Source organism: Salmo salar, chromosome 10, assembly GCF_965601325.2.
Source record: "Salmo salar chromosome 10, fSalSal1, whole genome shotgun sequence".
NCBI lineage: Eukaryota > Metazoa > Chordata > Actinopteri > Salmoniformes > Salmonidae > Salmo > Salmo salar.
The window spans coordinates 19,699,899-19,771,088 of record NC_138300.1 but is presented as its reverse complement, the minus strand read 5'-3'; the positions used below and the strand labels follow the sequence as shown (position 1 = coordinate 19,771,088).

The window sequence follows — 71,190 nt, the reverse complement described above, 5'->3', positions numbered from 1 at the left end:
GGCTGATTGAGGTAACAGGGTTGGTGGAGAGGTGAAGGTATCATGTAGCAGCTATAAAACAGCCAAGGGAACTCAACGAGGACATTTCTGCTGAGATACTTTGTAAGTTTTGAGGAGCTTATTTGCGGCATGTTCTGCTTTGTTGGTGTGTGTAGGCTTTTGTGTTGAGAGGTTGTCAGGACTGTTTATATGTTGACCTAGTGCGTGTTTATATCCTTGCCTAATGCTGAATTCATACTTCACTAACTTTCGGATTAATGTTGTAAACATTCTGTACTTTTGCATTTCTAACTAATAAAAGACAGAAGTTTATACAGCTGGCTCAAGAGACAGAGTTTGGCTTTATCTCATTGGTTGTTGATTTATTAGAACATGGTCAGAGTTTCAGCCAAACAAATAACAGCAGGAGAAAACAGCTGAAGACATCTGGATCTGGTTGACTGGTACCAAGAAGGAAGTGTTTGTAATCAAGGGGTCAGCGTGGGGGTCTAGTATTGGGGTCTAGAATGGGAACATACTGGTATTGTAGATAGGGTGGTCTCAATACAAACATCACGTTGATGATGTGGAGGAGGTATTAAAAAGAGAAAGCTTCACTTGCTTTGCATTCTGTCCTGTTCTTGCAGCGGACCATACAGCAGCAGTGACACCATGAGGTTCCAGGCTCTGTTCTTTCTCCTGCTCCTGGCATGCATGTACCTCACTCTGGCTCAAGGTAGGCACCATTAAACAATCTAAGGAACAGTATTCATATTCTGTAGATTCATTATTATGAAGTTTATGTTCACTGAAATTGGTGTAACAGTGTAAAGCAAGCCTTTCATGTGTTTTGGTTCATTCTCAGTACTTCTTGTAATTTACTTCTTGTTGAAAATAAATCTACTGTACATAGTAGCCTACACTCCACATTTGTACACTTAATGCATTGTTGTGCCTGGAGACCTCATTGTACCTCTGGAATGGAGAAAAGTTGTTCTATGTATTTAAAGTTTTTAATACAAGCTTCCAATGGTCCATACTTTGCCCAGAAGAGGAATATTTGGCCACTCAAAATAATGTAGATAATTATTTATGGGAGAATTTTAGACTGATGTGTTGGGATATCTGTCTCCCCCTCCTTTCAAAACATTGTCTCAAATCGCCTGGCACCAGATTTCGCAACACTTTGACTTTGACGGTAGTTTACATAGCTCATATGCAACTTCAAGCAGCTTAAATATGAAGTCCCTTTGATGTCTCTCTTGCATACATCTGCAATACCTTAACTCATCATTTTTTTTCAAATTACAGAAACTACTCATTACACTATTTTGCTATTACAATTGCACAATTTAAACCATTTGCTACTGAAATATCCGTACATGACAGTATGTCATGGGTCAGCACAATAAGAGTATAGAGAAGACTGTAACCATTTAACTTCCTCATGCTTGTTGTTAGGGTCCTATGAGAACTGCTGTCTGAGGCATGTTGCTGGCCTGAAGAAGAGTACCAAGAGGAATGTTGTACGCTACAGGATACAGGAAACAGATGGAGGCTGCAACATCAAGGCCATTGTGTGAGTGTGTTGCAACATATCCTCACCTTCTGTCAGCCTGCCCTTTAACACAATTAAGTGTCCAAATAAAAAGAAAGCCACGCATAACAGTCAATCATTGTGACACTGGTAGGAAAATGTCCTCAAGTTACATGTCAAGAGGACTTGTTGAAAGAGAAATATGAAATCGTTTGTTTTCCTTTTTTTCTCCTCATAGAATATGAATCTAAAAAACAATACGGGCATTGAGAGTCTAATGAAAAAATAAATATATATATCTCCCACCATGTGTCTAATATCCATAGGTTCATACTGAAGAAAGGGAAGACTGTTTGTGCCAATCCCAGCCACAAATGGGTACAGCATCTGAGGACTGTTGTCGATAAGGTACTACTCTCCCTCTTATAACTACATTACTTTGTAAATTCATGTATGTTTGACCATTTTCCAGTATCTAATTATGGCCTTTTTTCATCCATAGATTCCAGGGAATGAGGGGATGTAGTTGATCAGTTGCTTCGTTGGAGGATCTTTCAACCAGTGTATGCCAATTTCCAAAAATAGGACAGTCATATCATCCTGTAACTAGAATGTGAACTTCATTATATTACTCATTATATTACAGTTTGGCTTAATGAGTTTATATTACATGCTTTTGGGAGGATACCTGAGATTCAGATGGCTGTTAGCATGAGGTGACTATCCGTGCCTGCTTGTAATGTGCCACGGCAGCTTAGCATTATTGTGTGAGGGGGCGGAGGGGATGGGGCGGGGGGGGGGGGGTTATTCACTATCCTCATGGGTACCGGAAATCCCCCAAAAGTCCTCACAAGGGTAGTCAATTAGGGAACATTTTCCCTCATGGGGACATTTCCCACATCCCCACGAGGACAAATGCTATTTTAAACTTAGGGGTTAGGTTTAGGTTCAGGGTTAGGTTTAGGGTTAGGGTTCAGGTTAGGGGTTAGGGAAAATAGATTTTAAATGGAAATCAATTTTAGGTGGGGGGGTGGGGCAGAATGCATTGAAAAGCTACAATTACTATTTTGTTAAACCTTGAGACACTACATGACAAAAAGTATGTGGACACCTGCTCTAGTCGAACATCTCATTCCAAAATCATGGCATTAATATGGAGTTGGTCCCCCCCTTTGCTGCTATAACAGCCTCCACTCTCCTGGGAAGGCTTTCCACTTTATGTTGGAACCTTGCTGCAGGGACTTGCTTCCATTCAGCCACAAGAACAAATGTGAGGTCGACATTGATGATGGGCGATTAGGCCTGGCTCACAGTCGATGTTCCAATTAATCCCAAAGGTGTTCAATGGGGTTGAGGTCAGGGCTCTGTGTATGCCAGTCAAGTTCTTTCACACCGATCTCGACAAACCATTTCTGTATGGACCTCACTTTGTGAAAGGGGGCATTGGCATGCTAAAACAGGAAAGGGCCTTCCCCAAACTGTTGTCACAATGTTGGAAGCACATAATCATCTAGAATGTCATTGTTTGCTGTAGCTTCAAGATTTCCCTTCACTGGAACTAAGGGGCCTAGCCCGATCCATGAATAACAGCCCCAGACCATTATTCCTCCTCCACCAAACTTTACAGTTGGCACTATGCATTGGGACAGGTAGAGTTTTCCTGGCATCCGCCAAACCAAGATTCATCCGTCGGACTGCCAGATGATGAAGCGTGATTCATCACTCCAGAGAACGCATTTCCACTGCTCCAGTCCATTGGCGGTGAGCTTTACACCACTCCAGCTGCTTAACATTGCGCATGGTGATCTTAGGCTTGTGTGCCAGAGGAAATTTGGAACTCGGTAGTGAGTGTTGTAACCGAGAACAGACAATTTTTACGCGCTGAGCGCTTCAGCACTCGGCGGTCGCGTTCTGTGAGCTTGTGTGGCCTACCCCTTTTACGGCTGAGCCGTTGTTGCTCCTAGACGTTTCCACTTCACAATAACAGCACCTAAAGTTGCCTGGGTTAGCTCTAGTAGGGCAGAAATTTCACAAACTGACTTGTTGGAAAGGTAGCATTCTATGACGGTGCCACGTTGAAAGTCACTGAGTTCTTCAGTAAGGCCATTCTACTGCCAAGGTTTGTCTTTGGAGATTGCATGGCTGTGTGCTCGATTTTATACACCTGTCAGCAACAGGTGTGGCTGAAATAGCAGAATCCACTCATTTGAAAGGGTGTCCACATACTTTTGAAAATATAGTATATTTTTCTATCAGTACTATGTGTTAAAAGCAATATTTGTATAACTTCACATTTGTAATAAAGCAAAAAATTATAACAAGATGTTTATTAGCCTCATACATATTTATGTGTTTATCAATGTAGGATTTGATCACCTGTCCATATCAATAATCTCCCCTTCATACTTTTCATTTGTATGTTTCTAAGGACAGCTCACTGCACACTTCCTGTACTTGAACTCTTTATACACATTTCATTGGAAAAAGAAAACAGACAATTGCTTCACGCCACAAAGCTTTAGCCCGTCTTATTGCCTTCAGCATGAACCTACATGAGTTCTTTGAAGCTTAGTAGTTGTAATGCCACATACTTACCTGAAATGTGATGTGATGGACAGAGAATCAATGACAGTTTATACATGCTCATTCTTGCTCCAGTTTCAATGTTACAGTGTGTGTGATGCCGCAGGAGAAATGTCTTTAGTAACGCCCAGGCTCCAATGTGCTGCGGGGGGACTAGGTTCCCATGGGAAGATGTATGATTACACGGTGAAGAATAAATACAGTACATTTAGTTTGAAAGCACACAAACTTCTTTCCCAGGACAGGGCAAATCAAATCAAAGTTTATTGGTTGCGTATACAGATTTGCAGATGTATACAGATTTGCAGATGTTTTCGCAGGTGCCGCGAAATGCTTGTGTTTCTAGCTCTAAAAGTGCCGTAATACCTATATACAAAACAATACACACATAATCCCCCCAAAAATGAAGAAATATCAGAACGAGCCATTTCAGAGTCCAGAATATAAATATATATTATAAACTGGGTGGTTCAATCCCTGAATGCTGATTGGCTGAAACATTTATTTTTACTACTCTAATTACGTTGGTAATTACGTTGCGTCGTGCATAAGAACAGCCCTTAGCCGTGGTATATTGGCCATATACCACACCCCCTCTGGCCTTATTGCTTAATTATAGGCTCGGCTATATATAGTATGGCATTGGTTGAAGCTCAATGTTAATTTCATTCTGCACCTACAGTACATAGCTCACATTCTAGACGTCGTATTAAAACGAGACAATAGCGTCCATAAAGTGACCATTGGACTTAAAAAAGTTTGTTGGTGCAAAAGTTTTAATAAAAAAGTATAATTTATCGCTCACATGGGCTCATTTCTGTCAATTAATAACAAACGATGAGCTAACTTTTTGTAGCATATCTGATGTTAACATATTTTCAGCCAAATTTCAGAGTTCCAAAACCAGGAGCAGCAACTCGGTTGCTGCTCAACAGCAGCTAGCTAGTGGCAGGCTATGAGCTATAATTAGCTAATTAACATCAGTCGGATGAGAAGCATGCTACAAGCAAAGGAAGCTTTTAGCATCTCCATACATACAAGCCGCATACAAACCACAGATTCGCGCCTTTGGAACATTTACATTTTAAAAAGTCAATAAATCAATTGAATATACACCATCATAATAAATCCATTATTTATTTTAGGCAGCTCTAAAGAAACGTTGTGATATGAAGAAAATGTATTTCAGAAGAACAGAATACGAGTTGGCCTACTGTATGTTATCTGGCTATGTGCCATGCCATAGTCTGTAGACTTGTTCAACTTTAGTTGTGAATGACAGAAACCTTAGAATGTCTTAGAAATCAAACCATATATGGGCTGCATGATGTCAGTGGTGTAAAGTACTTAAGTAAAAATACTTAAGTCGTTTTTTGAGGTATCTTTTCTTTACTTTACTATTTATGTTTTTGACAACTTTTACTTTTACTTCACTACATTCCTAAAGAAAATAATGTTATTTTGACTCCTTATATTTTCCCTGACACCCAAAACTACTCGTTCCATTTTGAATGCTTAGCAGGACAGGAAAATTGTCTAATCCACGCACTTATCAAGAGAACATTCCTGGTCATCCCTACTGCCTCTGATCTGGCAGACTCACTAAACACAAATGCTTTGTTTGTAAATTATGTCTGAATGTTTAACTGTGCCACTGGCTATCTGTAAATTAAAAAAAACCAAGATAATCGTGTCGTCTGGTTTGCTTAATATAAGACATTTTTAATGATTTATACTTTTACTTTTGATACTTAAGTACATTTAAAACTTTTACTCAAGTATTATTTTACTGGGTGACTTTCACTTTTACTTGACTCATTTTCTTTTAAGGTATCTTTACTTTTACTCAATTATGAAAATGTGGTACTTTTTCTGCAAAAGAAAGCTTGCTCTGTTAGTTGCCTCAGGCTGCACACGCTCTGTCATCAAGTGATCATATTTTGACCCATCAGACTCTTCTCAATTTAATCTTGTCTTCACTAATATGTAAAATGAGTTTCGATTTAAAATGGCCCATTATCAAATGGGCAGAACAAAAATATATATAAGCCTTATGCACTTGAATAGCTAATAGGGGCAGCTTTCCTGCCAGTAGGCTGCTCTGTTATTTCACTCCACACATCAACCACTGTTTGAGGAACATGCAGTCTCTCGCTGCACAACGTGATATTCCACCCAGATGTATTAATTCATTCATTATCAAACGCTCACTCAGCCAACTTATTCAATACTTTCAGAGTCACTTATAGGAACTGGTATCGTGCTTAATGTCCAGCAGCTGTTGATATTCATCCCCTCCCCTCTTTAAAGGGAAAATCCATATGTTTTGCATAAATGCAAATAGCCATGTCTATGAAGGGCAGAGCACAATTGGCCCAGTATCTTTTGGGTTTGGTTGTCATTTTAAATAAGAATTTGTTCGAAGTGTTTTATATATATAAAATATATACACAGTTGAAGTAGGAAGTTTACATACACCTTAGCCAAGTACATTTAAACTCAGTTTTTCACAATTCCTGACATTTAATCCTAGTAAAAATGTCCTGTCTTAGGTCAGAATAATAGTAGAAAGAATTATTTATTTCAGATTTTATTTGTTTCATCACATTCCCAGTGGGTCAGAAGTTTACATACACTCAATTAATATTTGGTAGCATTGCCTTTAAATTGTTTAACTTGGGTCAAACGTTTTGGGCAGCCTTCCACAAGCTTCCCACAATAAGTTGGGTGAATTATTACCCATTCCCCCTGACAGAGCTGGTGTAACTGAGTAAGGTTTGTAGGCCTCCTTGCTCGCACACACTTCAGTTCTGCCAACAAATTTTCTATAGGATTGAGGTCAAGGCTTTGTGATGGCCACTCCAATACCTTGACTTTGTTGTCCTTACGCCATTTTGCCACAACTTTGGAAGTATGCTTGGCGTCGTTGTCCATTTGGAAATCAAATCAAATCACATTTATTTATATAGCCCTTCGTACATCAGCTGATATCTCAAAGTGCTGTACAGAAACCCAGCCTAAAACCCCAAACAGCAAGCAATGCATGTGAAAGAAGCACGGTGGCTAGGAAAAACTCCCTAGGAAAAACTCCCTAGAAAGGCCAAAACCTAGGAAGAAACCTAGAGAGGAACCAGGCTATGAGGGGTGGCCAGTCCTCTTCTGGCTGTGCCGGGTGGATATTATAACAGAACATGGTCAAGATGTTAAAATGTTCATAAATGACCAGCATGGTCAAATAATAATAATCATAGTAGTTGTCAAGGGTGCAACAAGTCAGCAACTCAAGAGTAAGTGTCAGTTGGCTTTTTCATAGCCGATCTTTGAGAGTATCTCTACTGCTCCTGCTGTCTCTAGAGAGTTGAGAACAGCAGGTCGGGGACAGGTAGCACGTCCGGTGAACAGGTCAGGGTTCCATAGCCGCAGGCAGAACAGTTGAAACTGGAGCAGCAGCACGGCCAGGTGGACTGGGGACAACAAGGAGTCATCATGCCAGGTAGTCCTGAGACATGGTCCTAGGGCTCAGGTCCTCCGAGAGAAAGAAAGAGAGAAAGAGAGAATTAGAGAGAGCATATTTAAATTCACACAGGACACCGGATAAGACAAGAGAAATACTCCAGATGTAACAGACTGACCCTAGCCCCCCGACACATAAACTACTGCAGCATAAATACTGGAGGCTGAGACAGGAGGGATCAGAAGACACTGTGGCCCCATCCGAAGACCCATTTGGAAGACCCATTTGCGACTAAGCTTTAACTTTGACTGATGTTTTCAAATGTTGCTTCAATATATCCACAATTTTCCTTCCTTTTGATGCCATCTATTTTGTGAAGTGCACCAGTCCCTCCTGCACCAAAGCACCTCCACAACATGATGCTGCCACCCCCGTGCTTCAGTTGGATGGTGTTCTACGTCTTGCAAGCCTCCCCCTTTTTCCTCCAAACATAACGATGGTCATTATGGCCAAACAGTTCTATTTTTGTTTCATCAGACCAGAGGACATTTCTCCAAAGGTACGATCTTTGTCCCCATGTGCAGTTGCAAACTGTAGTCTGGCTTTTTTATGGCGGTTTTGGAGCAGTGGCTTCTTCCTTGCTGAGCGGCCTTTCAGGTTATGTCGATATAGGACTCGTTTTACTGTGGATATAGATACTTTTGTACCTGTTTCCTCCAGCATCTTCACAAGGTCCTTTGCTGTTGTTCTGGGATTGATTTGCACTTTTCGCACCACAGTACGTTCATCTCTAGGAGACAGAACGCGTCTCCTTCCTGAGCGGTATGACGGCTGCGTGATCCCATGGTGGTTATACTTGCGTACTATTGTTTGTACCGATGAATGTGGTACCTTCAGGCATTTGGAAATTGCTCCCAAGGATGACCAGACTTGTGGTGGTCTACAATTTTCTTTCTGAGGTCTTGGCATATTTCTTTTGATTTTCCCATGATGTCAAGCAAAGAGGCACCGAGTTTGAAAGTAGGCCTTGAAATACATCCACAGGTACACCTCCAATTGACTCAAATTATGTCAATTAACCTATCAGAAGCTTCTAAAGCCATGACATCATTTTCTGGAATTTTCCTAGCTGTTTAAAGGCACAGTCAATTTAGTGTATGTAAACTTCTGACCCACTGGAAAAATTACTTGTGTCATGCACAAAGTAGATGTCCTAACCGACCTGCCAAAACTATAGTTTGTTAACAATAAATTTGTAGAGTGGTTGAAAAATGAGTTGTATTGACTCCAACCTAAGTGTATGTAAACTTCTGACTTAAACTGTATATATTAGCGAGTAGAACTCAATTGATTGAACATGATTGAATATAATGTAAATATATAGGCCTATGTAGGCTACTTTATCTTTTAATGCAGTCATCTTGGTTTTTATTTAAAGCATATTTGTACCCTTTGCTTGTTTATAACAATTGCAAAGACACTGGTAATTGCAAAGACACCTACTCATTCCAGGGTTTTTCTTATTCTCTAAACTATTTTACGTCATGTTGTATAATGATAGGAGACAGGAGAAGGAATACAAAATAGTTTTTTTTATTTCTCTACTCAAAATAGCATACGTCATGGACATGACGGGGACGAAGCCCAAAGCAAACACGTGTGTGAATATATATATATATATATATATATATATATATATATATATATATATATATATATATATATATATATATATATAAACACAGGGCTGTAACCCAAACAAAGAGCGAGGTGTAAACGTCTAATAACAGAACGAGACCCGTAATAACAATTGCACACTAACACGGTAACACGAAAGCCGATACAAAAGAGCACACGTACTCACAAGACCAACGGACATGGAACAATAATCAACAAGAACAATGGTGAACAGAGGGCACATATATACACATAGTAATCAGGGGGAATGGGAACCAGGTGTGCGTAATGAGACAAGGCAGTCTGGGGTTGCTGGTAATGAATCCAGTTCAGTGACGCCCTGAAGGCCGGTGACATAGACCCGGAGCTGAGCTGGTGAAAGGCAGTGCCGGGGGAATCTGTTACATTTTCTACATTGCAGAATAATAGTGAAGACAACACAACTATGAAATAACACATATGGAATCATGTAGTAACCAAAAACGTGTTAAACAAATCAAAATCTATTTTATATTTGAGATTCTTTAAAATAGCTACTCTTTGCCTTGTTGGCAGCTTTGCACACTCTTGACCATGAGGTGACTTTAAAACAGTTACGGAGTTTAATGGCTGTGATAGGAGAAAAATGAGGATGGATTAACGACACTGTAGTTACTCCACAATACTAACCTAATTGACAGAGTGAAAAGAAGGAAGTGTCACAACGTCCACAGAAGGTGGCGCCTCTCCCCGGTCGGGCAGCGCTCGGCGGTCAGCGTCGCCAAAATGTGAGTTTGCTATTCACAAGAAGCATTGCCAAATCAAATCAATCACATTTTTATTGGTCACATACACTTGGTTAGCAGATGTTATTGCGAGTGTTGCGAAATGCTTATGCTTCTAGATTCCTCAGTACAGCAGTATCTAACAGGTAATGTCTAACAATTCCACAACAAAACCTAATATCTAACAAATTCCGCAACACAACCTAATAAACACAATATAGTAAAAGAATGGAATAAAGAATATATAAATATAAAATATATGGATGAGCAGTGACAGAGCGGCTAAGATGCAATAGGTAGTAAAGAATAGATAGTGTAGTATACAGTATACAGTATATACATATGAGATAAGTATTGCGAGATATGTAAACATTCTTATAGTGGCATTATTAAAGTGTCTAGTGTTCCATTTATTAAAGTGGCCAATGATATCAAGTCTGTAGGTAGGCAGCTGCCTCTCTGTGCTAGTGGTGGCTGTTTAATTAACAATCTGATGGCCTTGAGATAGAAGCTGTTTTCAATCCCAGCCTTGATGCATCTGTACTGACCTAGCCTTCTGGATGGGAGCAGGGTGAACAAGCAGTGGCTTGGGTGGTTATTGTTCTTGATTATCTTTTTTGCCTTCCTGTGACATCGGGTGCTGGAGGGCAGGTAGTTTTCCCCCGGTGATGCGTTGTGCAGACCGCACCACCCTCAGGTGAGCCCTGCCTTTGTGGGCGGTGAAGGTGCCTTACCAGGCAGTGATACAGCCTGACAGGATGCTCTCGATTGTGCACCTGTAAAAGTTAGTGAGGGTTTTCGGTGACAAGACACATTTTTTCAGCCTCCTAAGGTTGAAGAGGCGCTGTTGCGCCTTCTTCACCACACTGTTTGTGTGCGAGGAACTTAAAATATTCCACCTTCTCCACTGCTGTCCCATCGATGTGGATAGGGGGGTGCTCCCTCTGCTGTTTCCTGAAGTCCACGATCATCTCTTTTGTTTTGCTGACATTAAGTGAGAGGTTATTTTCCTGACACCACACTCTGAGGGCCCTCACCTCCTCCCTGTAGGCTGTCTCGTCATTGTTGGTAATCAAGATCTACCACTGTTGTGTCGTCTGCAAACTTGATGATTGAGTTGGAGTAGTGCATGGCCACGCAGTTATGGGTGAACAGGGAGTACAGGAGGGGGCTGAGAACGCACCCTTGTGGGACCCCAGTGTTGAGGATCAGCGGAGTGGAGATGTTGTTTCCTACCTTCACCACCTGGGGGCGGCCCTTCAGGAAGTCCAGGACCCAGCTGCACAGGGCGGGGTCAAGATCCAGGGACTCAAGCTTAATTATGAGTTTGGACGGTACTATGGTGTTGAATGCTGAGCTGTAGTCAATGAACAGCATTCATACATAGGTATTCCTCTTGTCCAGATGGGATAGGGCACTGTGCAGTGTGATGGCGATTGTATCGTCTGTGGACCTATTGGGGCGGTAAGCAAATTGAAGTGGGTCTAGGGTGACAGGTAGGGTGGAGGTGATATGATCCTTGACTAGTCTCTCAAAGCACTTCATGATGACAGAAATGAGTGCTACGGGGTGATAGTCATTTAGTACAGTTACCTTAGCTTTCTTGGGAATAGGAACAATGGTGGCCATCTTGAAGTATGTGGGAACAGCAGACTAGGATAGGGATTGATTGAATATGTCTGTAAACACACCAGCCAGCTGGTCTGCGCATGCTCTGAGGACGCGTCTAGGGATGCCGTCTGGTCCGGCAGCCTTGCGAGAGTTAATATGTTTAAATGTTTTACTCACGTCGGCCATGGAGAAGGAGAGCCCACAATCTTTGGTAGCGGTTTGTGTCAGTGGCACTGTGTTGTCCTCAAAGCACACAAAGAAGTTGTTTAATTTGTCTGGGAGCAAGATATCGATGTCGGCGACGGGCCTGGTTTTCTTTTTGTAATCCGTAATTGACTGTAGACCCTGCCACATACATCTCGTGTTTGAGCCATTGAATTGGGACTCCACTTTGTCTCTATACATTTACATTACATTTAAGTCATTTAGCAGACGCTCTTATCCAGAGCGACTTACAAAATGGTGCATTCACCTTATGATATCCAGAATCTATACTGACATTTTGCTTGTTTGATTGCCTTACGGAGGGAATAACTACACTGTTTGTATTTGGCCATTTCCCAGTTGCGTTGCTATGATTAAATGCGGTGGTACGTGCTTTCAGTTTTGCACGAATGCTGCCTTCAATCCACGGTTTCTGATTAGGGAAGGTTTTAATTGTCACAGTGGGTACACTTCCTTATAAACTCACTCACAAGTCAGCGTTAACGTCAATGTTGTTATCTGAGGCTACCCGGAACATATCCCAGTCCACGTTTCGAAGCAATCTCGAACCATGCCTCGAACAAAAGAGATCTCAGAAGACCTAAGATTAAGAATTGTTGACTTGCATAAAGCTGAAAAGAGTTACAAAAGTATCTCTAAAAGCCTTGATGTTCATCAGTCCACGGTAAGACAAAATGTCTATAAATGGAGAGATTTTAGCACTGTTGCTATTCTCCCTAGGAGTGGCTGTTTTTCAAAGATGACTGCAAGAGCACAGCGTGGAATGCTCAATGAGGTTAAGAAGAATCCTAGTGTCAGCTAAAGAAATATCTGGAACATGATAACATCTCTGTTGACGAGTCTACGATACGTAAAACACTAAATAATAATGGTGTTCATGAGAGGATACCACAGAAGAAGCCACTGCTGTCCCAAACAAACATTGCTGCACGTCTGAAGTTCGCAAAAGAGTACCTGAATGTTCCGCAGCCCTACTGCTGCTTTGCTGCCTCAGGACCAGTACAGCTTGCTATCATTTACAGAAAAATAAATTCCCAAGTTTATCAAGACATTTTGCAGGAGAATGTAAGGCTATCTGTCCGTCAATTGAAGCTCAACAGAAGTTGGGTGACGCACCAGGACAACGACCCAAAACACAGAAGTAAATCAACAACAGAATGGCTTCAAACAGAAGAAAATATGCCTTCTGGAGTGGCACAGTGAGAGTCCTGACCTCAACCCGATTGAGATGCTGTGGCATGACCTCAAGAGAGTTTTTCCCACCAGACATCCCAAGAATATTGCTGAACTGAAACAGTTTTGTAAAGACGAATGGTCCAAAATGCTTGCTTGCTAGCCAACTACTGCTATCTTACAGTCATGTCAAAAAGTGTAGCCAGAATAACAGCAAAGTAGCTGCATGTGCATTTGTTTTAGCTGTTTTCTAGTGACATTTATTTGGATACATCCATAACAATGAGCTAATGAGGCGTGATTTCGCCTGGCATAGAAAATGTGCTCACTAGTCAGGACACAGTTGTTTAGAGGAGCTAGCCAACAACACAGCTAAAACAATCACTTCAAACTGAAGCTGGAATGACTGCAAAGTAGCTGCACTTCGTTTCGTTTGACCTTTTTCAAATGACATTTCTTTGTATATATATCTGCAGTCTCTAACGTGCAGGGTAGCGTTCCGAATGGTAGCCCGCTAGTAACAGTAATTAAGGTTCAGGGCAGGGTACAGGACAGAGGCTGACTAGTGGTGACTGTTTAACAGTCTGATGGCCTGGAGATCCCAGCTTTGATGCACCTGTACTGTCTCTGCCTTCTATATGGTAGCTGTGTGAACAGGCTGTCGCTCGGGTGGCTGAGGTCCTTGATGATCTTCTTGGCTTTCCTGTGACACCGGGTGCTGTAGATATCCTGGAAGACAGTGCAGTGTGCCCCCGGTGATGCATTCGGGTGACCGCACTACCCTCTGGAGAGCCCTGCAGTTGCAGACATCACTTTCTTCGCATAATAGCGAGCTAGAACACTTATTAATGCTGATTTGAAACTATTGCTCAGTACAGCATCCTATACATCTGACCGACTGCTTCCAGGAATATACTGAGTGTACAAAACATTAGGAACACCTTCCTAATATTGAGTTGCACACCCATTTTACCCTCAGAACAGCCTCAATTCATTGGGGACATGGGCTCTACAAGGTGTCAAAAACGGTTCCACAGGGATGCTGGCCCATGTTGACTCCAGTGCTTTCCACAGTTGTGTCAAGTTGGCTGGATGTCCTTTGGGTGGTGAACCATTCTTGATACACACGGGAAACTGTTGAGTGTGAAAAACCCAGCAGCGTTGCAGTTCTTGACATACTCAAACCGGTGCACCTGGCACCTACTATCATACCCCATTCAAAGGCACTTCAATCTTTTGTCTTGCCCATTCACCCTCTGAATGGCATACATACACATTCCATGTCTCAATTGTTTCAATGCTTTAACCTGTCTCTTCCCTTTCACCTACACTGATTGAAGTGGATTTAACAAGTGACATCAATAAGGGATCATAGCTTTCACCTGGACTCATCTGGTCAATCTATGCCATGGAAAGAGCAGATGTTCCTAATGTTTTGTACACTCAGTGTAAACCTCATACCCAACTTACACTGATCAAGATATGATTTTCAAAATACAGAACATGTGCTACGATCAATGTTCCAGAACTCTGACTTTTTTGTATTTGCCAAGACAAACAAAGACAAAGTTGTTTTTGGCATGTACCTCATGTTTCTCAACAGTCTCACCTGAGTGGAGAGAATAATAAGTGATGAAATAGGTACAGTTAATCTGAAAGCTATTGCTGTAATGTCCAAAGGAAACAGGGGTAAACATTTGAATTAGAGCAGATATTCACTGCTAGTGACTCAGTGCATACAAGTTAGATGTGTTTATTTAAAAGGAGCACGGGGATATGAAGTACTGACTAAAGTATCTCTGTGTCAGCACGGTGTGAATTAGCTTTTTATTACATTCTTGCTCATCCACTCAACAAGTTTTCGCACATACCGAACTGTCATTCCAATCAAAAATGTTGAGTTAAAGCTGAAATTAATTGAGTAATTGTGTAATTAAGTGTGTACAAAGTTCCCCTTTGCTATTATCTCTGTCTATTCATTTTGACATATCTTCTGCACAGGTGCTTTTAACACTTCATTATAGTATTCAGGAGAGGGAACTTATGAACTGTAGAAAGAATCATTTGTTTTTCATTGAGCAACAATGAATTCAAGTAGCAACCACATTGACTCAGCTAAGACATAAAGCTACCCAGAACCTTAGCATGTCAAACAGACCATTCCCAAAGATTACATGGGATGAAGGATATGATTAATTATTCCTTATAATGCTCCAGTCAGAAAAAATTTATTGTTATTCTTTCAGTTTGATGTATTAGCTTACGCTCTTGAAGACAAAAGGACAGTCAAAGCAATTTTTAGACCTATTGAGCATAGCATAAAAAATGATAAATTCTAAGGGTTCAAGTCAAGTCAGGACTCCACTTTGGTACTAGCTTGGGGTAATTTGATAGTTTGTCTCTCCATCATTTGTTCACATGCTTGCCGTAACAAGATAAAGGCAAGATTGGGGTTCATCTCATTATTGCAAAATGTACTGCATTGTCAGACTGCCATTTAATGGAGAAACATGACAGGTGCAGGTGCAAACTTGTAGAACCTACGCACAAGAACGAGAGAAAAATGAAAGTGTTGACAGCTTCTATCACTGCTTAGAGCACAGGGGTTAGTAATACTCTCATGGGAAATGAGTGTTGAGTAAGATAAGAGGACAGTTAGAGACACTGCTAATGTTTATACAAACTAATCATCTTGATTTTTATGAGAGCGTAAGTTGGGTGACCTCATAAGAACTTGTGACACTAATTCCTTAAGTACAAAACCTCTAAAAAGGCATTGGAAGTTGTATATCTTTCATTGTCTTTAACTGATAATATACCAACTGTCACGACTGTCAGAATGATCGGACCAACGTGCAGCCTGGTTGTAGTTCCACATCTTTTTATTTATAGTGAAACGTTGAAATACACCAAATACTGAAATACAAAAAACAACAAACGTGACGCAGAGAGGAAAACACACTACTCAAAATTAACAACCCACAAACCCAAAAGGAAAAACCCCCTACTTAAATATGATCTCCAATCAGAGGCAACGAGGACCAGCTGCCTCCAATTGGAGATCAACCCCAAAAAACAACAACATAGAAATAGAAAACCTAGAACACAAAACCTAGAAATAGAAAACCAACCGAACACCCCCTGTCACGCCCTGACCCATCTACTATAGAAAATGACCTCTTACAAGGGTCAGGACGTGACACCAACATACTCTTTAGTATCTATTTTCTGAAAGACGCTGAGGCTCTGTGAGGTCCATGATGTAATAAATTAACAAATACGTGCCTCAAATACACAGATCATATTCAAATGCTACTTATAAGATTTCCACTCAGGGGATACTCACAATATAGACTTGCCAGTCTTCCCTAAAGGCCTTTCCACAGTTAGTGCCTACTGTCTACTTCGGAGAGGATACACTTGTCATGTGACGCCCCATGCAGGATGCCCCCTCAACTCCCAAGAGTCATGGATAGCATATTAAAAATAACTATGAATTTGACTTGTTATTCTTTTATTTAAAAATGTATTTAAAAAGTATGGTAATACACAATGCAATAAATATTTTTTTAATACTCATATCAGATTCAGATTCAAATGATATGTTTCTCTTGAGCATTAATGTGCACCCCCAATTGCAAATATGTGAACGAAGAATATCAGTAAAGCCTTTATAAAATTATTGTACATATTTAGCTTCATAAGCAATGTGTTACTGCAGTTTAATTACATGATATCAAAGTAAAGACATTCATTTTCAGACAAAACATTGCACTTGTTCCAAGCCATTGAATAGCCAAAATAAAGATCTGTGCATGTGCTCTACTATGTACAAGAAATCTGTTTTACACATTTTTAAATGTTGTGAATAGCACATTATATAATTTACAAATATATAAACTGAAGATTATATTTGTTATATTTACATGAATGTTCAAGGCATACAAGTATTTAAGGATAAACCTAAGTATTGTAGACCTAAGTATTGCAATGAAAATATCAGGGCATGGGCCCGCACTTGGTGCCTGACTCCCTTACAATTCATATCTGGACAAAGCACTTTTCCTGTATCACAACAAAGAAAGATTAGCCATGCCCTTGCACAACCCCGGTTATATTTTGATGAAGCACTGGACTAAGTAGGCTTGGACGATAGTGTTATTAATCCTTTGCATCAGTCTGCCTCTTGCTGTAAGCCTATTGAACAGAACATAGGCCTATTGAGTAACGTGACGGTCACAACAAGCTGAAGTCAATTACTGTAGCCTTGTTAGTCCATAAACCTCAATAGAATTAATGGACTGTACATTACAAACCAGATCCTGTAATCTTAACCACTGTTTCTTTCCGTCACAGATTTCTGAGGCATACTGAAATGTAATGAATAATGTGAGCACAAGATGGTGGTATTTATCTACCTATCCTCTGTACTACGATGAATAAGCAACAGCAGATCCCTGAGAGAGTGGTGTGTGTGTGTGAGCGTGTGAGAGTATGCACATGTCTGCACAGGTGCGAGTGTGTTTGTGTCTTGTCCATGGAGCACCACTGGTCTCTGAGATATTGCTAACTGGTCCCTCAGATAGTTGTCTGAGAACTTAAGTTCTCAAATGTTCGATATCAATGTAAGTGGTCCTCCAAAAGTGTTTGTTTTAATCCTAAGAGAAGATCCATAACTTGCCAGTCCCTGGTACAAAAACTGTTACGAGACCCTGGTCTATAGCATAACACAGACATTAGTGGGGTTGTGCTTGACCATAACAGCAGTGGCATCCATCTCTTGGTAGTGACAAAGTCGTCAGGGTAGAGGCCTGCGTATCCCACATCCTCCACGGACCTCCTCTTCTGGACATGGTGGAGGAGGATACTGTAGGTCCCCGTCAGGGGGCTGCAATTGTCTGTACAGGTGTCGCTCTGCAGATGGACCGCCATGATGCACAGGTCAGAAAGGGCCAACTTCACCTCCTGCTCCTCCACACACAAGATCTGAGAGGTCCCCGCTAGGTAGAAGGGTGTCTGGGGCAGGGGGGCATACGCCCGGGGGTACACGATGCTCTTCAGCCACATGCTGGTCATGATCTGGGAGGTGGAGTCATGGTCAGAGGGCAGTTGCCTCAGCATGCTCTTTGTGGCCTGCTGGAGGGGTTTGGGTACATAGCCGGAGAAGGCGTAGGTTCCCTGTATGGTGCAGCGCTTCATCTGCCCCAGGTTGTCGGCGTGGAAAAGCATGGTAGCGGTGACCATGAAGTAGAGGAGGATGCCCAAGGCCCAGATGTCCACATAACGACCCATGTAACCTTTCTCTTTGAAGAGCTCTGGAGTGGCGTAGGATGTGGAACCAAAGAACGTGGTGAGGACCTCGGTTGGACCAGTCACTATGCTGAAGCCAAGGTCTCCCACATTAATGCAGTAGCTGGTGGTGTAGAAGACATTCTCTGCTTTCATGTCTCGGTGGACAATGTTGTTGTTGTGCTGGAAGGATAACAAAAAGGGGTGGGGTGGGGGTGCGTTTGTTGGATGTTGCTACAAAATTACGATGATTCAGAGGGGTTGGGTTAAATGCGGAAGAGACATTTCAGTTGAATGCATTCAGTTGTGCAACTGACTAGGTATCCCCCTTTCTCTTTGCCTCTCTAAATCAAGCAAGCAAGAGTACAATCATTGGATACAATGTGGTAAGTCATGACTGTAGACATAAATTATGCATTGATGAGAAAGTTACCCACCCAATCCTCAAGCAGCCCTAATTATGGAGTGGAATTGACATCTGTGCATGTTTACTGTTCAACACTTTCAGTGGGTATAGCTCACCATGTGTTTGATGGCTGAGATGATCTGGGCAAAGATGAGCTTGGTCTCCAGGTCAGACAAATGGCCCCTGTTGGCGATACGTGAGTAGAGATCCCCCCCCACTACCCTACTCCATCACCAGATTCAGGAGCTTGAAGTGGTCTCTATCACCTTGTAATGGCCATTTTGTTACATTTTCCAAAGTGGTATCAGTTGTAGACTGCTCAACTCTCATTCTTGGTACTGTATCAGTCAGACTTGATGAAGGAATGAACCAAATAACTATTTAAGTAACTATTGAAAGGATGACGAACTAATAAACGGTAGCCCTCCTTACCTTTATTCAAGGTATGAATCCCCAATCTAACATTGCCGCACCCTATTTCCCCCCTGAGTTCATAGAAGGAGATCCTTCGGCCTAGTGTAAGGTCATTGACCACCCTCTGGTCTAGGGTCAGTTCTGGTATAATAGGAAGGACTTTGGGTGAATTGTTCACCGAGTCTCACTCGTCTCGCTTGTCTTGGCTTTCTTCTCCTCCTTGTCCTTGCATTTCGGGCTAGTTTGGATTTGAGTCCTAAAGGCGCAAAGGGGAAAAAATTATCAAAATTAGAGGTGAGATTTTATACTTAAACCCCTTCGTGGTATCCAATTGGTAGTTACAGTCTTGTCACATCGCTGCTACTCCCATATGGACTCGTGAGATGCGAAAGTCGAGAGCCATGCGTCCTCCAAATCCCGACCCTGCCAAGCCGCACTGCTCGCCTAACCCCGAATCCAGCCGCATCAATGTGTTGGAGGAAACACCGAAGTCAGCTCGCAGGCGACCGAAGTCAGCTCGCAGGCGACCGGTCCGCCACAAGAAGTCGCTAGAGCGCGATGGGACAAGAAAATCCCTGCTGGCCAAACCCTCCCCTAACCTGGATGACACTGGACTAATTGTACGCCACCTCATGGGTCTCCATGTCCCGGTCACTGGCACAACCTGGGATCAAACCTGGGTCTGTATTGACACCTCAAGCACTGTGATTGTGCCTTAGACCACTACACCACTCAGGAGGCCCCAGAGGTGAGATTTTAATTTGGATGAGATTCACTGTGTTCGATAGCGGGGACTCCGATTTGGGACTAGGGTAATAGAAGTACATTGTTAATCAATTTCAACATGGTTGCCATTTTCCATGGAATCTCCAGTTGGCTGTATGATTTACATACACCGAGCAAAAATATTAACGCAACATGTAAAGTGGTGTTCCCATGTTTTATGAGCTGAAATAAAGGATCCCAGAAATTTTCCATACGCACAAGAAGCATATTTCTCTCAAATTTTGTGCAGAATTTTTTTTACATCCCTGTTAGTGTGCATTTCCCCTTTTCCAAGATAATCCATCCACTTGACAGGTGTGGCATATCAATAGGCTGATTAAACAGCATGATCATTATACAGGTGCACCTTGTGCTGGGGACAATAAAAGGCCACTCTAAAATGTGCGGTTTTGTCACACAACACAATGCTAAAGTTTTGAGGGAGCGTGCAATTGGCATGCTGACTACAGGAATGTCCACCAGAGCTGTTGCCAGAGAATTGAATGTTCATTTCTATACCATAAGCAGCCTCCAATGTCGTTTTTAGAGAATTTGGCAATACGTCCAATCGGCCTCACAACTGCAGACCACGTGTATGGTGAAGTGTGGGTGAGCGGTTTGCTGACGTCAATGGTGGAAACAGATTTCCCCATGGTGGAGGTCAGGTTATGGTATGGGCAGGCATAAGCTACAGACAATTAACAAAATTGAATTTTATTGATGGCAGTTTGAATGCACATACCATGACGAGATCCTGAGGCCCATTGTCATGCCATTAATTTACCGCCATCATGATTCAGCAAGATAATCAATCAAATTTCAATCAAATTTATTTATAAAGCCCTTCTTACTTCAGCTGATGTCACAAAGTGCTGTACAGAAACCCAGCCTAAACAACACCTCAGCAGTAAACGTCAGTTGGCTTTTTATAGCCGATCATTCATAGTATCTCTACCGCTCCTGCTGTCTCTAGAGAGTTGAAAACAGCAGGTCTGGGACAGGTAGCACGTCCGGTGAACAGGTCAGGGTTCCATAGCTGCAGGCAGAACAGTTGAAACTGGAGCAGCAGCACGGCCAGGTGGACTGGGGACAGCAAGGAGTCATCAGGCCAGGTAGTCCTGAGGCATAGTCCTAGGGCTCAGGTCCTCCGAGAGAGAGAAAGAAAGAAAGAAAGAAAGAAGAAAGAAAGAAAGAAAGAAAGAAAGAAAGAAAGAAAGAAAGAAAGAGAATTAGAGAGAGCATACTTAAATTCACACAGGAGACTGGATAAGACAGGAGAAATACTCCAGATATAACAGAGTGACCCTAGCCCCCCGACACATAAACTACTGCAGCATAAATACTGGAGGCTGAGACAGGAGGGGTCGGGCGACACTGTGGCCCCATCCGACAATACCCCCGGACAGGGCCAAACAGGCAGGATATAACCCCACCCACTTTGCCAAAGCACAGCCCCCACACCACTAGAGGGATATCTTCAACCACCAACTTACGATCCTGAGACAAGGCCGAGTATAGCCCACAAAGATCTCCGCCACGGCACAACTCAAGGGGGGGGCGCCAACCCGGACAGGAAGATCACGTCAGGGACTCAACCCACTCAAGTGACGCACCCCTATGTACAGATCCTTGTGCACGGCCCCATGTCACAAGGATCTGTACATAATTCCTGAAAGCTGAAAATGTCTCTATTATTCCATGGCCTGCATACTCACCAGACGTCACTCATTAAGCATGTTTGGAATGCTCTGGATCGACGTGTACGACAGCGTGTTCTATTTCCTAGCAATATTCAACAACTTCACACAGCCATTGAAGAGGAGTGGGAGAACATTCCACAGGCCACAATCAAATGCCTGATCAACTCTATGCAAAGGAGATGTGTCGCATTGCATGAGACAAATGGTGGTCATACCAGATACTGACTGGTTTTCTGATCCACGCCCCTACCTTTTTTTTTAAAGATATCTGTGACCAACAGATGCATAATATCTGAATTCCCAGACTTGTGAAATCCATAGATTAGGGGCTAATGAGTGTAGATGAAGAGGAGGAAACAGTTTAAAGAATGATTTTTAAGCCTTTAGACAGTTGAGACACGGATTGTGTATGTGTGCCATTCAGATGGTGAATGGGCAAGACAAAATATTTAAGTGCCTTTGAACGAGAAATGGTAGTAGGTGCTAGGCGCACTGGTTTGTGTCAAGAACTGCAACGGTGCTGGGTTTTTCACGCTCAGCAGTTTCCTCTTTGTATCAAGAATGGTCCACCACCCAAAGGACATCCAGCCAAATTGACACAACTGTGGGAAGCATTGGAGTCAACATGAGCCAGCATCCCAGTGGAACCCTTTCGACATCTTGTAGAGTCCATGTCCCCAACGAATTGAGGCTGTTCTGAGGCTGCAACTCAAGTGGGGGAATGCAACTTTGCTATCATGTGCAGGATTAGCTAATGAGGCCAGCATCTTATTTCTGGCCTATCCCTCAATTAAATAAAACATGAATCAAACTGAATCAAAATAAATGAATGGCCTGTTTGACCATTTAAGTATTTTCATGCGAATTTGATATCCATGCCATCCTAGTACATTGCTCTGGTAAGAGCAAGAATATGGAAATGAAATGTTAAAATATGATGGAAGTGCATCCCATTGTTCTGTGATGTATAACCAATGTAGCCTTCAGACAATAGACTTGTGAAGACTATTATGTCATGAGGGCCTAAGGCAACAAGCGCATCAGGTTTCAGAGCACAGGACCATTTTTAAAAGTGAGAAGCGTATTTACTTATACATTTATCTCGAGGTCATCTCTATTTATTTCTAATCCTTGCAGTTCTGTGCTCTCAATCTGGTTTGTATTTAATGGATGCAGACAGATCAAAGATGTTGCTCTCTCCATTGGAAACACCCCCAATACAGGTCAGGATTAGAAACCGGCTTTTAGACAGAGCTCAGTTTAGGAGGTTAGTTCTCGTCACAGTGTTCTATAAAATACATCTTAAAATGCAATAGATTACATTCAGTGTACGGGGTAGTGGACTCTCTTGCTATGATACAATGAGCTCTCTGGTTTAATTGTTACATAAAACAGTAATCGGTTGTAGCAGGATCAGTGATCCTGAACGTGATAATATTTTCAGATGCAATTCCTTAAAGTTTCTCTGTAACGCTTTTAAACAGACATTTATTTTGTTATTTTACCAGGTAAGTTGACTGAGAACACATTCTCATTTACAGCAACGACCTGGGGAATAGTTTCAGGGGAGAGGAGAGGGATGAATGAGCCAATTGTAAGCTGGGGATGATTAGATGGCCATGATGGTATGAGGGCCAGATTGGGAATTTAGCCAGGACACCAGGGTTAACACCCCTACTCTTACAATAAGTGTAATGGGATCTTTAATGACCTCAGAGAGTCAGGACATCCGTTTAACATCCCATCTGAAAGACGGCATCCTACACAGGGCAGTGTCACTGATATTTTTTAGACCAGAGGACAGAGTGCCTAATACTGGCCCTCCAACACCACTTCCAGCAGCATCTGGTCTCCCATCCAGGGACTGCCCAGGACCAACCCTGCTTAGCTTCAGAAGCAAGCCAGCAGTGGGATGCATGGTGGTATGCATCCCATAATCTTTTCCATAGCTGTCTGTTTTGTGCTTGCAGTTGCCTTACATACATTCATTTCTGAATCAGGAAACTGTATTACAGGAGTTCCCAAATAAAAAGCAAAGAAGTGTACACAGACTTCCAAGCTAAAAACATTTGTGATAATTTGCTTGAAAAAACTATGTTCCATATATTCTACTATTGCCGTAAAGAAAATACACAATTTCATAATGCCCTATATAAATGACAACACATATTTTTACGGGATACAATAAATGTCCCATTGATCTGGCCCCAGTGATGTACTGGGCCGTATGCACTAGGGCCAAGCATCCTGCCATCCAGGACATATATTGGGCTGTGTCAGAGGAAAGACCAAAAAATTGTCAAAGACTCCAGTCACCCAAGTCATAGATTGATTTGTCCGTTGGACTGCTAGATGGTGAAGCGTGATTCATCACTCCAGAGAAAGTGTTTCCACTACTCCAGAGTCCAAGCTTTACACCACTCAAGCTGACACTTGGCATTGCGCATGGTGATCTTAGACTTGTGTGTGGCTGCTCGGCCATGGAAACGCATTTCATTAAGCTCCCGACGAACAGTTCTTGTGCTGACGTTGCTTCCAGAGGCAGTTTGGAACTTGGTAGTGAGTGTTGCAACTGAGGACAGACAATTTTTATGTGATACGTGCTTCAGCACTCCCGTTCTGTGAGCTTGTGTTGCCTACCACTTCATGGCTGAGCCTTTGTGACTCCTAGATGTTTCCACTTCACAATAACAGCAGGGCAGCTCTAGCAGGGCAGAAATTTGACCAACTGACTTTTTGGAAAGGTGGCATCCTATGACGGTGTCACGTTGAAAGTAATTGAGCTCTTCAGTAAGGCCATTCTACTGCCAATGTTTGTCTATGGAGATTGCTCAATTTTATACACCTGTCAGCAATGAGTGTGGCTGAAATAGCCTAATCCACTCATTTGAAGAGGTGTCTACATACTATGGTATGTACAGTGCATTCGGCAAGTATTGAGACCCCTTGACTTTTTCCACATTTTGTTATGTTACTGCCTTATTCTAAAACTGATTAAATTGTTGCTGTTTTTTCCTCACCTACCAGAATAATGAAAAAGCAAAAACTGTTTTTTGGAATGTTTGCAAATGTATTAAAATATTAAATAAAAACTGAAATATCACATTTACATAAGTATCAGACCCTTTACTCAGGACTTTGTTGAAACACCTTTAGCAGCGATTACAGACAGGTTTTTGGGGGTATGATGCTACAAGCTTGGCACACTATTTTGAGAGTTTCTCCCATTCTTCTCTGCAGATCCTCTCAAGCTCTGTCAGGCTTGATGCGCAACGTCGCAGCACAGCTATTTCAGGTCTCTCCAGAGATGTTCGATTGGGTTCAAGTCCAGGCTCTGGCTGGGCCACTCAAGGACAGAACCTGAGGTTCTGAGCAGGTTTTCATCAAGGATCTCTCTGTACTTTGCTCCATTCATCTTTCTCTCGATCCTAACTGCTCTCCCAGTCCATGCCACAGAAAAACATCCCCACAGCATGATGCTGCCACCACCATGTTTCACAGTACGGATGGTGCCAGGTTTCCTCCAGACGTGATGCTTGGCTTCAGGCCAAAGAGTTCAATCTTGGATTCATCAGACCAGAGTATCTTGTTACTCATTCTCTGAGAGTCTTTAGGTGCCTTTTGGGCAACTCCAAGTGGGTTGTCATGTGCCTATTGCAGAGGAGTGGCTTCCGTTTGGACACGCTATCATAATGGCCTGATTGTTGGAGTGCTGCAGAGATGGTTGTCCTTCTGGAAGGTTCTCCCATCTCCACAGAGGAACTCTAGAGCTCTATCAGAGTGACCATTCTTCCCTGTTTGCTCATTTTGGCTGGGCGACCAGCTCTAGGAAGTCCTGGTGGTTCCAGACTTCTTCCATTTAAGAATGATGGAGGCCACTGTGTTATTGGGGACCTTCAAAGTTGCAGAAATGCTTTGGTACCCTTCCCCTCGACACAATCCTGTCTCGGCGCTCTACGGACAGTTGTTTTGACTTTATGGCTTGGTTTCTGCTCTGACATGCACTGTGAACTGTGGGACCTTATGTAGATAGGTGTGTGCCTTTCCAGATCATGTCCACTCATTTGAATTTACAACAGGTGGACTCCAATCAAGTTGTAGAAACATCATTGAAGATCAATGGAAACAGGATGCACCTGAGCTCAATTTAGAGTCTCATTGCAAAGCGTCTGAATACTTAGGTAAAACCGGTATTTCTTTTGTTTATTATTTATACATTAGAAAAATTTCTAAAAAACAGTTTTCGCTTTGTCATGATGGGGTATTGTGTGCAGATTGCTTTGGATTCTTTATTTATTTAATCTATTTTAGAATAAGGCTGTAACGCAACAAAACGTGGAAAATGTCAAGGGGTCTGAATACTTTCCGAAGGCAGTGCCGCTTGGGCCTTATGGCTTAATTAGATACCGACATAGACAAAGCAGCACTAACAGCTATTTCACATAAATCTATCTAGGCCTATTATCACTTAATCATTGAGCAATAGTGAAAGGTGGGTCTATCAAATTCAATATGTTCCACAGGTCTATCTACAAACAATTCAAACAATGAGTAATTGAACACATTTCTAAATTATTGGATGAGCAGTAATTGAGAGATGTAGATGTACATTTTATGTAACAGATATGATGAAGTTGTTCATTAGGGTCGTGATCTGTCATCTTTTCTTTTTAGCAGCCTGGCCGTTCTGTAGTCAATGTTTCACAACGTTTAAGAGCGCTAAGGAGTTGTGAACATTCACCAATGGCTTAAACCAAAGGTTTGTTTGCCCATGGTTCAAGCCAATCCTCACCTCATGAAGTCGGCCATTCCACCAATCACACACAAGGAATAGTTGGCGGGAGTGGAAGGGGAGGAACATTTGAATGTATTATTCACGAATCAGAACTAGGAACGTTTTTGACGACTCGTTTGTGTACAAGATAATGGCGTCAACTGTTGCAGTGCCTGTCGCCCCAACAGTGTCGGACCCAGAGCGGTGTGAAGGCGAGGAAGAGTTACGGGGGATCGAGGCTGAAGAAGAGAATAACCAACATACTGGGCCCGTTGCAGCACCCCCCCAGAACCGTCTAGCGAAGTTGCCGCTTTCCCGTATCAAGGCACTGATGAAAGCGGACCCAGACGTGTCCCTCGCCAGTCAAGAGTCTGTGTTTATCATTGCTAAAGCCACAGTAAGTTAAAAGTATTACATTACATTAAGTTAGTACCGCCCCAGGCCCTAGCAGTATTAGTTTGTTTTCATATTTTGTAGCCTACAGTCAAGGTGGGTTAATGTCATGTTGCTAGCCAGTTTATTTACATTTGTGATTTAGGAGATTATCCAGAGCAATTTACAGGAACAATTAGGGTTAAGTGCCTTGCTCAAAGGCACATCGACTGATTTTTCACCTAGTCGGCTTTGGGATTCAGAAACGCTCTAAACGGTTAGGCAATAGAGCCCCACAGTGACGTGTCATAAAGCCTAGCGGTCAAACAGGGAAATGGTTCCAATCGTTTTTCCACCATTAATTTTTCAAAAAGATGTCGCATATAGCTTACTTAAATTTTGTAGATTACATTTTTTTTTTTTCACTGCATCAGGGATAGCCTACACAGACGTTTCGGCTTTGTAGGTGCAATTATCTTTTAATTCAAATCAGCATTTGTAGGGAACAACTGATGAGGAGCAGGTGCTTCTAATCAGGGTTGTCATCTGCCAATCAGGGATGTCTTTCCTGGTCTGTCTATACAAGTTAGTCACAAAGAAATACATAATTATTGGGTAAGGGAGCGGGCACGAAGGGCAATTCATGAATCAATTGACTTCGGTGTCTTCTCACTTGGATACATTATATAAATTTATGAGATGGCTTACTGCATTTACATTTACATTTACGTCATTTAGCAGACGCTCTTATCCAGAGCGACTTACTGCAAAGGACATCAGGCTCAACCGTTCATAAATATGTGGGACTGTAGTGCTGTAGTGCAAATCAAATTTTATTGGTCACGTACACATTTAGCAGATGTTATTGCGTCCTAGCTCCATTAATTCTGTAATATCTAACAATTCACAACAATACACACATCTAAAAGTACAATTATGGAATATAAGAATTAAATATTAGGACGAGCAATGTCGGCGTGATATTGACTAAAATACAGTAGAATAGAATACAGTATATAAACTCAGCAAAAAAAGAAACGTCCTCTCACTGTCAACAGCGTTTATTTTCAGCAAACTTAACATGTGTAAATATTTGTATGAACATAAGATTAAACAACAGACATAAACTGAACAAGTTCCACAGACATGTGACTAACAGAAATTGAATAATGTGTCCCTGAACAAAGGGGGGGGGTCAAAATCAAAAGTAACAGTCAGTATCTGGTGTGGCACCAGCTGTATTAAGTACTGCAGTGCATCTCCTCACATGGACTGCACCAGATTTGCTAGTTCTTGCTGTGAGATGTTACCCCACTCTTCCACCAAGGCACGCACCTGCAAGTGCCTGGACATTTCTGGGGGGAATGGCCCTAGCCCTCACCCTCTGATCCAACAGGTCCCAGGCGTGCTCAATGGGATTTAGATCCAGGCTCTTTGCTGGCCATGGCAGAACACTGACATTCCTGTTTTACAGGAAATCACGCACAGAACGAGCAGTATGGCTGGTGGCATTGTCATGCTGGAGGGTCATGTCAGGATGAGCCTGCAGGAAGGGTACCACATGAGAGAGGAGGATGTCTTCCATGTAACGCACAGCGTTGAGTTTGCCTGCAATGACAACAAGCTCAGTCCGATGATGCTGTGACACACCGCCCCAGACCATGACGGACCCTCCACCTCCAAATCGATCCCGCTCCAGAGTACAGGCCTCGGTGTAACGCTCATTCCTTCTACGATAAATACGAATCCGAGCATCGCCTATGGTGAGACAAAACCGCGACTCATCAGTGAAGAGCACTTTTTGCCAGCCCTGTCTGGTCCAGCGACGGTGGGTTTGTGCCCATAGGCGACGTTGTTGCCGGTGATGTCTGGTGAGGACCTGCCGTACAACAGGCCTACAAGCCCTCAGTCCAGCCTCTCTCAGCCTATTGCGGACAGTCTGAGCACTGATGGAGGGATTGTGCGTTCCTGGTGTAACTCAGGCAGTTGTTGTTGCCATCCTGTACCTGTGTGATGTTCAGATGTACCAATCCTGTGCTGGTGTTTCACGTGGTCTGCCACTGCGAGGACGATCAGCTGTCCGTCCTGTCTCCCTGTAGCGCTGTCTTAAGCATCTCACAGTATGGACATTGCAATTTATTGCCCTGGCCACATCTGCAGTCCTCATGCCTCCTTGCAGCATGCCTAAGGCACGTTCACGCAGATGAGTAGGGACCCTGGGCATCTTTCTTTTGGTGTTTTTCAGAGTCAGTAGAAAGGCCTCTTTAGTGTCCTAAGTTTTCATAACTGTGACCTTAATTACCTACCGTCTGTAAGCTGTTAGTGCCTTAACGACCGTTCCACAGGTGCATGTTCATTAATTGTTTATGGTTCATTGAACAATCATGGGAAACAGTGTTTAAACCCTTTACAATGAATATCTGTGAAGTTATTTGGATTTTTACAAATTATTTTTGAAAGACAGGGTCCTGATAAAGGAACGTTTCTTTTTTTGCTGAGTTTACATATGAAATTAGTAAAGCAGTGTGTAAACATGAATAAAGTGACTAGTGTTCCATTATTAAAGTGACCAGTGATTCCATGTCTATATTGGGCAGCAGGGCTGAGTACCCGGGTGGTAGCCAACTAGTGTTGGCTATTTAACAGTCTGATGGCCTTGAGATAGAAACTGTTTTTCAGTCTCTCGGTCCCAGCTTTGATGCACCTGTACTGACCTCGGCTTCGGGGTGAACAGGCTGTGGCTCGGGTGGTTGATGTCCTTGATGATCTTTTTGACCTTCCTGTGACATCGGGTGCTGTAGGTGTCCTGGAGGGCAGGCAGTGTGCCGCCGGTGATGCGTTGGGCAGACCACCCAACCAAGAAGCTGGTGTTTGGATGATATATTGGCACGGTTTGCCTGCCTAACAACACCTGTGCCGATATATCCTTCAAACACTGGCCTCTCGGGCATGATCACTTAATGAGTCATAATATCCATAGAGCCTAGCGGTCAAACAGGCAAATGCTTCTAGTTGTTATTCCACCGCTTAAAATAAGGAGGCTGCTGCAACAGGCCCAGTTTGTTGGTTGTTCTTTTCTTCAGCGTCGTTCCCCCGTAACTCTTCCTCGCCTTAACACCGCTCTGGGTCCGACTCAGTAGGTGCCACAGGGGCGACAGACACTGCAACAGCTGACGCCGGTTATCAAAACGTCACAGTAAGCCTACACAAATCACAGCCCTTATTTTAAGTGTTTCTAAAATCCCCTATGGGGAAAAATGAATGGTGGGAAAACAATTGGAACCATTTCCCTGTTTGACCGCTAGGTTTTATGGGTATTATGACTCATGCTGTGGTACTCTATTCCAGATACAGAGTGAAGTCGGGGAGGATTGTAGGAAGGACCTAGTTTATGTTCCTTGTAGTTCACTGGTCATCAACTGTTGAGCTACTTGGTGTGCAGGCTTTTGTTTCAACCCAGCACCAACACATCATTGCTGTAAAGGCAATATCTAGCTTAGCTACCTAAGATGACATATTTGTATTTTTTTTTACCTTTTTATTTAACTAGGCAAGTCAGTGAAGAACAAATTCTTATTTACAATGACGGCCTAGGAACAGTGGATTAACTGCTTTGTTCAGGGGCAGAACAACAGATTTTTACCTCGTCAGCTCGGGGATTCAATCTAGCAACCTTTCGGTTACTGGCCCAACGCACTAACCACTAGGCTACCTGCCGCACATTCACTTTACTGTAGTCACAATGCACTTATCGCTGTAACATATAACATGTTACTGACTGTATACTAAACTTCATGTGTTCCAGGAACTCTTTGTTGAAATGATTGCCAAAGATGCCCTGGTGTATGCCCAGCAAGGAAAGAGGAAAACTTTGCAGAGGAAAGATTTAGGTTAGTAATGTCAAGCAGACATGATCATATAGTACACCAATCATACCATATGATTATTGCTAAGTGTAATGGTCACCACCCTCTGGTTTTGGAGAGCTACATGGTATTCCAGGCTTTAGTTCCATCCCTGTACTAAACACGTGTTAGGCCTAACTGATTCAACCGATCGAGGTCTTAGTGCAGTGCTAGAATAAAAGCCTGCACACCATGTAGCTCTACATGGCCAGGATCGGGGGTCATTTAGGCCAGCCTTTGACCTTAGTTCTTCTAGCTATTGTGTTTTCTTTGTTGTTTCCACTAACAGACAATGCAATAGAGACCATAGATGAGTTTGCCTTTTTGGAAGGTAAGTTCCCTTCCAAGCATCTGTCTTCACTAAACCTCCACCATATTTTTTTCTTCGTCAGATTGATAATAGATTTTTTGTAATTGAATGACCACGCTGTGTTGCATTATCCTGAGTCGTTGGCTAGTGAATCAGTGAATATTGGTTTGTGTAACCGGTTTGACAAGATTTCCTTTGTCTGTTCTCTTTAAAGGCACTCTAGACGCCTAGACGCACTCAGGAGACAGCAGGCAGTTCAAGGATCAGAAGCATTCTTCATCATAAGGATAAAAGACATTTGGAAAACAAACTGACCTGTCTTACTTTTGAAGTGATATCGCTGAGTTGGTACTGGTCACAAGGACTTACCTTCCTGGACATGCATAAACTGTAAAGACATCAGTGATGATCCTCCCTCAGTTAGTCTTGTATGCAAGGAGTCTGCCATTTTTTTATTTGTAAATCATGTGAGATTATGTTGAAGTAAATCATAGTGTATAAACCTGATCATTTATAGTTTTAATAAAATAAGTTTTATTAGGAACTCTTTTTTTTTTTTTCGAAGTAGCGTCAGAAATAAATCCATCCACATTACTATACCATAGTGTCAACTGTTTAGGCAACAACTACACATTTTCCATTGTGAGGAAAATACAGTTGAAGTCAGAAGTTTACATACACCTTAGCCAAATACATTTAAACTCAGTGTTTCACAATTCCTGACATTTAGTCCTAGTAAAAATTCCCTGTTCTAGGTCAGTTAGGATCACCACTTTATTTTATGAATGTGAAATGTCAGAATAATAGTAGAGAATGATTTATTTCAGATTTTATTTGTTTCATCACATTCCCAGTGGGTCAGAAGTTTGCCTACACTCAATTAGTATTTGGTAGCATTGCCTTTAAATTGTTTAACTTGGGTCAAACGTTTTGGGTTAACTTCCACAAGCGTCCCACAATAAGTTGGGTGAATTTTGGCCCATTCCTCCTGACAGAGCTGGTGCAACTGAGTCAGGTTTGTAGGCCTCCTTGCTCTCGCATGCTTTTTCAGTTCTGCCCACAAATTTTCTATGGGATTGAGGTCAGGGCTTTGTGATGGCCACTCCAATACCTTGACTGTGTTGTCCTTAGGCCATTTTGCCACAACTTAGGAAGTATGCTTAGGGTCATTGTCCATTTGGAAGACCCATTTGCGAACAAGCTTTAACTCCCTGACTGATGACTTGATGTTGCTTCAATATATCCACATCATTTCCCCCCCTCATGATGCCATGTATTTTGTGAAGTGCACCAGTCCCTCCTGCAGCAAAGCACCCCCACAACATGATGCTGCCACCCCTGTGCTTCATGGTTGGGATGGTGTTCTCTGGCTTGCAAGCCTCCCCATTTTTCCTCCAAACATAAACATGGTCATTATGGCCAAACAGTTATATTTTTGTTTCATCAGACCAGAGGACATTTCTCCAAGAAGTACGATCTTTATCCCCATGTGCAGTCGCAAACCGTAGTCTGGCTTTTTTATGGCAGTTTTGGAGCAGTGGCTTCTTCCTTGCTGAGCGGCCTTTCAGGTTATGACGATATAGGACTCGTTTTACTGTGGATATAGATACTTTTGTACCTGTTTCCTCCAGCATCTTCACAAGGTCCTTTGCTGTTGTTCTGGGATTGATTTGCACTTTTCGCACCAAAGTACGTTCATCTCTAGGAGACACAATGCATCTCCTTCCTGAGCGGTATGAAGGCTGCGTGGTCCCATGGTGTTTATACTTGTGTACTCTTGTTTGTACAGATGAACGTGGTACCTTCAGGCGTTTGGAAATTGCTCCCAAGGATGAACCAGACTTGTGGAGGTCTACAATATTTTTTTTATGAGGTCTTGGCTGATTTCTTTTGATTTTCCCATGATGTCAAGCAAAGAGGCACTGAGTTTATGTAAACTTCTGACTTCAACTGTATAGACTGCATTTTAATAAGAAGGGAAGTACAAGACATGAGAATCTATCCACCCAAAATAATGTAAAACCTCTAGCAGACACTGCTTTACAGGGGGTCTAGCAAATGACCAGATCCATCTTTTGCAGACTAAAGGTAAAGACTTCTGGCATATTATTTCCAAATGTCTATTTTTCTGTCTGTAAGCGTGTAGCTTAGAGACTATATTTAGATATACCATTATATCCTGTTTGTTTTGCTGTTTCAATAAAACATCAGCCCATAGAGGGACTTGATAATAAAAAAGCATAATATGAGATTATCTTAATATTAGAATGGCTTACACCAGGACAGACACACTTGCTGGGGAAAGTGGCTTTGCTGGTGGTCTACTGCTATGGCAAATGAAATGTATCTGGAGGACATCAAGGCTGGACTAAAAATACACAACATTGAATGTGCTCCTTGTGCATTCCTGAATAGATTCAGGTTTAGTGTATCAACAGAATAATGGGTTGAGTGCATTTTTAACCCACCTCCCATGATATTACTGCAGAACATTATATATATGATATATTCCCACTTATGATGAAATTATTTCTAACTTTTCATTAACCATATATCAAATATGATAGATGTAACTCATTCCTTGGTAACTTTTCAGTATTTCTGAGAAATTCAGTCGTTGACATTTATTTATTTCCTACCACCTTTTGGCACAAGTCAATTTGGGGGATCATTTATTATTATCTACAGATGTAGGATATTAATTTGCTCACTCTGTTGTTGCTGAGAATTTTCCTGCACCGCAACAAATGCAGAGGAGCTTCATGATTTACATGCATAAATTCACTGAAAACTCATACTAAATCACGGTTATATTAACATTGCATTTTCAAATAAAATTTTATTTGACACATGCGCCGAATACAACAGGTGTAGACCTTACAGTGAAATGCTTACTTACAAGCCCTTAACCAACAGTTTCAAAAAGTAAGCGATAAGAAAAACAAATAATTAAAGAGCAGCAGTAAATAACAATAGCGGGGCTATATACAGGGGGTACCGGTACAGAGTCAATGTGCTGGGGCACTGGTGTCGAGGTAATTGAGGTAATATGTACATGTAGGTAGAGTTATTAAAGTGACTATGCATAGATATTAACAGAGAGTAGCAGCAGCATGGGGGGGGGGGGGGGCAATGCAAATAGTCTGGGTAGCCATTTGATTAGCTATTGAGGAGTATTATGGCTTGGGGGTAGAAGCTGTTTAGAAGCCTCATGGACCAAGACTTGGTGCTCCGGTACTGCTTGCCGTGCGGTAGCAGAAAGAAAAGTATGACTAGGGTGGCTGGAGTCTTTGACAATTTTGAGGGCCTTCCTCTGACACCGCCTGGTATAGAGGTCCTGGATGGCAGGAAGCTTGGCCCTGGTGATGTACTGGGCCGTATGCACTACCCTCTGTTAGAGGTCGACCGATTAATCGGAATGGCCGATTTCAAGTTTTCATAACAATCGGAAATCGGTATTTTTGGACGCCTTTATTTAACTAGGCAAGTCAGTTAAGAACACATTCTCATTTTCAATGACGGCCTAGGAACGGTTGGTTAACTGCCTTGTTCAGGGGCAGAACGACAGATTTTTACCTTGTCAGCTCAGGGATTCAATCTTGCAACCTTACTGTTAACTAGTCCAACGCTCTAACCACCTGCTTTACATTGCACTCCACGAGGTTACTCGAATGCAGTAAGAAGCTAAGGTAAGTTGCTAGCTAGCATTAAACTTATCTTATAAAAAACAATCAATCAATCATAATCACTAGTTAACTACACATGGTTGATGATATTACTAGTTTATCTAGCCTGTCCTGCGTTGCATATAATCGCTTTGGTACACATTGCTCCAACCATAAACATCAATGCCTTTATTAAAATCAATACACAAGTATATATTTTTAAACCTGCATATTTAGTTAATATTGCCTGCTAACATGAATTTATTTGAACTAGGGAAAATGTGACACTTCTCTTGCAAACAGAGTCAGGGTATATGCAGCAGTTTGGGCCGCCTGGCTCGTTGCGAACTGTGTGAATATTATTTCTTCCTAACAAAGACAGCCGACTTCGCCAAACGGGGATGATTTAACAAAAGCGCATTTGCGAAAAAAGAACAATCATTGCACGACTGTACCTAACCATAAACATCAATGCCTTTCTTAAAATCAATACACAGAAGTATATATTTTTAAACCTGCATATTTACCTAAATGAAATCCAGGTTAGCAGGCAATATTAACCAGGTGAAATTGTGTCATTTTGCGTTCATTGCACGCAGTCAGGGTATATGCAACACTTTGGGTAATTTGTCAGAATTTCATGTAATTATGACATAACACTGAAAGTTGTGCAATGTAACAGGAATAACTATTTGTTTTCGAGATGATAGTTTCCGGATTCGACCATATTAATGACCTAAGGCTCGTATTTCTTTGTGTTTATTAGATTATAATTAAGTCTGATTTGATAGAGCAGTCTGACTGAGCGGTGGTAGGCACCAGCAGGCTCGTAAGCATTCATTCAAAATAGCACTTTCGTGCGTTTTGCCAGCAGCCCTTCGCAATGCATTGCGCTGTTTATGACTTCAAGCCTATCAACTCCCAAGATTAGGCTGGTGTAACCGATGTGAAATGGCTAGCTAGTTAGCCGGGTGCGCGCGAATAGCGTTTCAAACGTCACTCGCTCTGAGACTTGGAGTAGTTGTTTCCCCTTGCTCTACATGGGTAACGCTGCTTCGAGGTTGGCTGTTGTCGATGTGTTCCTGGTTCGAGCCCAGGTAGGAGCGAGGAGAGGGACGGAAGCTATACTGTTACACTGGCAATACTAAAGTGCCTATATGAACATCCAATAGTCAAAGGTATATGAAATACAAATCGTATAGAGAGAAATAGTCCTATAATTCCTATAATAACTACAACCTAAAACATCTTACCTGGGAATATTGAAGACTCATGTTAAAAGGAACCACCAGCTTTCATATGTTCTAATTTTCTGAGCAAGGAACTTAAACGTTAGCTTTTTTACATGGCACATATTGCACTTTTACTTTCTTCTCCAAAACGTTGTTTTTGCATTACTTAAATTAAATTGAACATGTTTCATTATTTATTTGAGGCTAAATTGATTTTTTTGATGTATTATATTAAGTTAAAATAAGTGTTCATTCAGTATTGTTGTAATTGTCATTATTATAAATACATGTAAAAAATCGGCCGATTAATCGGTATCGTGTTTTTTTGGGACCCTCCAATAATCCGTATCGGTATCGGTCGACCTCTACCCTCTGTAGTGCCTTGCGGTCGGAGGCTGAGCAGTTGCCATACCAGGCAGTGATGCAATCCGTCAGGATGCTCTCGATGTTGCAGCTGTAAAACCTTTGAGGATCTGAGGACCCATGCCAAATATTTTCAGTCTCCTGAGGGGGAATAAGTTTTGTCGTGCCCGCTTCACAACTGTCTTGGTGTGCTTGGACCATGTAAGTTTGTTGGTGATGTGGACGTCAAGGAACTTGAAACTCTCAACCTGCTCCACTACAGCCCTGTCGATGAAAATGGGGGCATGCTCGGTCCTCCTTTTCCTGTAGTCCACAATCATCTCCTTTGTCTTGATCACGTTGAGGGAGAGGTTGTTGTCCTTGCAGGTCTCTAACCTCCCTATAGGTGGTCTCATCGTTGTCGGTGATCAGGCCTACCACTGTTGTCATCAGCAAACTTAATGATGTTGGAGTCGTTCCTGGCCGTGCAGTCATGAGTGAACAGGGAATACAGGAGGGGACTGAGCACGCACCCCTGAGGGGCCCCCGTGTTGAGGATCAGTGTGGTGGATGTGTTGTTAACTACTTTTACCACCTGGGGGAGGCCCGTCAGGAAGTCCAGGATCCAGTTGCAAAGGGAGGTGTTTAGTCTCAGGGTCCTTAGCTTAGTGATGAGCTTTGTCTGGCCCTGCGGTCTTGTGAATGTTGACCTGTTTAAATGTCTTACATCGGCTGTGGAGAGCGTATTCACAGTCGTCCGGAACAGCTGATGCTCTCATGCATGTTTCAGTGTTACTTGCCTCGAAGCGAGCATAGAGGTTATTTAGTTCGTCTGGTAGGCTCGTGTCACTGGGCAGCTCTCGGCTGTGCTTCCCTTTGTAGTCTGTAATAGTTTGCAAGAACTGCCACATCCGATGAGCGTCGGAGCCGGTGTAGTATGATTCGATCTTAGTCCTGTATTGACGCTTTGCCTGTTTGATGGTTTGTCGGAGGGCATAGCTGGATTTCTTATAAGCTTCCGGGTTAGAGTCCCGCTCCTTGAAAGCAGCAGCTCTACCCTTTAGCTCAGTGCGAATGTTGCCTGTAATCCACGGTTTCTGGTTGGGGTATGTACGTACAGTCACTGTGGGGACGACGTCCTTATACAGTCACTGTGTGGACGATGTCCTCGTACAGTCACTGTGGGGACGACATCCTCGTCCCCACTATAGGTAAAATTAAGATCCCACCCCTGTACCTTCTCGAATGGCAATTTGTTTTTCTTTTGCAGCTTTTGTTAAACACATCCATTTCCCCTAAATTAAAAAGAAAACACCCATTTTGGAAAAGTGTTAAGTTTCCCAACTCTCAGCACAGTTAAGACCATGTTTTGCAATGATTTGAAATAATTCCTTTTGTGTGTTTAACCAAACATGTTCTGGTTTAGTTTTACAGTGTATATAAAGAAACAAAGCTGTGTGAACCACAGATGTTAGTTTGAGGACTGCCTGCAAAGAGTTTGTCTACTCCCACCAGAAGAATGCCAGGCAGCATAGAACATGCCAGGGTTTTTTCTAGATCAAAATGGGGCTTAGGTGGTGGCCGTAGTCAGGGTGTGGCCAATGATACGGTCATCGACGGAACATTTGAGACCCCCCTGTTGGCGGCAGTGACAAACTTTAGCTGTTTTAAAGCTAATTTCCTGCAATTCTACAAAATTTGACGTGTTTGAGATAATGTTGCCGTTTCAAAGCTACATTTCCTGCAATTCTACACCTTGCCATGGAGCTGACAGAAAATATGCAGTTTTAAAGATAATCTCCTGCAATTATAGACATTTTGCCATGGCCGATGCTATGAGTGACTCAAACACATAGCAAAATCAATGGGGGCCACATGCCATGACAAAAATACTCCTAAATGCATAATTATTTTAATTTTAGATTCTCTCAACTTTTATATCGGGTTTAAGTCATTTTAAATTTGCACTATGCAGAAATCGCTCTGCAATTTCCTGTTTGCTAAAACTCTAATTTGCCTGATTTCAGTTTGTGACAAAATAAGCTAGTATAGTGTAGAACATTTTTGTACCATTTAAACTGCTGTGAAATATATTTTCCATAACCAAAAATATTGTTTCAGCTGTTTGAAGCTGGTGTACTAAACCGAAAGTAAAATACGCAAAAACAAAACTTAAAAACGGGAAGCATAGAAATAGTGCACATAGAACATTTCTACCGCTTCTTAGACTTGCTTCCAAGAAGAATTATAGATCTTTAACTCACAATTCTATGTGAAATTGGTTGCGTGGCCAAAAAAGCTACATATTGCCACTTTAAGTTTACACTAAACGTTTTTCCACCCTGATTGCTTTTTTTATTTTTTTTTACTTTTGGACATGGGCATTCCGAAAAAACACTTAGGCGGCCCGCCCAAGTCTTTTCAATGCAGAAAAAAACCTTGCATGCAGTGCCCTGGCTATAATAAAATATAATCACTACATGTTGCATGGATGGACTTAATTTTATTTAGACAGTAAACGAAGACATTCCATTAGGAATCTCTCTCATGTAAAGTAAGTATAATTCCACCAAGCCTTTGTCAAGATCAAAACATTCAAGCAATTATGTACCCCTGAAGAAGCTTTGTTTTATACCCATTAAATTATTGTATATAGAATGCACGACTTAATTTTTAGAAGTTTACTATTCCATTAGTCGGCACCGCCAACTTTTTTGGAAGGGTGTGTGTCAACTCATGCTTTTTACAAGAACAGAACATGAACAATGAACTGGGGACCACCTGTAATTTAGTATATAAAGCTGAGAAGTGTTCACTTTTCAATCTTCATGAGGTTGTAGAGTAGACAATGGCCTATGATGGCTATAATCACCCATCCACTCACAGCATTCCAGATGGCACATACCAAATGTTATGTGCTTGATAAATGATACATCTCAAAATTTGACACATTTGCTCCCTGAAACCTAACCTAACACTGAAATCCCTTTGGGCTAAGCTGCCCTGGCCTGGACCACAGGTATAGTTAGCTTTGCCCTAGAACATCCCCAGAACATACCTATCCCTCCTCTGGCTCTCTATCTCCTCAAAGAAGAACACAGATTTAGTCGATGATTTAATAGGTGGATTTACAGTCACTAGTTTTTTTTAACCTTTTGTTTGAAAGTTTTTGTCTAGTATACTTTTACAGTGATCTCTTAATCGCCCCAAAGATATGCCGGAAATGTGTTTGGCTCAGGAGCAGACTGAAGTCAAGGGGAAGGTATGTTTTTGCAGCTGAAAGATTCCAACTTGATTTCTTAAGGGTTGAATTCTTGCACGCTGCCCCCCTCTCCTCTTCCTACCTCACAGACTGCATATTTTTAATTCCAGGTCTCAGGTATGCACAGTCAGATAGTATGGATTACACTGGCCATGTCGTCTAATAAATGCCACTACCTAAAGCCTACCATTCAGCAGAGATTTACCCTGTATTCATTCACCATGTGTTTTACTACATTGTCTGTTCATGGATGTTGCAACTCTCCAGGTGTTATTCCATTGTACTATAACATAAGTAGTACCTACTGCTGTAAAATACAAACAAGATATGGTGAAGTGACTCTTCTCAATAGTAGTTAATAGCTAAACACTTCCTTGTAGTCACTGGAAGAATTTCTTCTAAGGTACATTATACAGCGGGTAATCAGTCTCGTCATTAAATACAAAGGTTATTTGTGTTTTCCTGTCCATTGTTTTTCAGACAATGGTTATTTCATTTGTTTCGTTGTAACTTAACTTTTTTTTATGTAAAAAATGATTTTCATAGCATTACTTCCACTTTTTTTTCAACCATGTTCATTTCATTGAATACCAAAGGCATTTAGAGAATGTGCTGTAATTCTGCAGCAGTTTCATTGCTTGGTTAGAAGGGTGGTTTTTGACTGGGGGAGAATCAGCTGGGTTGTAATGACACTCAACCTGCCACAGCAAACAGTCTTTACCCAAAACCACACTCTGGGTCTCCGGGTCAGTCAATCCTCAACTGCCAACCAGCGTTGACTTTGTATCCATTTCCTCCAATAACGTAGGCCATTTTATATTTGACATTTTGTATTTAGTTATAGTACTGAATTTGGGGACTTGTCAGACACTCTGTTCATAAAGGCAAGTAAGAAACACACAAACTACTCCTACACTTTGGATGTCATCGTGCTTAGCCCCATGCGTTCCACTTCTGACACCAAATGTTGCAAATGTATGGGGTAGCCGTCTGGGACTTGCATTTGTGAGTCCAAGACCTTTGCCATTATACCAAGAAAGGTCCAGACCTCTTGAAATGGTTGTTAGGTGTTGTACTGAGAATGATTGTTAGAACGTAGCTGCTATACAAAGTCAGTCACAGTCCAGACTGTATTGAACATGTACAGCTGTACTTTAGTTGGCAAATCGGCTTCTGTTCTCAACATGTTATCATTTCTTGTGATCTATCTAATGGTTGCCATTTTGTAGTATTAGTGGTGGTTGATTTTGGAAACAGACTGCATGTAACTTGCTTGTGCTTTGAACCATGTTGGTACTAGAGATGCCTTTTGTCATTTTACATGAATGAAAACAACATGAATGTATTACAGTGTCATGTGTATTACAGTGTCATGTGTATCACATGCTTTGGTGTTCCCTGTATTGTGCTTGAGCAGTGACAGTCATAACATAGCTGCAAGACTTATGGGACACACCTACAACAAGGTAGAGCATTTTCCATGACAGCATTAGAGAATGCCATAAATCTGGATTATTTTAAGAGCCTTTTGGGGGGAAAGCCCCTTTTTTGAAGAGTGGGAAAGACATGGAAATGAACACAGTGAGTGGGGCACTCAGAGGAGAGGGGGAGCTGGAGGGGGGAGGGTTAGGGAGTGCATGTGTGTGTTTGAGGGAGAGCGAGGGAGAGAGTGAAAAGGAGGGAGGGAGAAATATAAGAGACAGAAATAGAGGGGAAGGTAACACAGCAGATTACTTCCCTGCCAGGCTCACCATGTTTCTGTTGCAGACTGTGACTGTTATTTCTCTGACTGTCATTCTCCTGGGCTCGGTGGAAGGTAAGACACAATAACACCTACAGTGTATACCGTTAGCAGAATGCACCCTGCTGGGAGCCAGTTTAGCAGGGAAGCGAAGGAGAGCAAGCTAGAGGAGAGGGGAAGAGGGAATACTGGAGCAGCAGCAGGGAGAGCCATGGATGTAAATAGAGGGCTAGAATGAAGACTGATTTCACATCAAAACATTGAACGCTAATAACAAGCTAACTGAATACCTCAGACTTTAATGGGAAGAAATGATATCAATGATAATTTATGACAAGGTTCAGAGCAGCTTTCATATGACACGCATATGGTAACTGTTTATCTCAGCTAATATTATTGTGCTTACTCACTCTGGTTGGATGAAAAGCCTTGTCATGTAGTCACAGTGCCACTGGCATAACAGCACATTATGGGGGATCATGGGATGTTCAAAATCTTTCTGGCTGTCTACACTCTAGATGACATATCCTGTCAAAAAGAGCAACCATTACATATGGACCTTTAGATAGTCTAATGATAGCGCAATGAAATGCCTTACATTCCTACTAATATATTTGTGTTTATAATCTACAGTATCATAACAACCCTCCTTATGAGCCAATAGCAATCAGCCTTCATATACCGTAAGTGTGCTTTGACGAATTTGACTTAAGCATTTGCCTCTCTCCATCTTTCTCTCTCTCTCCCGCCCCCTCTCTCCCCCCTTCTCTCTCAGGTAACGGGGTACAGATGCAGAGAGATGTTCAGTGCTGTATGCAGTACTCCCAGGGGAAAGTGCGCACCAAAGACGTGCTGAGGTTTGAGGTACAGACGGAGGGGCCAGACTGCAGTATAAAAGCCATCATGCAAGTATTTCAACTATCCCGAAGCAACTCGCAGACATGGAAAATATGCCTCTCAGAGCTATGAGGCATTGTCATCTATCCAGGTCCTGTTGTTATGGCTCATGTTCTACTGTAATTGCCAGGGAAGTGAAGAAGGAAATATGTGGGAATAACAAGCCATCCAAAAAAAAGTATCTTCACTAGCCAACTTTGTTGAGGCTTTGGTTCAGAGAAGGCTTTATTAAAACCATGCTGCATATCTACAGTTTGTACTGTATGTTTCAGTTGGAAGGTTGTCATGGTGAATGTTCTTTGTCTGTGTTGTTGTGGCTGCAGACTGTACACCAAGAAGGCGGTGAAGTGTGCTGACCCCAGAGACCGAAAGGTCAAGAGGTTACTGAGGAAGCTGCTCCAGAGGCAGAGGACCAAAGCACATAGGATCATGTGGCTCTACCCTCATGGCAACCTGCCAGTCATGTCGGAGGTGGGAAATATGCACTGTGTTTATACACATAGGGCTCAATTCAATCTAACCCACATTGCAGTTATACTACATTAAGATACTATATAAACATTCCTATGGTAGGAGTGATTGAACATTCAAAAGGCTTTATTAGAAAGAGTGGAAATATTAGCTTTATTCAAAAGTGTGCTATACTTTCCCCCTGATTATGTCTCCATAGACAATGGTTTCCCACATTTGAATACACTGCTGTACAGTTTTCTTTTCTCTATCAGGACAAGAAGGATGGGTGGGATGCCTTCCATGTGGAATGAGTGTGAGGTTGTTGTTACCACAGGAGAATTATTGTCATAGGTGACATCTGTTCTTCCTTTTACTCCAGCAATATTGTATTGTCTCTGTTATGACCTAAAGTATCTAACTTTTATGGTGCACTTAAATTACCCTTAAATTGCCCTTTGGGGACAATAAAGATTTATTGAACTGAACCGAACTCTCTCTCCTGTCATTGCAGGCCAAGTAAACTTCCAGCGGAATGTCATCCTAACTCAGCCAAGCTTGCTGACTCTCCAGTCGTCTCGTGTCACTATCTGCCTGGGAGTGTGGTGGCTGAGCTGTCATTGCCATACAGTCCATGAGAGGTTTTGATATATAGCTAAATGTATTTTACACTGACTGTCGCTAACTATGCCAAAGTATTTGCTAAGTATTTCTGATTACTCTATCCCAAGAAACCAGTCTTCACCGTCTATGTATACCTGTTCAATTTGATAGAGGGCTTGTTCTCGCCTGAAACACAATGTAATGTAGAAAAATGCACTGTATGTTTAAACACGACATCTGAAGTGGATCTTTTATAAATAAATGAACCTGAAATAATTAGATTTTCTTCCTTATTGTAGCCTAGGCTCAATCTATAATATAGGTCAGTGGATTACTCAAAGTATTAGTGTGGTTATATTTAATTGGTTCAAGTAGCTACTCTATGATTTCTCTTATAGGTGCAGTTGTAACAGTAACTGCTATAAAACACGGCTGTATTAATAGCCCAGAGAAGCAGCGTGTATATGTACACACAAAGGTGGTGTTGGTTCCTCTCTGGCTGAGGCCCCACGCTGCTTCTGTTTACTGGCCCTGGGTGGGTGCACTCTGTTTGATGTTGAGGTACCCAGCACCTTCACTCAAAGACAAAAGGTAATTGATGCTTCCCATAGCGTTGAGCTTCTGGCTCAACACTGTTTGAGATGCCCAAAACGGCTCTGGCACTCCATTTGACAGTTCATTAATTTTGGTGAAGACAGCTTGACACCATATCGCTACCTAGAGGATTAGACCAACAATGGGGAGACTTTATTCAATGAGAGGCAGTACTGTAAGTGTGAAGCCAACTGGAATGTAATGCAGGTGTTCAGTCCTGCAGTTTAGACTGCTCATGAGGAAGAATCCATGGAGACTCGGGGCCAAAAACAGGAGATTCTCCACCAGGGGTAGCCAGACAACAGGAGGATACCACCACCCCCTGGGGAATCTCTCGCCCACATTTATTACACTCCAGAGATTCACACAATTGTCAATTCCTGAGACATTTATTTGTTGCAACTCCTATTCTTCCAACAAAATACTGATAATGACACTTCCCAAAAGCAATCCAAATTTGAGCCATCTCACAAAAACATAAATCAACTATTTAATACATAAAACAAGTCACAAATTACAACAATATGCTCTCAACCACAGTCAAGTTTTTTTTTTTTTTTTTTTTATGTAACTACATACACAGTAGGCCTACTTACTTTTAAAACCTTTTTCACTTAACATTCAACTTTCAAATGATGTTTTAGGCATAACATTTTTCCACTTTTTTCAACAGTCAAATAAAATAGAAAAGCCATAATCAAATGTACCACTATCACAACTGGCTATAGTGCTTGCACTGGATGTTGAACTGAAATGGCCATGTAAGATTACAGCATCAAGGAAAGGGAATATCTGGTGAGCCTTTTAGTTATGATTCAAGAAATACATGAAGATCTCCCTCATATTCTACAAATGGATATTCAATCCTCACATTGTCTAAAAAGACTCACAACACTCAAACAAAGAGAGATGGATTCAAGCCCTAAAATATAAACCATAGCAACATTGGGGGAGAAACATATCAAGTAATTCAGTAGGCTATGTAACATCCTTTTGTCCATCTTTACTACGCACAGAAACATACAACAGCCCCAATGATATGAACATTCCTATTCAGAACAAGCATACAGTAATACTTTCACATACTTAAGTGACTAGTACCAAAATATGTTCAGTTAAGAAACACTAGTTAACACTGAAAATACATCTTTGTTACAAAAAGTCTAAACCCAATTTAGCTCAATAAGTAACATAGAAATCACCCAAGTATAAAACATGATTACAGATATCGGTACAAATATATACTGTATACATTCACGTTGATTCAATTGACAGATCAAGCAAACTACAGTACATTACATAATAAATTCAATATTTGTTTTTGAAACTGTAGAAAAAAATGCTTATCAAAGTTGGTAGCATGGATAATATGGTATAAAATTACCTCTTGGTAATGTTTGGGGCAGAAAATAAAATGACTTAAGAGAAAGCATATGTACACTTGAATGTTAGAGGTAGATTCACATTAAAAAGAATAACCACCAACTAAAAGTGGAAAAATATAGAACAATAAACTAAAAATCAAGCCATGCAACAGAACCATCTAATTGATTGTGAGTATACAAATGGATATCCCATTTATTCACAAATTCTAAAAAGGCCATTGAATGGCATTTATTTTCTTGTTCATGAAAATCAATCCAATACAGAGTACATAACAACAGTCAAAAGTGGTCTCTACTGTTATGAACACATAAAATAAGTGAAAACAATATAGTAGCTAGATATCTACGAGAAATTAGATTTCATCTGTCCAGTTCTTTCACATCAGTTTCCTCTAGACCAGGTATTCCCAAACTGGGGATGCCGTCGGGGGTACATTTTTAACAAATAAAAATAAATATTCACATTTTCAAACAGTCCATTTATATTTTCCAACGGGGCTATACATTTGGGTGAGGTTTTTTTCTCGCCTGAGTAGCCTCGTTTCACTGCCAAAAATAAAATTAAACCATCTAGTGTTCAGCAAAATAACAACATGATGTCAGATACAGGTAGTCTAGTCAAATAATTAACATCCAATCACATTAACCGCTACTCTCTTGCGGGAATTCCACTAACGGTCCATATGTAGCCAAACGTAGCTGCTGCTCATTCCTATTGCTCGAAAATTTATAAATGGTCAAAAACAAGTAAGGCCCTCGTCCATAGAGACACACCAGCACTACTACACCTGCACCTGTCGACGACACAAGTTGTTCTGCTTCCACGAGCACATCCAATGCTAACATCAGTAATTCTACATTTGTTGTTAGCCCAGCTAGCATGGACACTGACAGTTGTGAATCTGATGCAGCCAAAAAGCTTCAACCCCGAACAACAGACAGGGACATTGGACCATCGACATTGGACCACTCCAGTGGTGTGGGGACTGTGCTTTGGCAAAGTGGGTGGGGTTATATCCTACCTGTTTGGCCCTGTCCGGGGGTTTCATCGGATGGGGCCACAGTGTCTCCTGACCCCTCCTGTCTCAGCCTCCAGTATTTATGCTGCAGTAGTTTATGTGTCGGGGGGCTAGGGTCAGTCTGTCACATCTGGAGTATTTCTCTTGTCTTTTCCGGTGTCCTGTGTGAATTTAAATATGCTCTCCCTAATTCTCTCTTTCTCTTTCTTTCTTTCTCTCTCTCGGAGGACCTGAGCCCTAGGACCATGCCTCAGGACTACCTGGCTTGATGACTCCTTGCTGTCCCCAGTTCACCTGGCCGTGCTGCTGCTCCAGTTCCAACTGTTCTGCCTGCAGCTATGGAACCCTGACCTGTTCACCGGACGTGCTACCTGTCCCAGACCTGCTGTCCCAGATCTGCTGGAACCCTGACCTATTCACCGGACGTGCTACCTGTCCCAGACCTGCTGTTTTCAACTCTCTAGAGACAGCAGGAGCGGTAGAGATACTCTCAAAGATCGGCTATGAAAAAGCCACCTGACACTTACTCTTGTGTTACTGACTTGTTGCACCCTCGACAACTACTATGATTATTATTATTTGACCATGCTGGTCATTTATGAACATTTGAACATCTTGGCCATGTGCTGTTATAATCTCCACCCGGCACAGCCAGAAGAGGACTGGCCACCCCTCATAGCCTGGTTCCTCTCTAGGTTTCTTCCTAGGTTTTGGCCTTTCTAGGGAGTTTTTCCTAGCCGCTGTGCTTCTACACCTGCATTGCTTGCTGTTTGGGGGGCGGGCTGTCGCCTGGTACGCGGGGGGCTGGGGGGGCGCTTGTGGCTCGGTGGGGCACGGGGGCCCCCAGCCACGTGCTTGGCAGCACGCGGGGGCTAGGCTCTTATGTGGTGAGCTACCGAGTGGCTAGGACAGGCAAGCCCCATACTATTGTGGAGGACTTAATTCTTCCTGCTGCTGCAGATATGGCTGGGACAATGCTGGGGGAAAAGGCCAAAAAAACTATACAGACAATGTCTTCATCAAACAACACTGTTTCACGACGCATCAGTGACATGGCAGGGGATGTTTTGAAACAATTACTGCTTCGCATACAAGCCAGTGAATTCTATGCGTTACAGCTGGCACAGCTCCTGGTATATGTCCATTACGTTTATGGGGGGTCAATTAAGGAAGACATCCTCTTCTGCAAACCACTGGAAACCAGGACAAGAGGAGAGGATATTTTTAAAGTACTGGACAGCTTTGTGACATCAAATGGACTTTGGTGGTCAAGATGTGTTGGTATCTGTACTAATGGTGCAAAAGCCATGACAGGGAGACATAGTGGAGTGGTAACACATGTGCAAGCAGTTGCTCCCAACGCCACTTGGTTACACTGCAACATCCACGAGAGGCTCTTGCTGCCAAGGGAATGCCTGACAGCTTGAAAGATGTTTTGGACACTACAGTGAAAATGGTTAACTTTGTTAAAGAAAGGCCCCTGAACTCTCGTGTATTTTCTGCACTTTGCAATGATATGGGCAGCAACCATGTAACGCTTTTACAACATAAAGAAGTGCGCTGGTTATCAAGGGGAAAAGTATTAACACGTTTTTTTGAATTGAGAGACGAGCTTAAAGTTTTCTTTACTGACCATAATCTTCACTTGTCTGACCGCTTGCATGATGACGAGTTTCTCACACGACTGGCCCATCAAGGTGATGTTTTCTCTCGCCTGAATGATCTGAATCTAGGATTACAGGGACTCTCTGCAACTATATTCAATGTGCGGGACAAAATTGAGGCTATGATTAAGAAGTTGGAGCTCTTCTCTATCTGCATTAACAAGGACAACACACAGGTCTTTCCATCATTGTATGATTTTTTGTGTGCAAATGAAGTCAAGCTTACGGACAATGTCAAATGTGATATAGCGAAGCACCTGAGTGAGTTGGGTGTGCAATTACGTAAGTACTTTCCCGAAACGGACGACACAAACAACTGGATTCGTTATCCCTTTCACGCCCTGCCTCCAGTCCACTTATAGATATCTGAACAAGAGAGCCTCATCAAAATTGCAGCAAGCGGTTCTGTGAAAATTTGATTTAATCAGAAGCCACTGCCAGATTTCTGGATTGGGCTGCGCTCCAGAGTATCTGCAAATCGCACCGTTAAGACAATGATGCCTTTTGCAACCACATACCTATGTGAGAGTGGATTCTCGGCTCTCACTAGCATGAAAACTAAATACAGGCACAGACTGTATGTGGAAAATGATTTAAGACTGAGACTCTCCAATACAACCCAACATTGCAGAGTTATGTGCATCCTTTCAAGCACACCCTTCTCATTATAACCTGTGGTGAGTTATTCAGAATTTTCGATTAACAAATAAAGTTTTATATGTAAGATGGCTAAATAAAGAGTAAAATGATTGATTATTATTATATTATTATTTGTTCCCTGGTCCTATAAGAGCTCTTTGTCACTTCCCACGAGCCGGGTTGTGACAAAAACTCACACTCATTCTTATGCTTAATAAATGTATCGTATAGGTTGTGTGTGGCAGGCTTACAATGATGGCAAAAAACAACATTTGAGAGGGCACTGACCCTGGTGCTAGAGGGGGTACAGCTGGAGGTTGAATGTTTGAAGGGGTACGGGACTATAAATAGTTTGGGAACCACTGCTCTAGACAATTGAGATGCATCTCAGATTTGGACTGAAAGGACCAAGAGTTGACATGAGTTGATGTGGTTAACAGTGTCTAAACAACCTCCAGCCACTATCCCTACAGTGTTTGCAGATCTGAAGTTATCCAGATAAGTGTTAGCAATATGGTGATGGCTCCGCCTAGGCATCCAATAGCTTTCCCCATATTGCTTACACCTATCCATTTCCTCCATATCTACAAACAATGAAGAAGTACAGTAGCGGATAGTGGTTGTTTTCAGACTGTCATGACCCCTACATGGGGGTCTCACTGTTGCGATGCTTCACTGAGTCGTTTTTCTGGCAGATGAGCTGGTAGGGCTTCTCATTCTCTTCAATCACTGAGTTGCCCACCTCAACATCCTGGCTCTGCAACTCCTGGCGAGACAGGTGCTCCACGATGCCTGCCCCGATAGAGTCCCCCAGCACGTTGGTGGTGGTCCTTAAGCGATCCCTGAACAGGTACACACACATTATATAGTGCACGCACAAACACACACATTGACTCTGTACCAGTACCTCCTGTATATAGCCCCGCTATTGTTATTTACTGCTGCTCTTTAATTATTTGTTTTTCTTATCTCTTACTTATTTTTTCTTAGGTATTTTCTTAAAACGGTATTGTTGGTTAAGGGCTTGTAAGTAAGCATTTCATTGTAAGGTCTACACCTGTTGTATTCGGTGCATGTGACAAATGCAAATTGATTTTATTTGATTTGCACACGCACCCACATACATACATACATACATACATACATACATACATACATACATACACACATGCATACATATCACACACACACACACACACACACACACACACACACACACACACACACACACACACACACACACACACACACACACACACACACGCTTCGTCGGGGTCTCAACCCCTGCGCAGCCACACAAAAACAAAAGGCAGTCTTTGGGGTAATCCACCCACAAGTAATCAACACAAAATGTATTCAAATGGTTTCCAACCTCAATACAACACCACAGCACAAAATTAGATAGGGCAAGTTGTAAACACTTCATTAATTACAATAACCTGATGTGCATAATGCATCAATAACCTGTTCTAGTGGGGGTGGCGGCCTCATAGTGACATTTAGGCAGACTTACAGGAACCAATCCACAGCGATGATCAGCGTTATGTCCTCTGTGGGCAGTCCCACCGATGTCAATACGATTACCATGGTAACCAGACCAGCCTGTGGGATGCCTGCTGCGCCGATGCTGGCAGCTGTTGCTGTGATACTGTGGAGGAGGTGGCGACAGCGCCATTTAATAACAGAGACAAACACACACACACATTGGGGAGTGATATGGATATAGAGACGTATAAATCAACACTCCACGGTAGAGGTTATCCCTCTTGGTAGTGAAGTCAATAGAAGAAAGCCAATAACATGGAGGAGTTCGGCAAAGACCACAAAAACAATCTTATCAAGACCAAGAAAAGTCTTTGTTATTTTCTCTCCTCCAACTAATGTGGACATAAAATGAGCTGATATAGCCTTGACAAGTATTTTACTGTAAGATTAGTTCACATTAACATGACTTAATAGGTCTGATAGTTGAAGGGCAACGGAGGCCTTGCAGGTTGAATCAAGGACTTTTTAACTGACCACCCACAAAGGGTTCTCATGAATAGGGCCCTCTCTGATGAACTGGCACTGAACGCAGGGGCACCCCAGGGGTGTGTCCTTTCACCGTTGTTGTTCTCTATCTACACTAGTGAGATGAAAATCCAAGGAAACAATGTGAGCCTTTTCAAGTATGCGGATGACATGGCTCTGGTGAGACTATTTTTCAAAGATGCTAAGTCAGATGGCGACAGCTATTTTAAACTGGCCAACAACTTTCAATAAAGGTGCCGGTCAAGTGCCCTCCGCATCAGTGTGGACAAGACAAAGGAGCTGATCATCAATGGCAACAACCTGCCAATGTCCCAACCACTCTCTCTGAATGACCAACCACTGGAGGTGGTTGATTGTTTTAAATACTCAGGGACACAAAGTGATGACAAGCTGAGCTTTACAGAGAATGCAGAGTATTTTTTTAAAGCAAGCCAATGCCTGTTTTTAATCAGGAAATTGAAAGGGGTTTGGGGTGAGCCAGGTTGTGGAGAGGGTGTACAGCAATCTGGTGGAGAGCTTCTTCACGTTCAATATGACGTTCAGTCTGGTATGGCAATCTGAGCGTGAGGAGCAAAAGCAAACTGACCAGAATAGTAAACACAGCCAGCAAAGTAACTGGTCGACCACAGGCACATTTGAGCAGTCTGTCCACAAGGCAACCAAAAGGAAGGCACTGGCTGTCGTTAGCAACCCCTCCCACCCTCTACACCCTCAGTTCGAGAGGCTTCCCTCTGGCCGGCGCTTCAGAATGCCCATGGCCAAGAACAATGTGTTTAAACATGAATTAGTTGATTGTGTTGTTGGACTACTAAACGCAACATAAATTGTATCGGTATATACACTTATCTATTTATCTATTTTTACAGTGCAGTTTGGGCAGCGGTCAGTTGTGAGTGAATCTATCAATGTCCTCTATGTTTCCCGTGTATGCAGTATGATGGACTGACTGGTTTAAATGTCTGTGATGTGAGAATGTACAGTACGTGTGTGTGATCCTTTAATGTAAAGTGATGCCAAAGAAAAATGTCCATCCTGGATGGACAATACAGTTTTATTCTATTGTATAGCACATTGATAGCATTGTGCCTTATCAGATAGTGTCTTTAGACTGACCTTATGGTGAGGATCTGGCCAAAGTTGAGTTCCATGTCATTGACTTGGGCGATGAAGATGGCTGCCACGGCTTCGTAGAGGGCAGTGCCATCCATGTTGATGGTGGCACCCACCGGCAGGATGAAACGTGTCACTCTCTTGTCCACACGGTTGTTCTCCTCCAGACAGCGGAAGGTGATGGGCAGGGTGGCAGAGCTATGGCAGGAGTGGTAGATAATGGAAGACCTTGTGAGATCATAATAGTCCGAACAACAACTAGAGAATGTCCCCAGGGAAATGAATTAGCCTGACCCTGAATCAGTTCATGAGTTCATACATCCACCTAGAGGATTTGCAAAATCAGTTTATGTACCCACCCTGAATCAGTTCATACACCCACCTAGAGGATGTTCCCAGTGCTGTGATGAGGGCCTGCAGAAGGCCAGCCATGAAAGTGTAGGGGTTCTTCCTGGTGACCAGGAAGTAGAGCAGGGGCAGGACAAACAAGCCGTGGATGAGCAGACCCACGATGACAGACACCGTGTACATCCCCAGCTGACCTCCCACCTCGGCCAGATTCTTCATCTCCACGATCTTAGCTGCTATGAGGAACAGGATGCCAACTGGAGCATACCTGACAGAGAGAGGGAGGAGGAGAGAGAAAGACAGATAGTTTACACTCTCACCTATTACAACAATTGCATCAAAAGCAACTGTTTCGAAAGATATATGTGAGAAGTAATGGTAGGGGCACGTAGGAGTTCATTAGCATGTTACTTTGTGAACACTAATCTGACTACTGACCAGATGATGATGGCCACCAGGCGCATGATGGCTTCGTTGAGGCAGTCGAAAAAGTCCCTGAGGGCCTGTCCTTGCTGCTTCATGCTGCCGATGACCAGGCCGAAGCACATGGAGAACACCACCAGACCCAGGGCATTCACCCCGTTAGAGGAACCAGACACGGGGATCATCTCTACCACTGTCTCCTGGAGCAGGAGAACAACCATCCACATAATATTTACATTTATCCAAAGTAACTGTAGTTCTTTTTTAACCCAAAGGACTTCGGGGTAAGTCACCACTAATATGTATCACCCACCTGGATGGTCTGCAGCACTCTGCTCATGTTAACAGCCAAGGCAGCCTCTGTAGCGTTGAGGGAGTCAGTCAGACTGAGGGCAACAGTCACGTTCTTTGTGTGGATGGTCTTCTTGTAGACCGTTTTGTACTGATATATAACACATATATTGTTGTTAAAAAAAATCTACCGTAGCAGTGTAAAGTATCAGTCCTCAAAAATATACTGTAATGGTGAGTGAGCATTTTAACTCAGCGTATTGGGAATCGGCAACATGCTCAATCATGTTGAAGTGAATTCCCTTACCTGCTTGAAACAGGCTTCCACCAAATTAGGAGGGAACATGTTCCTGAAAGATAAACAATGGTAAAGTTTTTTTCCCATCAGCATCTATCACAGTGAATAAAGGCCAATAAATGATTCAGTTGGTAGAGCATGGTGTTTGCAACGCCAGGGTTGTGGGTTCGATTCCCACGGGGGACCAGTACGGAGAAAAAAAATGTATGAAATGTATGCATTCACTACTGTAAGTCGCTCTGGATAAGAGCGTCTGCTAAATGACTAAAATGTAAATGTAAAATTCATACCGCATATTGACACCGTAATTTAGATCATACAATAGTTACTCACCTGATGAGATCCAGGAAGGCGTCGGCTGCTTGTACCGGCTCTATGGTACCGCTAGAGGCCACTGGGCTGTCCCTATGGCCTTTCCCTGGTTTGATGACAATCACAATGACTATGCCTATGAAGACAGCGATGAGGGTGGTCACCATGTAATAACCCACAGCCCGCATTCCCATCTTCCCAGACGCTTTGCTGTCCAGAGAGGAAATACCTGCAAGACAAGACAAAGTGCATTCCTTTCTCATGAACACTCTAGGTACTTCCACTGTACCAACTCACTTTGAAACTCAACATTGCAAGAAGTAGTGTTAGGGTGAAGAATAGTAGCTTAGTAGGGAAAATAGTAGCTTGCAGGAGGGGTGATCGATCACCATAATATGACAATCATTTTGAGTTTGAGAAAAGCAATACATAAATGCAAATAATGACGCTAATAAAGCAGAACTCCTGTGACCAGCTACCTGTGACCAGGCTGGAGACGATGAGAGGCAGAACCAGCATCTGCAGCATCCTCATCAGCAGCTCTCCAGGGAAGGCAAAGTACTTGATCTCCCTGAGGGTCAGGTTGTGGGGCCGCAGGGTGAAACCCAGCATGACACCTGGACACACACACACAGGGGACATGATTTCAAGGCTGGTGCGTTGATGAAGAATACTGTATTTCAAGTCATCTCGACACAGACCTCTTTACCTAGGGCTACAGCTCATATACCTGTGTAATAATAATAATAATACTGAAGTTAATATAGTTAATACAATTTTAATAAAAAAACTATCAACAAACTACCCATAACCTTAGCCTTAATCCTTAACCCCACTTTAAGCTTTGCCCTAAACCTAGAAAGACACTAAGCGAGTATCTCGTCCACTTGCCCAGAGCCACTGCTGCGATGGTGAGGAGGACAAAGAGGTTGCGTCTCAGGAAGCCCTTGACGCTATCCTTAGTGATGGTGCTCATCCTGTCCTTGGTGCTGGCCGCTCTCTTCTGCATGGCTGTATGTAGCCGCCGCCAGAGGCCTCGATTGGGGAGGGGGGGCTTGTCGGCGTCCTCGTTCAGGAAAAGGCTGGCAGTGTTGGGGGGCTTCTCATTCATAATCAGCTCCAGCACCTGGTCCAGGAGGCAGGTTTCGTGGGAAACTGGAGGAGAGAAAAAGCCCCGCCTTATCTCAGCTCACTGGTCACCATAGCAACACCCAGCCGTAGCACACGCTCCAGCAGGTATATTGCACTGGTCATCCCCAAAGCCAACACTTCCTTTGGCCGCCTTTCATTCCAGTTCTCTACTGCCAATGACTGGAACGAATTGCAAAAATCTCTGAAGCTGGAGTCTTATATCTCCCTCTCTAACTTTAAGCATCAGCTGTCTGAGCAGCTTACCGATCGCTGTACCTGTACACAGCCCATCTGTAAATAGCACACCCAACTACCTCATCCCCATATTATTACTTACCCTCTTGCTCTTTTGCACCCCAGTATCTCTACTTGCACATCATCATCTGCACATCTATCACTCCAGTATTAATGCTACATTTTAATTATTTTCGCCTCTAGGGCCTATTTATTGCCTACCTCCCTACTCTTCTATATTTGCACTGTACATAGATTTTTCTATTTTTATTTTATTTAGTGTTATTGACTGTACGTTTGTTTATGTGTGTTGTTGTTTTTGTCGCACTGCTTTGCTTTATCTTGGCCAGGTCGCAGTTGTAAATGAGAACTTGTTCTCAAATGTCCTACCTCGTTAAATAAAGGAAAACATTTAAAAAGAGAAGATGGAGACTATAAGCATTCTGTTATAATGTAGTGAATAAACAGTGTCTATGAAGTGCACAGGGGCTCTTGATAGAGAAGTTGGTTGGAAATATTGATCAATTCAGCACTCAAGAACCTGATGGTCATTGCTAATATTTACACAGTGATGGATGAGCTTTGATGAAATGCATGACAAATACATACAGTGCAGGATCACAGCTCTGCACTGAAATACGAGTTAATTTCTGATTGATGATCTTCCTACCTGGTCCAAGGCAATCCTATAAGGCAAACAGTGTGTCTGTAGCTGATGCCCTTCCAGATCTTTCTCTGAACTGGCTTTATATCTTTACAGCTTCCCCCAAAGATCAACACTAACTAGAGGTGACCAGTGGCAACATGGTCCACAGGGAATGTCCTCCTATTCTGTCTTACTGCCCATTGATCCTCTTTGTTCATTGATTTGCTCTGCTCTGTCTATAAATGTTCACAATCCATCCATCCATCGTGGAGAGGACTGTTGAATGACCCTTGGTCTATATCTATCATTTAGCTTGGTGTCAGTAGCATGATACTCTCCGCACTGTAGAAAACAGTGTCTCTGTTTTAACGAATCAACGGATCAAGTCATCCGGGCGGCAGGTAGCCTAGTGGTTAGAGTGTTGGACTAGGTTGGTTAGAGTGTTGGACTAGGTTGGTTAGAGTGTTGGACTAGGTTGGTTAGAGTGTTGGACTAGGTTGGTTAGAGTGTTGGACTAGGTTGGTTAGAGTGTTGGACTAGGTTGGTTAGAGTGTTGTTAGAGTGTTGGACTAGGTTGGTTAGAGTGTTGGACTAGGTTGGTTAGAGTGTTGGACTAGGTTGGTTAGAGTGTTGGACTAGGTTGGTTAGAGTGTTGTTAGAGTGTTGGACTAGGTTGGTTAGAGTGTTGGACTAGGTTGGTTAGAGTGTTGTTAGAGTGTTGGACTAGGTTGGTTAGAGTGTTGGACTAGGTTGGTTAGAGTGTTGGACTAGGTTGGTTAGAGTGTTGGACTAGGTTGGTTAGAGTGTTGTTAGAGTGTTGGACTAGGTTGGTTAGAGTGTTGGACTAGGTTGGTTAGAGTGTTGGACTAGGTTGGTTAGAGTGTTGGACTAGGTTGGTTAGAGTGTTGTTAGAGTGTTGGACTAGGTTGGTTAGAGTGTTGGACTAGGTTGGTTAGAGTGTTGGACTAGGTTGGTTAGAGTGTTGGACCGAAAGTGTTGCAAGATCGAAATCCCTGAGCTGACGAGGTAAAAATCTGTCGTTCTGCCCTGAACAAGGCAGTTAACCCACTGTTCCTAGGCCGTCATTGAAAATAAGAATTTGTTCTTAACTGACTTGCCTAGTTAAATAAAGGTAAAAGAAAAAAAATTAAAAATCCATTGTGATACTTACCTTGATTGAAACGTACTAACACTGTTTTACAATGAATCATAAAGCCACATATAACAGTGAATGGGGTTCTATTCAGTCTCACACAGTAGGCTTAATTGATGTGGGCGTTGTGTGCTTCAATAAGTGGATAAAATGATGGAATTCTCCATGCAGTTATTATTGAAATGGATAGCCACTTGTGAATCCTTTCACAAATCTATTCATTAGAAACAGAAAAGCATTATTGTGCTGCATATACAGTGTGCAAGCTAGGTCAATGAATGCCCTCCAGAAGAATGAGATGGGCCAGGTCCAAATCATATCATATACGTAACTGATCCCAGGAAATTGACCTATTACGTGGCTTAATAATCAACCTTTACTCCCAAAGGGGTGGATTCAGGAAGCATACAGGCATTACTGTACACTCAATGAAGATCCAACCACATTGGCAGCTCTGTAGTCAACATTATATTTCTATCTGCGAAGTTCTAAACGTTTCACCCTAATGAACACACCCTGCGTGTCCTCCCTGGCAAGCTGGCAAGCATTGCCAGTCCTGGTTCAGATGCTCAGCAGTATTGTATTAAAGTTGCATACATTTCTGACTAGATGAGTCCCTGGGCGTCACCTCCCAGGGTACAGGTACTACATTGGCCTGGTCCCAGATCTGTCTGAGATATAGCCAACTCCTCTGGGTAGAATTGTCATGCCATGTATGGACAAGTTGGGTAAAAAACACATTCAGATCTGGGACTAGGCTAGCATAGACATGGCCCCATTTTGTTAGAGGAGATGGTATTTCACGCCTAACAAGAAAGCCTTGAGCCTCTTCCAACTATCCTGCTAAAATATGCAAGAACACAGAGTACTAAAAGTCATTTTACAGTATAATTCTAACATCTTACCGACAGAAACAAATCAAAGCTTTTCTAAGCAAGTTTTGGAAACAAAGAAGCAAAATCACTGTGGGAGATCAAACAGCTCAGTTTCTCAGAGACACAGAGTTTTTGCAGAAAATATTATCTGGTCCCTTTTAGCTACACAACTTAATCTCCCACTTGTGGACCCTTTTTCCAAGCGGACTCTAGCTGCCTTACCTTTAGCATACACTTTAAGCGTTATAGCATACTCACCACTCATGGTTTAGTTTAGGGATTCTCTTCGAACAGTCCAAAGCCTAGATAAAACTGATAACATGTACTGTCCAGAGACTCAGGGCCAGAGTGACTGGAGGTGACACTTCACTAATCTGAAGTAGGCAGACATGAAAAGGTCTGTCATCTCGTCTGATTTGACCTTCACATGCCTGCTCTGCCCTCCCTTTCTAGCACGCACACACACACACACACACACACACACACACACACACACACACACACACACACACACACACACACACACACACAGCAGAACACCACTACAAAGCCCTGGGACAACAGCAGGTACAGTTTAACTGCAACCTACCCTACCCCTTTCCCACTGCCCTAGCCAACATTAGTATCCCCAGCAGTCTCAGGGCTGGAAATAGCAATACATAATACATACCAATGCAAACTCATTTTCAAAAATGTGGTCCTCCATATATTTGTTCATTCATATAAATGCTCTTATTGTTGGTGCACATTGCATCAACACTACTGACACTACTCTGCCATGGACGTGGTGATACCCCAGCAGAGCAGAATCCTTACAACTAGCCCTAATCCTAATAAATGGTTAACAGACATACTGACTGAGCATCATCAGCAAGAGAGTTGTCAGTATCAACTGTGGGAGCTCTTTTTTTCCCCTTTTCAATGCTGGAGGAAATGAGCTGTTGTCGTTGTCTTTTTTTCTCCAAACACTGACTGACAACAAATCTGGACAATGAATAAGTTATAACTTCAATGTATATCCTATTTAATCGCTGTTAATAAAATAGGCAAAGAGAAAGATACCCTGTTTCTGATGCTTCCTTTCTTGTCTTCACGGATTAAGATAGTCTACAGTCATGGGAGAGCTTCTCGGGTCCAGGTGGAATGTCTTCAATTGATGGTTCTTCACTCTAGGTCATAATCGTAAAAATGTAACGTTTAAATTGCAATATTAGTACATGATCATCAGTTTTCAAAGTTGGTAACACTTATAGGAGTCATGAAATCATGTAGTTATGAACTGAGAAGGAATGAATTGAAACCGGTGAAATACATGTTTTGCATGTGATAATTAACCATTCATTTAAAATGAATACAACCCCCAAAAAGTAGGCCTTGTTATATTTTCTTACCTTATCTCAAGTCGGTCCTCACACGGTATGGTTCATTCTTTCCTTGCCTGCTTTCCACTCACATGAAGTACAGTAGCACACACTCACACACATCTACAGTTCATTTTAATTTACTACATGAGCGTAAGCGCTTTTTCTCCAGCCCTCCGGCGCGATAGAAAAACGCCTTGACATGGAGCGTGGGAGGAAAGAGGTTAGGGGGTTTTCTGGCGCGAAGAAAAGACACCTGCTGCCCATCCGAATCGGCAGAGCTCAAATACAGGAGCAGAGTCCCAATGCGGGTGGTAGAGTGGTTATTGCAATACTGATAACAGAGATCATTTGCTCTCTAATGGCCACAGTAATTGCTCAACCAATTAAAAGTGTAATCCATTTGCTGTCATTATAGGATGACTGTGAGGTTGACGATATTTTTGCTCTTCTCATTGGATGTTGTGAACTTGGGAGAGAGGGGTGAAAAGGTATATACACCCTGCTCTTATTTCCATGACAACCTGCCTTCCTGCAATTGCTCAGGGTCTGATTTTAGCAGCTCAAGGAAACCGTATGTGTAACATTCAACTCCTGACTACCCACACTCCCACCCACACATTGTTTTAGGCCCTTTTCGTACCCAAGCATTGCCTCAATGCGAATGTTCTAAAACTTTTTCAGAGGGCTTCAAATAACTCCTTGTTCAGAATCCATTGGCTCCTCATCATCATGTTATTGACATTATAGTATTTTCACTGAAATACCACCATTAAATTCTCCAAAGTAGTAAAATAATGTTAAGTATTGGAGCTGTAATGTGGGTGAGGTCATTGCGCTAGTATCTGGATTGCGTCCTACCTGACAGGTCGCTCCTACCAGGTGGCGTGGCGAGAATCTGTCTCCGCACCATGCACTCTCACCACTGGTGTCCCCCAGGGCTCTGTTCTAGGCCCTCTCCTATTCTCGCTATACACCAAGTCACTTGGCTCTGTCATATCCTCACATGGTCTCTCCTATCATTGCTATGCAGACGACACACAATTAATCTTCTCCTTTCCCCCTTCTGATAACCAGGCGGCGAATCGCATCTCTGCATGTCTGTCAGACATATCAGTGTGGATGACGGATCACCAGCTCAAGCTGAACCTCGGCAAGACGGAGCTGCTCTTCCTCCCGGGGAAGGACTGCCCGTTCCATGATCTCGCCATCACGGTTGACAACTCCCTTGTGTCCTCCTCCCAGAGTGCTAAGAACCTTGGCGTGATCCTGGACAACACCCTGTCGTTCTCCACTAACATCAAGGCGGTGACCCGATCCTGTAGGTTCATGCTCTACAACATTCGCAGAGTACGACCCTGCCTCACACAGGAAGCGGCGCAGGTCCTAATCCAGGCACTTGTCATCTCCCGTCTGGATTACTGCAACTCGCTGTTGGCTGGGCTCCCTGCCTGTGCCATTAAACCCCTACAACTCATCCAGAACGCCGCAGCCCGTCTGGTGTTCAACCTTCCCAAGTTCTCTCATGTCACCCCGCTCCTCCGCTCTCTCCACTGGCTTCCAGTTGAAGCTCGCATCCGCTACAAGACCATGGTGATTGCCTACGGAGCTGTGAAGGGAACGGCACCTCCATACCTTCAGGCTCTGATCAGGCCCTACACCCAAACAAGGGCACTGCGTTCATCCACCTCTGGCCTGCTGGCCCCCCTACCTCTGAGGAAGCACAGTTCCCGCTCAGCCCAGTCAAAACTGTTCGCTGCTCTGGCACCCCAATGGTGGAACAAGCTCCCTCACGACGCCAGGACAGCGGAGTCAATCACCACCTTCCGGAGACACCTGAAACCCCACCTCTTTAAGGAATACCTAGGATAGGATAATGTAATCCTTCTAACCCCCCCCCCTTAAAAGATTTAGATGCACTATTGTAAAGTGGTTGTTCCACTGGATATCATAAGGTGAATGCACCAATTTGTAAGTCGCTCTGGATAAGAGCGTCTGCTAAATGACTTAAATGTAAATGTAATGTAAATCTGTTTATCAATAGAAAAAGGTGTATACCCTTGAGCCATTCAATCATGTGAGCCTTACCATTGTTTCTTCAAACTCAGATATTGTCCTCTTATATTGATGTGATTTTTATTGTTGACAAAAACAACAACGGTGATCAACTGTGGTTTTTAAGGACAAACAGGAAGTGCATTGGCCATATTTGCTGTACCATGAGAATTTGACATTTATAGAAAAACTGTCAAAGGGGGCCTTTAAATAAGTCAGATGGAGACTTGAATACCATCCATCTCAAAATAGTATGCAATGTTTAGCCTAGACAAAGTTCAAGCCAAGAGTTCTTAATGGCTCAATAGGCCATTTTTCTCTGATACTTTTTAAAAACAAGTAGGCTATGGCCTATCCTCAATTTAGTGTTTAATTAGAATTAAATGTGTGTCTCCTAGTTCTGACCAAGTATGAGCAAGGCTCTTTCTCTAGGTTTTTTCCCATTCAAATTGTGAAGGCTCCCACTGGGCAAAAACTAGTTGAATCAACGTTGTTTCCACGTAATTTCAACCAAAAATACAATGTGATGACGTTGAAGCTACTTGGAAAACTGATTGGATTTGCAAAAAGTAATCAACATAAGGGCATTTCATCTTTTTTTAACCCAACTTTTAACCTAAAACCAATGACAGAGTGAAATGTTTTGTTGATTTTACGTGGAATTCATGTTAGTTGACATCTCAACCAAATGTATATCAAAACTAGACGTTAAAATGACATCTGCGCCCAGTGGGCTGGAATTGTCCAACAGCTGAATACTGTTAATTGTGTGCTGCATCTTTTTCCCTCAGAACAATCAGCGATTGGAAGCTATGGTTCCATGATCACATGATTCCAGTCTGGTGTCTCCAAAGTGATGGGAGCAGATTGCATCACTATGGAAACACAATTGCCCTGTCACAGCGTGGGAGATTTGGACCATGTATGATCCACATTTAGCCAGATAATTATGCACTTCTCTGTAGAAAGTAAGGCATGTCATTTGCAGGATAGTATGTGTGATGGGTGATGGTTCCATTGTCTTGCATGAAATGTGAATTGTTAATTAAATCAATGTGATTTTCTCAAGTGTGAAATGGTTGCTTGATCCAATGTAAATCAGTACAGATAAGGGAGAAAAAATAAGAAAGTCTTCAATTCTATCTCTGGGTTTCAAAAAGCCAATAGATATTTATATTGACAAGAGTCCAGTTTATTAGTAGAATATCAGTATGAATAGTTTCTCAATAAGCTTATTGTTTTGGCATAGTTTTGGTTTGCGTTTTCTACTTCAATGAAATGATTTCCTCTACATGAACAACTACTCTACTACAGTATTATTTATTAGGAGGTGATTATCTCATATCTCATCAAATCCAGTTACCTAGCAACAAGCAAACAAGAAATCTGTGGTCAACCGCATCCACTGTAGCCCCACATAAAATCTCCCTGCAGTGTTTAGGCAAGTGGAATGGAGCATGCTTCCCACTGCAGTAGACCCCCCAAAACATTCAGCCCCAATCAGACAAACAATACTCTTACTGATGTCTTCATGTCAACAGACTCACTCTCTCTCTCTCATAGGGAGAAACATACCCACACAATGTGTGTGGCGCATGCAGTTTTCTCATCAATTATTTCTCAAAAGATTTCAGCTAGCATCTCACTGAATCGACCCCCCCCCAACAAAACACTAAATGTTTTGGATAGCAGAGTTACCTCTCACCTGTAACCCATGATGGGACCACGTCATTAGCAAGACAATTAAGGGAAAAATTGTGTCATGTCTTCATCTTTGTTAATGACAGTCATGAATACAAATATGATGAATTGGATAAAAGATGCTGATGTGATGCAGGGATGTTATTCTTAAAGGGAAGATGAGGGAGAGGATGGACCTGGCTGCTCTAGGCGGTGCATCAGGTGTTGTTGCCACACCTGCAGTTAAAAGGGGAATGTTTGTTTTTAGACAAGTGGCAATATTAATCCTTAAGAGTTGATTGACACACCCGCGAGAACAAAAATCCCCATCAGTCTGTCTGTTTAAACTAGATATCAGATTTTTTGTGAGGGCTGCGTCTCAATCCACCGCATCCGCGTACGTCGACCTTCCTCATCTGTGATGGAAAGTGGCAGAGCCACAGCACTGTTTGTCAGACATCCCAAAAATCGGTCTTCTCACGAAAACTTCTGTAGTGTCAGAAAGGTTTGGCCTAGAAACAAATATGACCACACGATCATGATTGTGTCACGGGACTCGATGGTGCCACAAGTGTCACGGACCCATCTGAAGGTAACCCGGTACCAGTTTAAAAAATAAATGGAAGTATGGAGGTGGTTTTGTGCCAACAAAAAGGGGTTAAATGTGTCCAATTTTTTAAAATATTTCCTGAACTTTCTTATATCTTCTAGATATTGGACAGACACTTCAAAAACCTTATTCCTTATGATACATTTGTTGAATGTTTCTTTTGCCATCTATGAATGTGTTATTAAATGTGTTTCTATTGCCCCCCCCATATAAAATGCCTGAGCAAACAGGGAAAGGTCAGGTAATAGATTCGCTGCTTTGAAATGTCATCCGATTACTTTCGAGTTGGAGACATGAATATATCTACAGTCAATAGTGGTGATAAAGGCCATGCAGATCAAGACAATTTGACAAAATACAGTACAATGAACAAACAAGATTGAAGATCACATCTTTCAATATGACAATTATAAGAATCAACCTATGAAAATACTGTATCACAAACACATCTGTTTTTCTATTGATTAATATGCTACATACAATGGTGGATGACGGGGTAATGGTAAGCTGTGGAACTGCCCACACACACACCATGAATCTATGCACACACCAGGATGATCCAATTGCTTCAAATCTAACAGTCACACTTTTTTCTCCACCACTCTTATGCTCACTAACACCATTTAATTAGCAGCTGTGGATCTGTGAAGAACAGCTGCTCTTCATGGTTTTAGCTGATGTTGGGTTCTTTTTTCACAAAAACAGCTTGTTTGGGATATTTCTTCCAACATCCAGTGCACACTGGGAAGGTAATATCCCTGCTCATGTCTTATAACCAAATATTCTCTATCCATCCCTCTGGGACCCACAGTATGGGTGACAGTCTATGGGTGACAACAACCACAATTGTTGTAAAGTGCCTGACAAACACATAATACCGCAAAAAAGAAAGCAATCTTTCAGTTCATTTTTGATTTATGTTAAAGAACATTCGGAAAGTGTCCAGTATACAATCATATGCCAAAATGGTAATTCAAAGGTTTACCTCATATACTTGGAGTAATTATAAAATAGATATTTTAACACAAACGACATATTGATAGAAATCAACTTTATAGAAAATGTTCATGCAAGGCTACATTTATCAAAAGGTTGGGCAGTCTTTTGAAGTGTTAATTCTTTACAGAGTTGTGTGTAGACTTAGTTACATCACTCTGCCAACGATATACAGTATAATGATAATCTCCCAATTCAAAGAATTCTAGCAAAAACAAAGCCATACAAAATATTGAATTAGTAGAACATACTATGACGTGTATGTATATTAGGTAACATTGTAATCCACATTACAATATTACCTTACCTTTAATTCATTTGAATAGGAGTTGATAAGATTGGATTAAAAAAGTGAGGCATCGCTGTGTAAAACATGGCTGAGGCAGTGAAAAAGGATATATTACTGAACTATATAGGAATGGAAAAGAGCATGAATACTAAAACCCTATTGGCGCCATCACGCTTTAGTTGTACTCACTCGAGTGTAATTTGTGTATTCAAACGTCTCATTTAATTTGATCCTTCAACGTTGGTTCAGCATGCAACCAAAGTGTATTAGCTGTCTAACATCAACCAGCAAGCAACCTAATTAACAATCCAACATGCCACTTTCTCTATATAAACCTGAGAAAGAAGGCACTTAAAGTTGACTATACCCTAGCCTTGATTTCCAGGCAACGATGGCAACACCAAATGAATTATACCCAGAGGGTTGAGAACGAGAAGTAACCGTCTTCCTGCTACACTACCTACAAAAGTCCAATCCTCAAATGAGTATTACAGTATTTGGTAGACAAGTACAATTAGAGTATAATGAAATATAAAGTATGCAGTTTGGCTGTGCTTGTTACTTTGGTAGATGCACTGCATGGATAAAGATAACAAAAAAAGATATATCGTCCAAGCCCGATGAATATTCATTACATTTCCCCCAACACAGAGCAGTGTTAAGCACTAAGTGTTCCATTCTTATTAATGCCATACATCAAACATAACAACTCATGTAAACAGGAAGCCTCTATGGAATACATACAAATTACAGTAGCAGATAAATGCTATGTGCGTTGTACCCATGTGTTTGCAAAGCATCTATCAATCTACAGTTTCTTGGAATTGTTTTCCTTTGGCTTGTAAAGACATCGACTTGAAAACATAAAATGATTAGTTGGCTAAATTAAAAATGACAGATCATTAACGGTAATGAAGTGTACTAATTACTTAATAAGTCATGCTCATGTCAGCTAGCAAAGGCATTAATGATCCCAATAACTTGCACCATATTGGTTCTATAGTGATGTTATAAAAGGGTTGTACCATGTTTGAATTGGGAAAATGTGAGTAGGACTGTAATCAATTTCATTTCAACTCCATCAATTCAGGAAGTGAAAAATCTGTGAAGGAAAATAAATGGCAATTTTCAATTCTTGAATAGCATTTTCTTCCCACCTCCTAAATTGACAGAATTGATATGGAATTCACTCCAACCTTACAGTTTGCAAGAAAAGCTTTGGAATACTGTGCTCTCGGTCACTGGCATTGTCTGACGTCAGATAGCGAACTCAGTCTGCACGAAAGCCCTAGCGTTGCATAGGAGGGACGCCACCTGTCGAAAGACAATGAGGTCACCAAGCTGCTGCTACTGTTTGGAGTCATTACATCATAGAATGTTTGACAGCCTGCTCCAGCGATTTCCTGGTCACCAGTAGCCGCACGACATCTTCGTTCTTCTTCGTCAGCCGTTTGCGTGCCTGATCGTGAGTCACCATGGTCATATCCCATCCATTTACCTTTTGGCAACAGACATCAATAATTATAATATTCTTCTTTACAGTAGTTATTATTCCTGATGTGAGGTAAGTATAATATCTGGATTGAATAGTGTACTGGTCTTTTACAGTCACTCGGCAAAGTCCAATCACAACTGGCACTGAGTAAATGGTGCCACCTTGTGGAAATGTATCAATAAAGTAAAAAGTCATCTAAGGTTAAAGGTAGACTCAGTGATATGATGTAGATGCAGAAAGTAAACAGCATAGTGGGTCAATTTCCACAACTAAGAGTGTTGAAGCGTGAGGCTTAACTTCTCTGCTGTTTTGGTGCCTTGGCTAGCACGCTGTAACAGCGTGAAGCGAACCCATGCGCAGATACTGTGTGACTTTGAGAGCGAAGTCTTGCATCTCGCTCATTTCAATATCTGCGGTGCTGCCGAGTCTACCTTTAACCCAGAACTAAAATTGTGTAATTTGGTCAAATGTATGTTTATGTAATTTGTCCAAGAAGGATTAGGTAACAGGTCTCGAGGACAAACGTTTGAAACATGCATTTACCTGCATTACTTTGTCTCCCATCATCAAGCCTGCAACTTCTGCTGGTCCCTCTGGTGTCACCCGTGTGACATAGATGCCCTGTGATCACACAGCCACACAGAAAAAGACAAAAACAACAAAAGAGAAATATATGAAAGTGTAACATCTGTGCATCTACATATAAAATGTACTAACTAACTAGCTTCAATAAACTGGTTTGATTATAGAACTATAAAATGCCACTATTTGAGTAACACTGTATGCTATTGTATAAGGTGAGCTATCTGGGTCTGCGGTGTTGCTACCTGAGGCTCGGGTTGATGTGTTCAGACCTGCTTTTCTGATACCTTATGACTGATGTTAATGGGGTTTGGCCAGAGCTGAGCTCCTGAGAACTGACAGGGAGAGTATTTTCCTTGTTTAACTCGTACCTTGTCTGACTTGTCTTCAGAGAATGGGTTCTGACCAGGGTCTTGGTCTATTCCTCCTCCAATGCTGAAACCCAGGATCAAATGTTCACCCTGGCGGAGTTTGCGGATTTCTATCCGTTGCTGTAAAACACATGAACATTGGGAGTCGAGCTTGGAGAGGAAAGAATTCAGAACATCAACAACCATCAAGTAGTTGTTATATTCCCATTGAAATAATAAAAATGTGGTAAATGAATAGAATATAAAATTGATTGCTGAGCACTGTGTTGTTCCCTTTAAGAATGTAGAACACTATGGTTATGAACAGGCTGTAGTTCCCCCAAAGGAACAAAGAGAATCCCACTGTTGTGTGAAGTCGAGCGACCGGCTGAAAGGGAAGCCCTCCGCCACCAACTGACTGGAGACACAGATTTGTTCTCAGTCTAGCTATCCCCATGGTCCAGCTGCCCTCTCATTAGAGCAGATGGAGTGTTCTGGCACATCCAGCTCACTGCTCTTTACAGCACAAAGCCAGTCTGTGTGATGGTGAATAAGAGGAGCCTCAGCAGTGTGGTTCATAGTGTCAGTGGTTCAAAGTTCTTCCAACCACTGCACTCAGTGGTCAACAATCATTCAGTGGATCTGAAGTTCTTGGTGATGAGAACATGGAAACCCTCATGGAAATGTATAACGCAGGCTGACCATATTAACGGAAAGATCAACCCAAAGTATCTGTGTAACCCACTGTTCACATGACTGACATCAGATTTGTCAAATAAGATCAACCAGAAAACAGCAGCATACTATGGCATTCAACTTATAGTGTATGGAAGATAGCTGTTGTATAAGAGTGGGCAACACATACTAAATCATGCAACTAAATAAGATTGGTGTGTGTGTAGCCTGTAGCCTAAATCACATCATTTTGTCACTAGGCTACTGGGCAATTACTCCATGACTCATTTCTTGCTGATGTTAGGAATAAACAGTGTGTTGCGAGGCATCCCATCGAAAGCCTCCTGGCTGATTTTATCACCGTCTGCTAAGGCAACTGCACCGCTCTCGACCAGAAGGCCCTACAAAGGGTGGTGCGGACAGCCAAGCGCATCACTGGGGGTGAGCTCCCAGCCATTGAGGACTTACATGCCAGGCGATGTCTAAAAAAGGCCTGAAATATTGCCAGAGACACCTACCCGAGACATGGACTGTTCTCCATGCTCCCGTCCTGCAGACAGTACTGGTGCATCAAGGCTCAGACCAACAGACTGCTAAACAGCTTCTATCCCCTGGCCATAAAACTACTACTGCTGCAAAAATGATTATTGATTGCCATTACCATTAGTATCTATCCATTGTGTTCTGTTGCTGGTCACCATTACTCCTGTAACTCAGCTTTGCACACTCTTGGCATAGTGGGACTATCACTTGTTTTTCAACAGGACAATGACCCAACACACCTCCAGGCTGTGTAAGGGCTATTTGACCGGGGGGGGGGCTTGTACCCAAGTTGTCTCAGATAGTTAGGTGACGCCTTCCTCTGAAACACTTCACTTTCATGCATGTAGCTTAGCGAACAATTTGGCTAATGCTAGCTGCTATCCATAGTGCAGAGATAACAGGCTCCCCCTAAAGAAAAAAAATGTTGCCAAGACAGAACAGTGTAACATTAGCTAGCTAGATTAATTTACTTTAGGTTAATACTAGATTGCGCATATGAAAATGAAATGCATAGCCCATTAAATGAAATTCTCCTAAACTGTTAGCAAGCTAGCTACAGCGGTTTCATTCAATCTAAAAGAAACAAGACTGACAACAAACAGAGAAAGGAGTAAAACGTAGATAGGTAGTTGGATTATCGAACAGCAATGTTTCGAACGAGTTTTACTGCTAGAATGTAACACTTTTACAAGGGTAAATTCGAATAACCAAGTTACATTGTCAAGAGTAGAAACAAGCAAGCATGACCACAACGTTACATTCACCATTGTAAACTGTAACGCTACAATGTGAAACCGATTTTTTTGAACGAAATACTTCAGGTAGGTATTTATAGTTTGCATCGAGGCACTGCTTGAAAGATTTTAGGCCTGGACAATGGATGCCGTAGCTATTGAATGAAGAGTAACGATATCATTCCAAAACTTACCACAACAGCAGTAACTGGTTGTCCTGGGATGAAAGACATTGTTTCAGACACTTTTGTGTTTCTCCCCGGTTGCAAATAACTCAACGGTCTAAAGTCGTTTTTTGCTCCTTTCATTAAATCATACAATATTCGAAGCAACTTGCTAAGCGTGAGTAACGACTAGCAAATGACTCCTGGCATGTAAAGACAGGGTTGGTGATGTCATACTGCCTTCCGTGGTTAGTCCTCATCATGGATCCTGTAATGTCCTGGGACAAGGTTGGGGTGTAGCCCAGAAAAGGGTTAGCCAGGCCCGTTACAGTATTTCTCTTTGTTTGTGTGATGGGCATACTACCTGCTAATTAAGAAAATAGTTATTCTGTCAAGAGCTTTACTGAATGCCCACTACTTTTTAAGGAATTAATTTAATTGCCAACTGGAAAACTCATGTCATGGAGGATTCATTACCACTAGAATAAATGGTGGTCTTTCTCACAGAATTCTGCTTTGTGTTTGACAGGGCATGCATCTCAAGTTAACTGCCTAAAATCAATGGCCTCTTGGCCTTTTCTCCTGTTCCCCAGTTAGCAAAATTACTCTGGTGCAGCTGTGGGGCACATACTTTGTGTTTTTCTGGACCATGTGCCTGGATCAAATACTGCATCGCCATCAGATGAAAAAGGAGTGGCCCAGATCTGGCACACAGAGTGCAGACTGATCAAATTGAAATGTGTGGCCCTCTGTAAAATTGTTCATTGTAAAAAGGTGTGGCCCATATCTGGTGCAAAACGATTGTAAAATAAAAAAGGTCTGGTTCACATACTGCACAAAGGTTGAGTTCCCGCTTAGATTCCCGGTCCAGAGGGTGGCTAGATGCACGCTGCCACATGGACCTTATATGGGGATATATTAAACCTGCTACTCCCCAAATCACATTTAAGTACTCTGCTATCAAATTATGTATTTAAATTAAAGGTTAAGAGCAGTTGCAGATGAAGTCAATCAAAAATCTATGGTTCATAAAACGTTGCAACAGGTAACATGAAGCATAGGAAAAACACTGAGTATACAGAACATTAGAAACACCTGCTCTTTCCATGACATAGACTGACCAAGTGAATCCAGGTGAAGCTATGATTCCTTATTGATGTCACTTGTTAAATCCACTTCAATCAGCGTAGATGAAGGGTAGGAGATAGGTTAAAGAAGGTGTTTTAAGCCTTGATACTGTTGAGACATGGATTGTGCATGTGTGCCATTCAGAGGGTAAATGGGCAAGACAAAAGATTTAAGTTCCTTTGAACGGGGTATGGTAGTAGGTGCCAGGCACACCAGTTTGAGTGTGTCAAGAACTGCAATGCTGCTGGGTTTTTCACACTCAACAGTTTCCCCTGTATGTCAAGAATGGTCCACCACCCAAAAGACTTCCAGCCAACTTTACAGAACCTTGGAAAGCATTAGAGTCAACATGGCCCAGCATCCATGTGGAATGCTTTCAACAACTTGTAGAGTCCATGACCCAATGAATTGAGGTTGTTCTGAAAAAGGAGATGCAACTCAACATTAGGAAGGTGTTCGTAATGTTTTGTAAACTCATTGTATATAGGTACTATTGACTTGCATCGGATTGATGCCACAAATGCAAAAAAAAGTTAGCATTTGAAACAGTGGCCAGGTAAACAAAACCAAAGCATGGACTGGTGTCATACCTTGTCCATAGACTGCTTACATTCTAAGGACATTTGGGTGAGCTTTCCTTATTCTTTAGAACCCATAGCGGCCATCTACGGCCATCTAGGCTGTTGCACAACTGAATGCATTCAACCAAAATGTGTCTTCAGCATTTAACCCAACCCCTTTGAATCAAAGAGGTTCAGGGGACTGCCTTAATTGAAGTCCACGTCTTCGGCGCCTGGGGAGCATTTGTTGTTGGGGGTTAACTGCCTTGCTCAAGTGCAGAACGGCAGATTTTTTTCCCACCTTGCCAGCTCAAGGATTCGAACCAGTGACCTTTTGGTTACTGGCCCAACGCTCTTAACCACTAGGCTTCCTGCCGCAAATGATGATATCGAGGTGTTTGAGATGAGTAAACAGCAGATATAAATTCAGTAAATTCGGAAAATATTCAGACCCCTTTTTCCACATTTTGTTACATTACAGCCTTATTCTAAAATTGATTAAATTGTTTTTTTTCCCCTCATCAATCTACACACAATACCCCATAATGACAAAGCAAAAACAGGTGTTTAGAAATTTTTGCAAATTTATTACAAATAAAAAACTGAAATATCACATTTACATAATGCTTTGGCAGCGATTACAGCCTCATGTCTTCTTGGGTAGGATCTTTGTACTTTGCTCCAA

At 42.2% G+C, this 71,190-nt stretch overlaps 5 protein-coding genes and 1 pseudogene across 7 annotated transcripts in view; 3 read left to right on the top strand and 3 right to left on the bottom strand.

The window, feature by feature from the left end:
• LOC106613704 (C-C motif chemokine 25) overlaps positions 1–3,837 on the top strand; it is a 3,929-nt gene extending 92 nt beyond the window's left edge. The window contains exons 1-5 of the mRNA XM_014216239.3: positions 1–102; positions 627–715; positions 1,441–1,558; positions 1,843–1,924; positions 2,019–3,837. The exon at positions 1–102 is cut by the window's left edge and continues 92 nt beyond it. Of these exons, the coding sequence (XP_014071714.1) occupies positions 652–715; positions 1,441–1,558; positions 1,843–1,924; positions 2,019–2,042 (288 nt within the window). The 5' untranslated portion in view covers positions 1–102; positions 627–651 and the 3' untranslated portion in view covers positions 2,043–3,837. The remainder of the gene's footprint in view (positions 103–626; positions 716–1,440; positions 1,559–1,842; positions 1,925–2,018) is intronic.
• Positions 3,838–17,720: 13,883 nt separating this feature from the next.
• LOC145858540 (serine/threonine-protein kinase NIM1-like) lies at positions 17,721–19,756 on the bottom strand (annotated as a pseudogene).
• Positions 19,757–26,432: 6,676 nt separating this feature from the next.
• LOC106613703 (DNA polymerase epsilon subunit 4) lies at positions 26,433–31,482 on the top strand. The gene is made up of 4 exons (XM_014216238.3): positions 26,433–26,748; positions 30,529–30,613; positions 30,918–30,959; positions 31,153–31,482. Exons 1-4 carry the CDS (start codon positions 26,443–26,445, stop codon positions 31,167–31,169), a joined length of 450 nt encoding a protein of 149 aa, XP_014071713.1. The 5' UTR covers positions 26,433–26,442; the 3' UTR covers positions 31,170–31,482.
• A 9,589-nt stretch (positions 31,483–41,071) lies between these two features.
• On the top strand, positions 41,072–43,406 carry LOC106613702 (uncharacterized). Of its 3 annotated transcripts, none has more exons than XM_014216237.3 (5): positions 41,072–41,255; positions 41,956–42,085; positions 42,401–42,548; positions 42,803–42,843; positions 43,042–43,406. In XM_014216237.3, the coding sequence occupies exons 1-4, from the start codon at positions 41,192–41,194 to the stop codon at positions 42,839–42,841; spliced, it is 381 nt and encodes a 126-aa protein (XP_014071712.3). In that variant the 5' UTR covers positions 41,072–41,191; the 3' UTR covers positions 42,842–42,843; positions 43,042–43,406. The 3 variants fall into 3 exon arrangements, with proteins under 3 accessions (XP_014071712.3, XP_014071711.3, XP_014071710.3); XM_014216236.3 differs by having other exon boundaries at positions 42,803–42,848; XM_014216235.3 differs by having other exon boundaries at positions 42,803–42,881.
• A 4,812-nt stretch (positions 43,407–48,218) lies between these two features.
• On the bottom strand, positions 48,219–58,962 carry LOC106613701 (excitatory amino acid transporter 1). Its single transcript, XM_014216234.3, has 12 exons — positions 58,675–58,962; positions 58,346–58,452; positions 54,136–54,399; positions 53,724–53,861; positions 53,266–53,473; positions 52,942–52,984; positions 52,657–52,785; positions 52,359–52,543; positions 51,955–52,188; positions 51,576–51,770; positions 49,945–50,079; positions 48,219–49,273 (listed from the first exon to the last, which is right to left on the bottom strand). The coding sequence occupies exons 3-12, from the start codon at positions 54,353–54,355 to the stop codon at positions 49,075–49,077; spliced, it is 1,686 nt and encodes a 561-aa protein (XP_014071709.1). The 5' UTR covers positions 54,356–54,399; positions 58,346–58,452; positions 58,675–58,962; the 3' UTR covers positions 48,219–49,074.
• Positions 58,963–63,886: 4,924 nt separating this feature from the next.
• On the bottom strand, positions 63,887–69,096 carry LOC106613700 (tax1-binding protein 3). The gene is made up of 4 exons (XM_014216232.3): positions 68,848–69,096; positions 66,723–66,842; positions 66,313–66,390; positions 63,887–65,772 (listed from the first exon to the last, which is right to left on the bottom strand). The coding sequence occupies exons 1-4, from the start codon at positions 68,959–68,961 to the stop codon at positions 65,638–65,640; spliced, it is 447 nt and encodes a 148-aa protein (XP_014071707.1). The 5' UTR covers positions 68,962–69,096; the 3' UTR covers positions 63,887–65,637.
• Positions 69,097–71,190: the final 2,094 nt, after the last annotated feature.

Coding starts and splice junctions, on each gene's coding strand:
- LOC106613703 (XM_014216238.3), top strand. CDS start 26,443: ATGTATTATTCACGAATCAGAACTAGGAACGTTTTTGACGACTCGTTT. Junction 26,749..30,528: donor TTATCATTGCTAAAGCCACA/GTAAGTTAAAAG, acceptor CATGTGTTCCAG/GAACTCTTTGTTGAAATGAT. Junction 30,614..30,917: donor TTTGCAGAGGAAAGATTTAG/GTTAGTAATGTC, acceptor TTCCACTAACAG/ACAATGCAATAGAGACCATA.
- LOC106613702 (XM_014216237.3), top strand. CDS start 41,192: ATGTTTCTGTTGCAGACTGTGACTGTTATTTCTCTGACTGTCATTCTC. Junction 42,086..42,400: donor TGCAGTATAAAAGCCATCAT/GCAAGTATTTCA, acceptor TTGTGGCTGCAG/ACTGTACACCAAGAAGGCGG. Junction 42,549..42,802: donor ACCTGCCAGTCATGTCGGAG/GTGGGAAATATG, acceptor TTTCTCTATCAG/GACAAGAAGGATGGGTGGGA.
- LOC106613701 (XM_014216234.3), bottom strand. CDS start 54,355: ATGAATGAGAAGCCCCCCAACACTGCCAGCCTTTTCCTGAACGAGGAC. Junction 53,862..54,135: donor CATCGCAGCAGTGGCTCTGG/GCAAGTGGACGA, acceptor GTGTGTGTCCAG/GTGTCATGCTGGGTTTCACC. Junction 52,786..52,941: donor TGGAAGCCTGTTTCAAGCAG/GTAAGGGAATTC, acceptor GTTATATATCAG/TACAAAACGGTCTACAAGAA.
- LOC106613700 (XM_014216232.3), bottom strand. CDS start 68,961: ATGAAAGGAGCAAAAAACGACTTTAGACCGTTGAGTTATTTGCAACCG. Junction 66,391..66,722: donor CTGAAGACAAGTCAGACAAG/GTACGAGTTAAA, acceptor GTGTGATCACAG/GGCATCTATGTCACACGGGT. Junction 65,773..66,312: donor TGGGAGACAAAGTAATGCAG/GTAAATGCATGT, acceptor TGTTGCCAAAAG/GTAAATGGATGGGATATGAC.